The sequence below is a fragment of the Pseudonaja textilis genome, chromosome 2, assembly GCF_049901715.1.
Source record: "Pseudonaja textilis isolate UNSWEBS1 chromosome 2, rPseTex1.2, whole genome shotgun sequence".
NCBI lineage: Eukaryota > Metazoa > Chordata > Lepidosauria > Squamata > Elapidae > Pseudonaja > Pseudonaja textilis.
Window position 1 is genome coordinate 128,647,595 of NC_141991.1, and position 71,662 is coordinate 128,719,256.

The 71,662-nt window shown below is 40.5% G+C and overlaps 2 protein-coding genes across 11 annotated transcripts; both read left to right on the top strand.

The window, feature by feature from the left end:
- Positions 1 to 1,198: 1,198 nt before the first annotated feature.
- On the top strand, positions 1,199 to 36,233 carry PAN2 (poly(A) specific ribonuclease subunit PAN2). Of its 5 annotated transcripts, none has more exons than XM_026717423.2 (26): positions 1,199 to 1,569; positions 6,574 to 6,856; positions 7,799 to 7,968; positions 10,029 to 10,149; positions 11,510 to 11,587; positions 11,674 to 11,941; positions 12,115 to 12,457; positions 12,618 to 12,714; positions 13,149 to 13,268; positions 13,721 to 13,840; positions 13,934 to 14,062; positions 17,684 to 17,883; positions 19,495 to 19,637; positions 20,977 to 21,080; positions 21,514 to 21,612; positions 22,092 to 22,168; positions 22,578 to 22,719; positions 24,960 to 25,097; positions 25,246 to 25,305; positions 26,183 to 26,273; positions 28,655 to 28,812; positions 28,905 to 29,048; positions 30,053 to 30,232; positions 31,467 to 31,560; positions 32,159 to 32,356; positions 34,019 to 36,233. In XM_026717423.2, exons 2-26 carry the CDS (start codon positions 6,587 to 6,589, stop codon positions 34,051 to 34,053), a joined length of 3,579 nt encoding a protein of 1,192 aa, XP_026573208.1. In that variant the 5' UTR covers positions 1,199 to 1,569; positions 6,574 to 6,586; the 3' UTR covers positions 34,054 to 36,233. The 5 variants fall into 5 exon arrangements, with proteins under 5 accessions (XP_026573208.1, XP_026573205.1, XP_087781340.1 ...); XM_026717420.2 differs by having other exon boundaries at positions 1,434 to 1,615; XM_026717421.2 differs by having other exon boundaries at positions 1,496 to 1,619.
- Positions 36,234 to 51,380: 15,147 nt separating this feature from the next.
- Positions 51,381 to 65,587, top strand: SLC39A5 (solute carrier family 39 member 5). 6 transcript variants are annotated; one of them, XM_087925218.1, is made up of 11 exons: positions 51,391 to 51,641; positions 53,539 to 53,975; positions 55,438 to 55,660; positions 56,391 to 56,565; positions 58,090 to 58,259; positions 58,743 to 58,880; positions 59,147 to 59,222; positions 61,418 to 61,669; positions 61,970 to 62,050; positions 62,237 to 62,427; positions 63,544 to 65,587. In XM_087925218.1, the coding sequence occupies exons 2-11, from the start codon at positions 53,554 to 53,556 to the stop codon at positions 63,694 to 63,696; spliced, it is 1,881 nt and encodes a 626-aa protein (XP_087781344.1). In that variant the 5' UTR covers positions 51,391 to 51,641; positions 53,539 to 53,553; the 3' UTR covers positions 63,697 to 65,587. The 6 variants fall into 6 exon arrangements, with proteins under 6 accessions (XP_087781349.1, XP_087781344.1, XP_087781348.1 ...); XM_087925220.1 differs by having other exon boundaries at positions 51,397 to 51,641; positions 53,544 to 53,975; XM_087925219.1 differs by having other exon boundaries at positions 51,501 to 51,636.
- Positions 65,588 to 71,662: the final 6,075 nt, after the last annotated feature.

Consider the following 71,662-nt stretch of genomic DNA (forward strand, 5'->3'; position numbering starts at 1 on the left):
TGGTCCAGTTCCAAGCCAGGAGAAAGGCACTGGAAATAAAATGGAGGCTGGAGGCCAATTGGAAAGAAAGGTTCCATTTATTGATTCAGCAGTACCACAAAGCACATGTGATTCTGGGACAGCTGACAAAATGGAGTGTAGAGGGGTGAGTTTTTATACCTATTGGTTTCCTATGGGGTCATGTAGGGGTCATGGTTGGCTCTATAGGCAAAAGGGGAAATGCAAATCCTAGGTGTTTGTCTGAGCTAATCTGTCAAGCTTTGTTGCTTATTTGAGTTTCTGCCTGACCCAAGTCTTTCTGAATAAATTACCAAATAAATCTGCATTTCTAAAAGCTGGCCTCCTCAGTTTCTGCTTGGGGCAGAGAAACAGGCCTTGTTTTCTGCCTCTCTTAAGATTCCTCCCCCCCCCCCCATTTCTCCTTTAGGGGAAATATTCTATCCGTCTTTTTAATATCCCCAAAATATTTCATTCTTTTTGGGGAGGAGCTTCGCACACCATCCATGACACCAACTCTACTCCTCACCATCAATTCCACTTACAGACCCTTCTCACTCTGTCAAGTGAATCCAACAAACCTAAAACAAAAGTGTTTGGCGCTTGCTTCCTCTGCACAGGTGGTTAAGGGTGAAGCAGCAAGGGAATAAGCGCACTGACCAGACAGAACACCAGCTCCATCCCTGTGATCCAAATACAGCAATGATTGAAATCTGAAGAGATTTAAGCCAGTTTTCTTTGCAGCTGGTTTAAGGCTGCAATGCAGAAATGCTCTGACAGCTTTATACCCTTTATAGAGCTTTATAGATTGAACATTTACAGAGGAAGATGTTTTTGGATGGTTTTTTGGCAGCATCAAGGAAGAGCGTTTTTAGCATTTCCCAACTTGCTCCAGGTAGTTCTATTGAGGACACGTGCATTTTGGGTAACCAAACCACCCTTTTCCAACCAGATCTTGGAAATTTTCCACCCTTGCTTGCATCATTATAGAAAAGGAAGAGGCAAGCCTCTGAATGCGCGTATTGCACTGATTCAGTGAGGCAGGAAAGTACAGAAGAGCTATACGATTGTGCGTGAGATTAAAAATACACTTTTTAAAAAAACCGGTAATTGTTCCCGCCGGGTGGAAAACACTTTTCTGACACTGTGTCACTCTTGTGTATGGGCGAGGCTCCTCGATTCCCTCCCACATGCCTCAAAAGACGTGAAAGGGAGGAAGTCCCATAAAACGACTTCACTCTCGACCGGGGTGGGGGTGGGGGTCGGGGTGGGAAGGGAAGGAATTTCTTTAATTGGTTGAGTCACATTCATGAGAAGCACTTTTGTTTTGTCCCTTTCGAATTTCCGTCCTTCCTCAAAAGGAAAGGAAACGCGGAAAGGGAAGAGCGTCCTCGCACGCTATACGCCTAACACGACGTCTTCGCTGATTGGATCCTCCCCCACGAGGCCGTCTGGTGATTGGCCGTGGCGCGCGTGTGCTTTTCTTTCCCCGGCCAGCTTCGGAGAGGTGGACGCGGGAGAAGAAATGAGGATGGTTCGGGTTGCTATAGCTGCAGCGAAGAGGCCGAGGAGGTGAGGAAGCGGAAACAGCCGAAGCGACCCCAGACAGCAAAGCATTGTGGGTAATGCTCCCCCCACTTTACCCCCTCCTTTTGGAGAGCGGAGTTTGGGTATCGTTTCCACGAAAGGATGGGAAGGCTGCGTCGTATAAGACGCGCTTAACGTGTGAATGTTACGGCCCCGAGTAATCGGGGTTATGGGAACAGGAAGCTATGTGAACTTCCCGTAGCCTCACATTTCGCGGTGGGTTGTGGGCTAGCTTCTGATGGGGGCCGACACGGACTACGGAGGCCAGCCTTGTGAGGGCGTCCCTGATCCGAAAGGGGAAATGGCGAGGGTGGTGGTTCTACTCCTCTTAGCAGCTTCTACTCCCGCTTTTCCTTGAGGTCGCCAGAGCGCGTCAAGCCTTCAGATGCGGTTGAACTACAACACTGTAACAGCTGGAGCAACGCCGCCAGTGTTGAGGGATGCTGGGAATTGTAGTTCAAGCAGAGAAAGAGCCGCGGCCTTCTTATGGCCGATGATCGTTGGGAAGGGAATATCCACCAATCTGTCACAACGTGCAGCTTCCACAGTGCCATCCTTTACATAGCCGTAACACTTAACACTTATATACCGCTTCACAATGCTTTTACAGCCCTCTCTAAGCGGTTTACGGAGTCAGCCGATTGCCCTCCCCCCCCCCAACAATCTGGGTCCTCATTTACCAAATAAAAGAGGTAGTGAGTAGGGTGGTAATTTATTTGGGTCTGTTCTCCCATGCTTGCCTGTTCTTCCTGGAAATAAGTAACACTAAAATGGTGATAAGGTAGTGTTTTATAGACGCTAACTGCAACGAAATTGTGTACCATGTAAACTGACAGCAAACAGCACTCCTTACTAGAGCCGATGAGGTACCTAGTTAGGTAATGGAAACGTCTGCAAGAAAAAAAGCAAGCTCAAGAGAGCACCAAGGACCCCTTATTTGGCCATTTTCGTTCAAAACAAGTTTGATAAACATTCTGTACAATTGTAAGTAATGAGTAAACATTGAGCTACAAAATATTCTCCTTTATTGGTAACAAAATGTTTTGTTTATTATTTTTGTGTGTGCCGCCATGTTGACTAGAAGTGACTCGGAGACTTACAAACATTAAAAAATGGTAAACATTAAAACCAACAACAACAACAACAATAATAATAATTTGATGATAATGATGAAATTTACAATTGAAAGGTAAGGAGGAAGGCAGCATGAGGTGGGATCTTCTCTTAATCCAATGGCCACCTCCAAGTGGTGCATCCCCATTGGCAGTTCTCAGGCCCTTTGGGGAAGCCAGAAGGGAGGGTGTGGATCGCATCTCGGGGAGGTGGGGGTATATGTGGTTCTAAAGCACAGGCACTGTGGCAGAAAAGGCTCTTCTGGGCCCTGTCAGCTGAAAATCTTTGGCCAACAGAGCCCACAGCATGCCTTTTCTGCTGGCATGGGTAGGTGGTTCCTCAGATAGCCTGGATCCATGTCGTGAAGAGTTTTAAAAGTGATAACCTTCACTTTGAATTGTACCTGGATGCAAACTAGCATCCACTGTAACATGGGCCAACCTATGCCCTCCTCCCCCCCCAAAAAAAAAAATTCTGCCCGTACTGCGTCATTCTGCACTAGTTGTAATTTCTGAATACTCTTCAAAGATAGCCCTGTGTACAGTGGTGCGTTTCAAACATTTTTACTACCTGTTCGGTGGGTGTGGTTTGGTGGGTGCGCCAAGCATGCATTTTGCGTAGGCACAGAGGCTTTCCAACTCGCCTCCTGCAATCCTGCACTCTCCCTGTCGCTTCAGCAGCTCCTATGCAGCAATGTGCTGCGCCACACAAAGCAACTGCCCTTCAAAAGCAGGGAATAAAGGTTAGTATGGGAGCCCAGGCTCCCATACTAACCCAGATTGGGGTGGGCCCAATAGCAGAGCATTGGAGAGAACCGGTTTGGTCTCCGCTGCTTATCGATGCTACCGGCTAGGGAGAACCGGGCCAAACCGGTAGAATACCACCACTGCCTGTGTAAACCACATTGCAGTAGTCCAGGCATGAGAGGATCAGGGCTTGAGTGACAGCATTTTTAACTGTGGTTTTTCCCCAAAATAGGGGAAGACTGCAATTCCCCAATTCCAGTTAGTATAACAATTTATAACTTCAACTATGAATTTGGGAATTTTGATTCTGTGTCAGAGAGCTGAAGATCGGTTGCCATTTAAGGAAGGACTTGGTTCTGCTTAATTGTGAGCCATGCATGTTTAATTAGAAGTAAATAGAGTACAACTACTAGAGGTACTCCCCAAAACACAATTGGCTGTACATTTTTGTTTTAGTTTCCAGTATATCTCAGTTTCTTCAGTGGCAATTAATGCACACTTAATACACTTAGGTTACACATTTTAGTATTAGAGAAATTTTATTACATTTTTTTTCTTAGGCTTTACTTCTGATTTAGTTTCTAGCTGAAAAACACAACGTATTTGGTCCAATTTTGCTTCATATTGTTATGCTAAGATAAATCAGAGTTTAGGACAGCATTTGTAACATATCTGCTAGCTGAATATTACTTTTTTTTCCAAGCTAAAGCTGGATTCACTATTATGCACCTAAAGGTTGAGTTTTGGATCTTAAATAATATTATTTTTTTCCAAATTAAAGCTGAACGCTTAATCCACTATTATGCATGTAAAGGTTGAGTTTTGGATCATAAATAATATTAAAAGAGCCACTTTGGTGTAGTGATTAAGGTGCTGGCTTAGAAACAAAGGGACTGAGTTCTAGTTCTACCTTAGGCATGAAAGCCAGTCACTGTCTCTCAGGCCAACCTACCTTATAGGGTGGTTGTTGTGGGGAAAAGAGGAAGAGGAAGACGTATTAGGTTTATTTGACACCTTGAGTTATTTATATGGGAAAAACTAATGGAGAATGGATAATAATATCATTCTACTTAATGCTTTTATGTTTTTTGATCTGACAATGCCTCTTTCTTGGAAAAAGCACTATTAGAATAATTCAAGTCCAGCTATAGCAGACACCCTTCTCAGGATGCTACATCTCTGTAGAGGGAAATTGACTTATTCATACCAGCTGCAATTTTTTAATTCTATTTTTTAAAATAGTTTTTTTATTTTTTAACAACAAACATAAACAAACAAAAACATAAAACAACAAATAAAACCATCTTTCCATTGTACAATATGTCGGTTGGTACATATCTTTTATGTCAACAGTCTTTCCCTTCTATATTTAAATTATAATTCATATTATATATATCAACTATGCATATTATATTGTTATTAACACCTGATTAGACTTTAATTATAAATTCACATCATTCTTTTTGAGCAAATCTCAACTATTACATGACCTAACACTTAATATCATTCATTTCATTATAATCAATTATAACATATCATTATCATTACTATTATGTTATATTTATAATATATTTTATTTCCCTATTTTCTTACCTAGCAATTGATAAAATAAATCCCAAATTTTATAATAATCTATGACTTCTTGCTCTCTAACTGCTAATGTCGATTTACTGATTTCTGTATATTCCATTATTTTCTTAATCACCTCCTCTTCTATCAGACTTTTTTTCACTTTTCTGATTTTTGGCAAATACAGTTCTAGCTGCTGTTAATACATTTATAATCAGAAATATCAATTTTTACTATATCCTTCAGGTAAGATATCCAATAAAAATATCTCTGGTTTCAAGTCTATATGCTGTTTTGTCATTTTGTCCAGCCATGTATGAATTTTAGTCCAGTATCTTTTGGCTTCCACACATGTCCACCACATGTGATAGTATGATCCAGGTATTTGATGACACTTCCAACATTTCTCTGATTTGTTCTTAAACATCCTTGCTATTCTTGCCGTGGGTAGATGCCACCTGTAAAACATGTTATACAAATTCTTTTTATATGCTATTGACGACATTATTTTATAATTTTGAGACCATAATTTCTGCCATCTTTCTAAATCTATCCCATATCCAAAAATTTTCCCCCTAGCAATCATTGTTTCTTTTACTTGTTCTTCTAATTTTATTCCAAGTAAATATCCGTATAATTTTTTAATCACCTTCTCATCAGTACCTGTCAAAATTCCATCTAAATTTTTTAATTCTATTTTTAATGAGGAGTGCATAGTTTTGACAGTAAAACTTACTGAATTCAGCAGTGAATATATGCTGAGTATATTTAACTGGATGTTCAAATAAAAATGTTCGTGTAATTCTTCAAGAAATAATTGTTCAGCAGTATACAATATAACCATAGAAAGTATGAGAATAAACAGGACAAGGAAAAATCAATGCCTGCTTTTGGAATTATTTCCAACCCCTCAATAGTAGCTTGGATATAGGACACAGGATCAAGAGGAGGGGCTTAGAATGGAGTAACCAGCAACATTTTAATGCACTGTCCAACTGCCTCCACCATAAGGATACATTGGGGAAAAATAAAGATCTTTTTTTTGTCTACAGTCACTAACCCATAATTCAGCAATCTTTCTTTTGCTGGCTTCTCTCTTCCCTTCCTCTCCTCCACACACATTCTGTTTAGTTTAGGGAGAACTATCTTGCTTTTGGAAAATCGGCCTTTTTACATAACTTCTTTCCAATATTCTGTTGAGTTAAAATTGTGTTGTTACTCATAATTTATTCCCTTATCGGGAGTTATTGTATGCAGTCCTTTGCCTCACTTTCTCTCTTTAGATTGTGACCTCTGAGTGTAACATTTGAACTTGAGCAATCTTCTCTGATTAGAAATGGAACGTACTGGTATTGTAGGTCTTGTCTACCTGCTTTTCTAAAGACTTCCATTGACAATTAGGATGATCAAATTGCTTGACACATGTATGTAACTCAGTTGATTTTATCTTACAATTTGGTTCAAATTTAGGGCTAAAAGAAGAGCTCATTAAATGAATATTTCTACCATATTTATACTACAATGGAAATTAAAGATTGTATTTTTTTTCTCTGCTATACAGATAAATACCCACCATGAATTTTGAAGGTCTTGATCCAGCCCTTGCAGAGTATGTTCCCTCCCTACATCCTGCCCTAGATCCCCACCTCAACCCAAATCTGTTACAGAATGTGGAGCTGGATCCAGAGGGAGTTCCTTTGGAAGGCATCGCTGTGCCTGAGTCAGTGCATATCATGGAGGGCATGTATTCTGAACTCCACACTGTTGTTTCAGAAGTGGGTGTACCTGTTTCCTTCTCCCACTTTGACCTACACGAAGAAATGCTCTGGGTTGGAAACCATGGAGTAAGTAGGTTTTTTCTTTATGTGCCAGGTTTGATTAATTTGATTATAAGCAGGGGTGGGATTCTACCAGTTCTCACCTATTCGCTAGAACCGGTTGTTAACATTCTAAGTGGTTCGGAGGACCAGTTGTTAGAAGAAATTACTGGCCTAATCCTGTAAGGAAGCCAGGAAGGAAACATTCTGCAGTTGCTTACAGAAACTGCTTCATCATTAACCCTTATTACATTCTTGGCAGGACTAGACTTCCTGTCTCAGGAACTTCTCTGGAGTTTTTTTCCCCTCCTTTGCTGGTACTTTGCTTGTGTGGAGTGACCATTCAAAGTTACAATGGCACTGAAAAAAGTGACTTATGATCATTTTTCACATTTACAACTTGCAGCATCCCCACAGTCATGAGAGGCCAGGCGAGAAGATGCGTGCCTCGATGTGAGTGATATTGAGTTGGCCACGCCCAGCCAGTCACATGACCACCAAGCCACACCCAACAACTTAGCCACACCCACAGAACCGGTTGTTAAAAAATTTGAATCCTACCCCTGATTATAAGTTTGCATTAGATCATATGCTTCAAACTAACTTGGTGGCCTTGAATGGATGATTTTAGGAAAAGATAGAATACAATTTTTGAAATTGAAACAGATGAATGTTTTGTAACTTAGTTACTTTGTGATCTCACTGTATTTGACCAAACAGTGACATGTATGTTAGCCAAAGGAAGAACAAGCTAAGATTAATTGACTTAGCAGACAGTATTAAATATTTGAGTAGGTGTAAGAAACAGAAGATTTCATGAGAATTGAAAGGAAATGGGCCCTTTGATTGAGAAGGCAGTGAATTGGGCATATTTGGTTTTTTTAATAAAAAAAGTCTTCCTCATTGCAATATCTGTACATTCAGCCCATTGTTGAAAAAGGTTGATTGACTTGCCTCTCTCTGTTTTAGGGTCATGCCACTTCTTTCTTTGGTCCAGCCCTGGAACGATATTCTTCCTTCCAGGTACACAGCAGTGATGACATTCGACAGATCCAAAGCCTGGAAAATGGTGTGCTGTTTCTGACCAAAAACAACCTAAAATACATGTCAAGAGGTGGGCTCATAATCTTTGATTACCTGTAAGTACCTTCTATTTCTGGGAGCTCTTTGATGATAGCAAAATACTTACAGTTTTTTATAGCCTTTTCTTTATATTCAGCAAGGGGTTTTAGCCTGCTTTCTCCAAAATCTTGAATGTAATTCTTAGAACTCTCCAAAACCTAAAGGATGTGCAAACGTCGTAAATCAGGGAACAGAACATTCCCACAAACTACTTCAACATTTAGTTTCTCTCTGAGCTATGCTAGACTTAGTCTTGGAAATGTGTGCCATTTCAGAAGTTAGTTTGGCAGTTCTTGGAAGTGAATGGTGCACACCAGAAATGGATTGAGATTTTGTAAATGTATTTATCATATATTTATTATTACAACCTATGCATTGTTCTATTTCTAGAGACTATGAGCAGCTTGTACACATTTTTAGAGAAGAAAAACAAATCAGTTTTTGAGATATTACTTAAAATAAATTAATATCAAGATTTTTAAAAGCAAAACAAAGGATTATAAAAGTTTATTCAATCAAGGTTAAATTATATTTTTTCTTCAAGTAGCTTTTATTAGTTTTTTCTTGACCAGGAATAAGTGATGAGGCCCTAATTATCTTATAGATAAGATACATCAAGAAGAATTTTTGTTTCATGTTTAGAAAAAGAGATTAAAAAAGGCAAGTGCTTAACTTGTGACAGAATTTCTGAGAGAAGATGAAGAGAAAATGATAAAAAATAAATTTATGGGATATTATTTGAAGGGATTAAATATCAAGATTTCAGTATATTGTTGTTTCTGGTGGTTATTAATGTAATTTTTGTTGACTAAAATTGAATGATTAGACTTTGTTTACAGATATAAGATAAGGAACTAAGATTTTTTGGATTTTTAGAGAAATTATTGTGTAAAGAAAAGAAAAAGAATATGAAATTGATTTATTTGTTTAAGGTTAATACACACACACACACCCATAAATTCTGTTAACTTTTAATGCCATTTTGCTGATTAAAACTGAATGATGAGTCTATCATTTCTGATGGATAAAAGATGAAATATAGAATGAAGATACTTTTTGTTAAAAAATTGTTATATTTTTCTTAGCATTGACTACCTTTGTGTTTTTAATGTTCAGTAAAAATTATTATTAAAAATAGATATTTAGGCACTGAATCATGATATTGGTCTTCCTTGAAATTGCATGTATTGCTTGAAATTGTAAGACACATTTAGGAATTCTCTCCACAATTTTTGTCCTAGTCTCACCCTTTTTTTGTTCAGAAGTCATCCATTTTATGGAGTTTAGCCTATAGTATACCATTTTTAATATATTATTAAAATAGTAAAATAAAGTAAAGATCTACACTGAATTATGATAATGAAGTGAAACAGGAATTAAGTATATTCCCATGATTAAATTAACCAAACGTAACAAATAATAAACAATCCATTTATTTATATTTCATATTTTGTAACTGTCCTCCATTTCCCTCTGGGCAGTGTACATATGGTAAGTATAAATGTCTTTGCGAAATCACTTCATTAATTTATTGAATCTGAATTGTGTAACAGCATAATACTCAGTCTTTTTAAAACAAAAACTTTTCAAATATAGAGAACTTCATATCAGGAAGTTCCCTTTCTTTCCAGTTAAATCTAATTATCCTCTTTGGTAAACCCCAAGTTTGATAAAGCCAAAACTTTTTATAAGACAAGAAATTCTATATTGTAGGAATCATGTAGTTTATCATGCAAAGATTGAGTGGGAATTTTGGTCCACAAAATGTTGTTCATTGTTGACTGATGGAAAAGACAGGATATTAGAAGCATGATGTGGGCTTTTTCATTTTATGCTTCTGATGCATTGCATAGCCGATTATTTCCTGTTTGAAAAATTCCACAGAAACTGTAGCTTAGATTTCACAGTCTGTTTTTCTGAAATAAATAAGGGGCAAGGTCAGTATCCGATGATGACCAAAGGTTTTTGTGTGTGTGATGTACCATTGTTTATATTGACTTAAAAAGATATAAGAAAATTGTGTAAATGGAAGATATCAATCAGATCTGGCGTCAACTGTTCCCTTTTTTTCCTGAAGCATGGATGAAAGCGAGGACATGCATAGCCTTTTACTGACTGATCCTGGCACTTTGCTTGTTGGAGGTCTAACCAGCCATGTGATTGAAATAGACCTCAATACAGTGCAAGAAACTCAGAAGGTACCGTGTTGTTTTACTGTGGTATTGATCCAGATAACAGATAACAGATAATCAGAGTTGAAGGGACCTTGTAGGTCATCTAGTTCAACCCCCTGCCCAAGCGGGAGACCCTACACCACTTCTGACAAATGGCAGTCCAATCCCTTCTTGAAAGTCTCAACTGATGGCGCTCCCACAACTTCTGAGGGCAAGCTGTTCCATTGGTTGATTGTTCTCACTGTCAGAAAGTTTCTCCTTATTTCCAGGTTGAATCTCTCCTTGTTCAGTTTCCACCCATTATTCCTTGTCTGGCCAACAGGCACTTTAGAAAATAGCTTAACATCTTTTTTATAATGTGGTGACCAAAACTGGATGCAGTACTCTAGGTGTGGTCTTACTAAGGCTTTATAGAGTGGTATTAGTACTTCCCTTGATCTTGATTGTATCCCTCTGTTAATACAATTTAGGATTGCATTAGCATTTTTGGCTGCTGCTGCACATTGCTGGCTCATGTTTAGCTGGTTGTCCACTAAGACTCCAAGATCCCTCTCACAGTTACTGATATTGAGTCTGGTTTCACCCAGTCTATATGTGTACTTTTGGTTTTTCTTGCCTAACTGTAGGACTTTACTTTTCTCTATATTGAATTTCATTTTGTTAGATATGGCCCAGTGTTCTAGTCTGTCAAGATCCAACTGGATCTTGAACCTATCTTCTTGGGTGTTAGCTGTTCCTGCCAGCTTAGTACCATCTGCAGATTTGGTTAGTTCCTCTTCTATTCCTTCATCTAAGTTGTTAATGAAGATATTGAAGAGTACTAGGCCTAAGACAGAACCTTGTGGCACCCCTAAGATCCTAAGAATCTCAGACTGCTGCACAGCGTGGGTTTGGTTAAACACAGATATGAAAACAAGGGTTTCTACCGAAATATCAATTTCTCTCAGTCTTATAAACAAACTGTGAGTCTAAAGCTGAAGACATACTGCTTAGCTCATGTTAGAGAGAAATAATTCATTGAGAAATACTATTCCCTCCCAGTGATAATTTTTCAGATAGTACTGGTTCTTGTTGTGACCAGTGCGAATACCATTACTTCTGCTCTCTCTCCCCCAAAGAGGTACTGTTGAAATAAAAATTAAATTGCATATTTCAAAACAAATCTGTTTTGTAACACAGATAGTGTTACAAATGTTAAGAATAAGATGATAATACAAAATCACAATACAGATATGAATAGAAGAAAAAAGGAGTCACAATGGTACTCAGCAACACCCTTTTCCTGACAGTTGGTGGATGTTTTGGTTAAAAGAAACAATGGCTTAAATTTTCCCTGTCCAATTTTTTTAACTCCAGCTTATATCTGTATCTCTATCCATTTTAGTATTCAGTGGAAATTCCTGGAGTTACAATTATGAGACAGTCCAATCGTTTCTTCTTTTGTGGTCACACCTCAGGAAAGGTAATATCACCTTCCTTATTTCAACCTCGTGGCTTCCAAGAGCTATAAGCAGCTCTCATATAATATATCTTAGGCTTTTTCGTTAGGTTTCCCTACGTGATCTCCGTACTTTTGCTGTAGAACATGAGTTTGATGCCTACTCAGGCAGTTTGTCCGATTTTGACGTCCATGGCAATCTGTTGGTGACGTGTGGCTTCTCCAGTCGAATGAATGGCCTAGCTTGTGATCGTTTCCTCAAGGTGTATGATTTACGCATGCTGAGAGCCATTACACCTCTGCAGGTCCACATTGATCCTCTGTTTCTGAAGTTTATTCCTACCTACACGTCTCGCTTGGCCATCATCTCACAGACAGGCAAGTAGCCAGCTGAATTGTCCTCTGATCTCACACTCATCATCATTATTGCGCTGGAACTTTAGAATGCTATTTCATCAAAATGTAACCCTAGAAAATAAGCGAAGTCATAGGAGGAATGTTATGTTAAAAATCCAGAGAGAATTCATTTCTTCTTTTGCTTTCTGTTCTAGGTCAATGTCAGTTCTGTGAACCTACTGGATTAGCCAATCCTGCTGACATATTTCATGTTAATACAGTGGGACAGCTAATAATGAGCTTTGATGTGTCATCCAGCAAACAAGCTATGGTTTTTGGAGACTCGGAAGGCTGTGTCCACTTGTGGGCTGATTCACCTGAGATCACCTTCAACGCTTACTCCCGGGAAACTGACTTTGCCTTACCTTGCATTGTGGATACCTTGCCCCACCTTGACTGGAACCAAGATCTCATGCCCTTGTCACTTATACCTGTTCCTCTGACCACTGAGTCGTTGCTGTCTGACTGGCCTGCGGCCAATTCTATCCCTGCACCCAGGTACTTCTTCAACCTAGGAGTGGTAAGAAGAGGATAGAAGTTGTGTGAAAGTAGCATCGTTTGAGATGGGGAGTTTGGAGGTAGCATCCTCGCTGTTAGGGGAGCATAGCTTTAAAAGGAATGATTAAAGAGATTTTTAAAAGGCTCGTCTATTTTGCAGACGAGCTCCACCTGTTGATCCAGATATCCTTCGGACGATGAAGAAAGTTGGCTTCATTGGATATGCTCCAAACCCCAGGACGAAGCTCCGGAATCAGGTAGCAAATTTGAGACCTTCTCGTTTTATGTGGGGGGCTATAAGTAAGTATTAATGACTGTCTCATAAGAGTTTACTGTTTATAGTTAGGTGGGGAATCCTACAAATACAACTGAATTAACGCTCTCAAATTTTCACACCACGGGCCACAGTGACTCAGGTTTTTGAAAATTAGCAATCGGAGATGTCTGATGTCTAAAGGTCTTTCTCTCTGGTTGAGTCTGGAGTTAACATTATTGCAAAAAGTATGGCGTTGATGTGTGGTTTAGAGCCAGGTGGAAGGAGAAAGGAACAGCCATATGGATTTGGGAGTTGAAGAGTTTGTTATTTTCAACTATATCTGATTGTTTTTGTGCATCTGCTTTGTTTTGGCATTGCAAAATGTAAAATAGGAAAAGGTAAGTGGACAAACTGAAAGTGAGCTCTTTTCTGCAGATTCCCTACCGATTAAAGGAGCTTGACAACGAATTTGATAATTTCAGTCAAGTCCCTGAATCCCCCATAGGAAGAGAAGAGGAGCCGCGGATCTATATGGTGGCAAAGAAATACAGGAAAGTGCGTTTTTAAGTGCTTCTCAGAATCTTCACCTTTTTCTTTAGAGAAAACTGTAAAAATACTCAAGGGGGCGGAAGTAGAAAAAGATTAAAATACCTGTTCTTTGCACCATAACTTATAAGTCTCAACCCCACCTGGAAAAATAATGCTGAGCTTCCTTCGTTAGATTATTACTATTTTTGAGCTGGGGGTAAGAAAAGCTAATGTTGAAATCTATGGTTACTACGGTAATATCACAAGCATAATGTTGAAACAGGGATTATGATGTGAGAATTTTCTTGAATTAGGATCTTTTTGCAAGGCACTGTAGGGCAGTGTACGTGAAAGAGAAATTATAGTATTGAAGGCCTCTGACTTATGCTGTTTTGCTAAGTTACCATAAGTGCACTGTCCTAAATGGGTTTGTAAGATTGTCACACCAGAACATTTTTTTTTTGGCTTGTCTTATTTAGGTCACAATAAAATATTCCAAGCTGGGCCTGGAAGATTTTGACTTCAAACATTACAATAAGACACTCTTTGCTGGTCTTGAGCCCCACATTCCAAATGCTTACTGCAATTGCATGATCCAGGTCAGCACAATATTGTTTCTTTTTTTGTGATAAGCCCATGAAGCAATTCCTCTTCCTCCTGTAACTGTAACTTTATCTGTCCTATCTTCGTAGGTTCTTTATTTCTTAGAGTCTGTCCGCTGCTTGGTCCAGAATCATTTATGCCAGAAGGAGTTCTGCCTCAGCTGTGAGCTGGGTTTTTTATTCCACATGCTGGATTTGTCCAGGGGAGACCCTTGTCAGGTAAAGATAAACAGATCTTTGTGTTCTTTTACGAGGTAGGGAAGGGCAAGCAGAACCTTTGGCGTTTTGATCAAAGGTTATTTAGAAGACAACACAAGAAACTTCTTTCAAAGCGTCAAGTATAGGGTTGTATTAAACTTTCTGGGCAAGGATGATGAATAATGGCTAAAAACCAAGTTTACCAAGTTTAGGGCCAATTGTTCATTGGTTGGTTTATACTTATTGGTAACTGAATATGATGGGATACAGCTGGAAAGAGTCAATTTCATAGAGGCCTCGTGTGTTAGAGCAATCCCAGGTGGGAGCTTTCTATCTGGGAGTGGCAATGCTTTGGCATATGTCAAGCAGCAGCGCTACAGGGCAGAATAGGGACTTACGGTTTCTGTAATACAAAAAATGATAAAATGTTAAATTTGTCAAAATTAAAATTAAACTAAACATAGCTAAACCTGGTTTATATCATACCATGCACTGTAGCTCTACGCACCTTTCTTTCCTTACAAACCACTGTTCCTCCTACCACATCCATATACTGCTTCATATATTGCCCGTTTTTCTTCAAATGTCTCTGAAAAGAAGATAAAGTTATCACTAGATAGAGTTGATTCTCTATCCAATGATCATTCTCTCGATCTTCTTTTCAATTCATTTGTTCTCTCTTCATATATATCCTCGAGATTATCTCTACTTTCATCAAGCGGTGAAGACCTGGATCTTCACCTAAGCTTTTGGTAAAGGAGAGAGAGAGAGAGAGAGACACCTTGCTTCAGTCCATATGGGCTGTCATGCTTACCATTATTTTTCTTTTATTGATTTTATTGTAATTTGTTTGTTTGTTATGAGCCAGCCAAAATTGTTCAGAATCAGGCAGCGTGTAAGCTTAATACATTATTACACATGTGAAATCACAACTACTACTTTTTTTTAGCTGGTTTGGGTGTATATACATATCATGTTTTTCCCTAGAACCTAGGATGTCAAAATGTATCAGCATAGTATATGTGCAGATCCAAACAGCGTGGCCTTTTGTAATCAGATGGAAATTTTGTCAGTGCGTCCAACATTTTTTGCTACGGTAGTGCCAATAAGCACCAGAACCCCTAGGGCCAGTTTATGCCACAATCTTTCAAATCCGATTGTCAAATCTTGATACTTTGTGATCTTATCTATGTCTTCTATTATCCTGTACTGTTGCCGCATCAATTATTCACACTTTTTTCTTTTCAACCACAGTTACATCTGGTGTCTTATTAGTCAAGACTCTGTGTGTGTGTGTATTCGGAAACCCTCTGCTATTTTCAGCTTTTCTTTTTTTCTTTTTCATTTATGTTACCACCAATTTTTCATCACTGGTTCATGATAATTTTTACAGATGTTCCAATGAATCATTTTGGCAACTCGTGTTACATTGTTTATAATCAGTTTGTGTAATCTTTTTGCATGAACTGAGTGTATAGTCTGCTGTTTCTTCCACTTTGCATAATCTGAATCATTTGACAATTTTTCAGTTCTGACCTTGATTGTACTCAGTTGAATTGCTTGTTTTTGCAGAGCCAAATGCAAGTCTTCAGTAATATTCCAGTTGTAAGCTATTACCAAGTTTTATCTTTATCAACTTTCCCCTCAGTCTTTCGTGGGAATTGCCTGTGTAATGTTTTTCTTGCCAGCATTCTGTTCACATTTTTATTATATGCTTTTGGTATTCATGTTTTTCCCCCTGTTTTTAACTTTCATCAATGCTTGTTCTTGGTTATCTTTTACATAATCAACCAATGCATACTTTTCTTTGTTTGAGTTATTCACACTTGCGGGGCAGGTAAAGCCTATCAATATCATTATGGGGATGTAATGAGTCGTGAGTTTTCTTGTTTTTCAGTCTAAACTGTTCAATTCCTCATGTCTAGTTTCAGCAGTGTATTTGTACAAAAGGTATGGCCCAGATATCAATGGTATTCCCACCATTTAATTTCATGTTAGTAGTTTTCTCACTCTTTGGATGTATTCTTTACTAATCATATTTTTAACTTACCCATGCTTGATGTTATCCAACTTTAAAATACCTGGAGATTGGCAGACTTCATCCTGATGGCTCCTGATTGTTTGGTCATTCGACATTTCAATTCCATTACTGTTTGTAATTTTATCCCAATTTACACACCTCTCTCCCAATTTACACACCTCTCTAGGCCAAATTCCATTCCATAGGTTTTGACAAGGTGCCCATCATGGCTATGGTCCATTGGAGCTTTTGGATAATGCTGTCTAGCAGGATGAGGAAGATGTTGCCAAGGTTACCAGCCACAGATAGCATTCCTTGCAAACAGAAAGGACAGTACTGCTGCCAGTCAATTTGGGCCTATTTTGTCTACCCCATAGGTGCAATTGAAGCCTCATTTTCTCTCAAGCATGCTAATGTTCTATGTAAGCAAGGATCTCTGATTTAGAAAGAGTCTGCAAACCAACATACTGTAGCCTGCACTCAATCAATTTGGAAATATATGTAGTATACCATCACACATCCTAGACTTATTTATTTTCTTTCTTTCTCAAAAGACTGTTAAGAAGCCAATTTTTGGAGTAATGTTAAGGCATCAGGCTAGAAACTGGGAGACCATGAGTTCTAGGCCTGCTGGCACAAAGCCAGCTGAGTGACCTTGGGCCAGTCAGTCATTCTCAATCCTAGAAAACAAGACAAGGGCAAACCACTTCCAAAATCTTGCCAAGAAAATTGCAAGGAGTTGTCCTGGCAGTTTCCTGGAGTCAACATTGACTTGAAGGTACCAAAACAGAAAAAAAGGAGAGTGTTAACTTTATCCTGAACTAGTTTTGATTCACTTAAATATTGAGGTCTGCATCAAGTGTACCAGCAGTGCTGCTTTCTTCTTGCCTCTGTCACTGAATCTTTTTTTTTTGGTCTCATATTTGTTCTTTCTCATCCCCTCTCCCATAATCCCCAATTATTCAGCATCACAGTGTAAGTAGTTCTCAAGTTACTACCAGAATTAACCCTAGAATTTTGGTCGTAAATCATTGGTCATAAGTCAGGTCACTACATAACTAATCTCAATTTTACAACTGTTTTTACTATGGTCCCTAAGTAACCACCACAGCTGTAAAGTGATTCATGTCATAAAACATAATTAACTTATCCAGGTGTTGTTGTTTTTGCCAGAAAACAGCAAAAATATGTTGCAAAATGTGATCATGTAGGATGCTGCAACTAACAAGCCAGTTGCCAAATTCCCCAAATTCCCCAAATCCCATGATCAGAGGAATGGTGCAGCAGTTGTAACTAACTTTTTTTGAGTCTGTCATAACTTCTGATGATCTTTAAGCAACTGGTCATAAATCAAGGATTACCAGTATGGCTGCCTACCATTCTGCAGCTGGCCTTCTCATCTCCCTATAGTTCCCTTGAATCAGTCCCACACTCCTTTGGTTACCGTGGCTTTCATGTCCTTTCCACATGATTCCTAATGTAGGGGGTGTCAGACCAAGCCTGCCTTACAAGAGAGCGGAGACGTAGAGGGTTGTTGAGTGTGGTCTTTCAATCTCTTATGTTGGATTAGGAATTGCTTATTATTTTGATATATAATTTTCTCTTGCCTTCCTTTGTCTCAGGGGAGTAATTTTTTGCGTGCCTTCCGCACCATCCCAGAAGCAGCTGCTTTGGGATTGATCTTGGCTGATTCAGATGAAGCTACCGGGAAGGTGAACTTAGGTCGGTTGATTCAAAGCTGGAACAGATTTATTCTGACCCAGCTCCACCAGGAGACTCAAGAGCAGGAGGGCCCTCAGGCTTACCGGGGCATTGGGAGCAGGTAATGAACCCTCGGCATGGGACAGCTGCAGGAGTGGGATTCAAATTTTTAACAACCGGTTCTGTGGGCGTGGCTTAGTTGGGGGGCGTGGCTTGGTGGTCGCGTTATTGGCTGGGCGTGGCCAACTCAATATCACTCACATTGAGACACGCATCTCCTCGCCTGGCCTCTCATGACTGTGGGGATGCTGCAACAGTCATAAGTGTGAAAAATGGTCATAAGTCACTTTTTTCAGTACCATTGTAACTTTGAATGGTCACTCCACACAAGCAAATTACCAACAAAGGAGGAAAAATAACTCCAGAGAAGTTCCTGAGACAGGAAGTCTCGTCCTGCCAAGAATGTAATAAGGGTTAATGGAGAGGCAGTTTCTGTAAGCAACACCAGAATGTTTCCTTCCTGCCTTCCTTACAGGATTAGGCCAGTAATTTCTTCTAACAACCGGTTCTCCAAACTGCTTAGGATGTTAACAACCAGTTCTAGGGAATAGGTGCGAACCAGTAGAATCCCACCCCTGGACAGCTGTTAACCATGATGTACTTACCATATCTTGTCTTGATCTGCTGTTTGAGCTTCAGAAAAAGAAAAAGTCTTAAGGGTCAGAGTTATATTTAATAATTAGTTTGAACTAATAATTTAGCAAAGAAAAATGAGCTGTGCAGTATATTCTGATCATAAAATGCACCTGCATCTGTTACTTAATATTTTCAGTTCTCTAACAACGTCTCTAAATTAGGCTGTTGCCGTGTTTCTCAAGCTGAGCAACATGAAGATGTGAGATCTTCAGCTTCCAGAATTCTCATTCTGGCTGAGGAATTCTGGGAGTTGAAGTCCACACATCTTAATGTTGTTGAGGTTGAGAAACACTGAGCTCTTGCAACGAAGGGAGTTTGCTCTTGGGGAGTGAACAGGGGTGGGCTTCAGAATTTTTAGCAAAGGGTTCCCTGCCCAGTTGCTGGGTGGGTTTGGCCATGGTAGGCGTGGCCTAGTTGGCCTCCTGCACCATGGAGGGGGGGGCTTTGCCCTCCCTGGACTCCAGAGGCTTTTTTCAAGCCTCCGGGAGGGCAAAAACAGCCTCCCTGGGTTCCAGAAGCTCTTTGGAAGCTGGAAACAGGTCCATTTCCGGCCTTCCCGAACTTCTGGAAGGCCCATTTTTTGCCCTCTCCGAGCATCTGTGTGAGCCCTACACTTACCTGCGTCCAAAATGGGCCGCCTGGGGACTCCTGGGAGGGGTGGGGAGGGGTGGGTGGGGCCAGCCAGGAGTGGGATTTGGGGGTTCTCCGAACTGCACAGAATCTTAGCTTGGGCTCTCCCGAACCCCTGCAAACCCCCAGCAGCCCACCTCTGGGAGTGAATATTGATGGAGCAAAGTATTGAGCTAAACTTTAATTATTACGGCCTTGGTCTGAGTTATGTGCATGCAGTTAAATTGTCCCTTAATTCTTCTAGAAATGTATACTTGTCCTGGTTTATTGTTTTGTGGTTGACTCATTAGTAGACTTTGAGATTATAGGGGGGGAAAATAAACCGAAGTCTGTCTGTCCCGGAGTATCGGGGCTCCTGAATATCGCCTCATGACATTCTCTACTGATCTAGTTGTGTTTCTTCTAGCAACTTTGGATCTTCCGGGGACTCGGTCATTGGGCAGCTTTTCAGCTGTGAAGTGGAGAACTGCAGTATGTGCCGCTGTGGCAAAGAGACAGTGCGAGTCTCTTCTACTCTCCTCTTTACTCTCTCTTATCCTGAGAACAATGGTATGGAGTTTCAGAAGTAATATAATGATAGAGTGAATATGGTGTGGAACTGTCTTTTCTCAACACATGGGACAGCAAATGTGAAGCGCTTGAGGTTTTCCAACTACCTGATTCATAGTGCCTGAACCCATGTCCCTTAGAGAAAAATTGATTGAGAAGTTTTTAAAATAGGGTAAAAATATTCCTAGAGCATCAAAGTCAGTTGTTAAAAAAGTTCTAAGCTATTCTGTCAGGCACAAGAAATCCGGGAGCAAGGCGGTTCAGATACAGGTTTATTGCACGCTAACATTCTCTACAAGAATCTGAACTACTAACAGTCAAAACAAATGATGATAGATAAGAGTCAATGGAATTCAAGGTGGGCTGGACTTAGATCTCTTGTGGGCACAAAGAGACTTGAGATTGATGACATGCTTGACCCTTCCCTTGGGCTCATCTCCTCCTTATTCACTCATTTCACTAACCAAACTTCATAAGTCTTAACACCTCAGATATTTAGTTGTTGGAATCTTAGGTTTGGTTGAACCTAAGTTAAATTCTGAGTAACAAATAGACGGGCCTTCTGTTATTTAATTTTTGTAGCAGTTTCTCTCATGTGCTTTGCCATTTTTACCTTGTTACTCAAACCAACCCTGTAGCCTGTTATAGTGATACTTTTCATTTTACACTTAGAAAATATAAATGTGCTGGAGTTCATAGAATGATTGAAATAAGAATTTTGGTTTCTCAATCCCAGGTTTCTAAAGCCTAATACAATTGATTGATTGATTGATTGATTGAATGAATAGATAAAATATGTTTAGCTTGCATGAGCAAGCAATTTGTCCACTCTAATTTAAATAATTTCTACCACACTCATCTATCAAAAGAGGTTTTAAGAAGAATAGGAAGACAAATCTTAAAAGACTATGTTTTAATGTGACATGCATACATTGAGCAATCACATCATTAACACTGAAGCAATTAATTAGCCCTGGGTTGCTTATATTTCCATAGGTTTCAAACTGATTTCTTCCCTTCTAAACCATGCCTAGGCCTTGTGCAGAGATAGAAGTGAATTGTCTGTATATCTGATCCTTGTCAAGTAGGCCTAAAACAATTCGTTACTTGCTTGAATGGTGTGCTCATAGTGACCAAGTTCAAGATTCCTGAGGAGACAGTTATTGGAATTGGGCTTTTCAACTGGTCTAGGCAACTATTTCTTGATGCCATCTGCTTTTCTTTAGCAGGGTTTGTTTTCTTCCCCGTGTGTATATCTCAGTCTCACAATGTCTGATGTCCTATTCTGAACTTTGCAGCAATGCAAATACATTCTTTTTGTGCCTCCGTTTTTCCCCAGATAAAATAATGGATTATGAATTTGCCCAGATATTAAAAAGAAGCATTTGTCTGGAACAGAACACTCAGGCCTGGTGTGAGAATTGCGAGAAGTACCAACCCACAGTAAGTGATGAGGGAAGCATTGGATGGGCCCAGGCAATAAGAGGTCTGTAGCACTGATGCATAGAAAACTTTAGGTATGGCATATACAGCCATACTATCTGGAATTGCTTTGAGAATGGGAATTGTGCATTTGATTGACAGATGACCAGGCGGAAGTATGATTCCAATATCTATGGCAAGATCTATGATAAATTGATTTTGAGGATAAAATATTAAATTAATAAAATATTAATTTAAAGAAGAAAAATATTATTCCCCTGTTCCCCTAGTTCCCACTATCAGTTTTGCTATGAACTGCTAAAAGATCAAAATAATGATCCTTAGTCTGATCAGAGCATGCGCATAACTAGGCATTACCAAATAAAGTTACAAAGATTCAAACTGTGTCATTGCTTCAGTATTACACAACATCTCTCTCTCTCTGCCATTGCAGGTCCAGACACGCAACATCCGCTGTCTGCCAGATGTGTTAGTCATTAATTGTGAAGTCAACAGCTCCAAGGAAGCAGAATTTTGGAAGGTGCAAGCTGAGGTAGGGAGATGCACACATATGTTGTTTGCTATTGCCATTCTCTAGGTGCAGTCACCTCTCAGGTGGCCTCAAACAATGCATTGTCAAACAGTTCACTACCTCTGGTTCATGTCCAATCAAGATCCTTACTCCATTTCTAATGCCTCTAGTTTTACAGGTGGGACCTCAGTTAAGATAACCCAAAATAAGGAAACCAATTTCCAGGGCTCACTTATCAAGATGTGTTCTGGGAAATCGTCCACAGAATTTCTTAATCTGTATATTATACACACACACTGTATACTATATACTGGAATAAGTTAGAAGTGCCATTGGCAAACAGAAGTAAAATGTGTTCCTCATACAACATGTTGAGAAGCAGTTGGAGAACTTATCCTATCTTGATCCGCTTGAGTTGATAGTAAATTAAAAAAAAAAATCAATGTATATCAAATTTAGATTTAGATTTCTGTGCTTCAGGTTCATCCTTTCTTTGACAGTATGCTTTTAAGAAGAAGATACTGAAGAAGGGTTGCCTGGAATTCCCCAAAAGTAGAGAAATAGCAGTTGGAGAATGGTAAGTACCATTTCTATCCAGGGAATCCCTACTTTTCCTAACACTTTGTCCTGGCCCTACCGTTCCTTAATTATAAGCCTTGTTATTGAATTATATGACTGCTTCTACCATGTTCTTAATTATACCAAGACACGTAATTAAAGGACAGAGAAAGTCACTGAAGCAGTAAAATTGCAATTATACTGCAGATGGAAAAGTGCAGTTAGACACAAAAGAGTATAGAATTGGTCCATTGTAATTATGGATGATGAGATAATTAATGTCATTTCTCGCTGAACTAATCAGTCTCATTTCTTTGACTGGCACTATTGGGTGCTTAAGCACAGAAAAAAAAGTCTGCTGCTCAGTCCTGTTCACTGATAATTCCTTCCACCTCTGTGATATCGATTGGCGTTTGCTTTGCTTTCAGGAATGAGTTAGGAATGGCTGAGGGGGGACACTCTTACACCTCCATTGAAGAGCTAAAGAACATCTGGATTCCTTATTCCATCAAGATGAAGCTCTCCAAGAACAAGGAGTTGGAGGTTTACAACTGGGACGAAAGCAGTGAAGTAAAATATTTCTTGTTTACAAGAAAGTACTTCCTTAAAATACTTTCTTTATACCCGACTTAAATATGAAATGTTTTCTTGGTATCCTAGTGCTTGTGAATGCTCCCAAACCGTGTTAATTGTGTTACACAGAACCATTGCCCACTTTAAGAAGGAATGCTTAAATCATCCCAGAAAGAATTTTAAGTATTTAATTTTCAAAAGCCTCAGTAGGTGAGAACAAGTTTTCATTTCTTTGTTGCTTTTCTAAGCTGCAAATACTGTAAGGTGTAGAGAAAGAACTCATCGGGAAAAATCAATTTCAGACTCTTTGTTTTTTATTCCACCATAAAGGTACTAAGGCTACTTGCAAATAAAAGCTTGTCAAGCTTCTTCCCACGTGGTAATTGGAGCTATTTGGACCAATGTGGGAGAAATGGCAATTTAGCCAAAAAGAAATGCTTGGGTTATCTAGTTTGCATTCAGGTTTGGTCACCACAGTATAAAAAAGATGTTGAGACTCTAGAAAAAGTGCAGAGAAGAGCAACAAAGATACTTAGGGGACTGGAGGCTAAAACATGAAGAACAGTTGCAGGAATTGGGTATGTCTAGTCTTGTGAAAAAGAAGGTCTAGTGGTGACATGATAGCAGTGTTCCAATATTTGAGTGGATGCTACAAAGAAGCGGGAGTCAACCTCTTTTCCAAAGTACCTGAAGACAAAACTAGAAGCAATGGGTGGAAACTAATCAAGGAGAGAAGCAACCTAGAACTCAGAAGAAATTTCCTGACAGTTAGAATAATTAATCATGAAATGACCTGCCTCCAGAAGCTGTGAATGCTCCAACACTGGAGGCTTTTAAGAAGAGACTGGACAGCCATTTGTCTGAAATGGTATAGGGTTTCCTGCTTGGGGCAGGGGGTTGGACTAGAAGACCTCTAAAATCCCTTCCAACTCTTTTATTTTGTTATCTAAACCTGCCTCTCTGTCTCTTACATTATTAAGATAGAGATAGGCAAACTTCAGGATTGATGTATCCTTTCTTCCATCTATTCCAGAGCAAGATGGAAAACAATGGCTTGAGGAACTTTCAAAGATATAAAACTAAAGACTTTGAATATAAGCTCCACCCAGGAATTTGATTTCAGCTTGAGAATTTACACACAGTAGTTTGTATTAGATTTTCCCTGAAATAGTCTTCCTAAGGCGGCAAATTTTAATGGAGAAATATCATTAGTTGCAATAGGTAATCCATCTGGGTTAAGTTTACCAATCTGTTATAAATCTTCATAAAAATTAACAGTAGATCCGAAAGAGCTGTCATGATGCAGTGGTTCGAACGCAGTGTTGCAGGCTAATTCTGCCGATTGCCAGCAGCCTTCCATCCTTCCGAGGTGGGTAAAATGACCCAGAGAGCTGGGGGCAATATGGTGACTCTGTGAACCGCTTGGAGAGGGCTGTAAAAGCACTGTAAAGCAGTATATAAGTCTCAATGCTATTGCTATTTTTGTCCAGTCTGTTCCTGTCATACCGTACAATCGAACCCAGGTTTGTGTGCTTAGAAGTGTTTTCCGCTCACTGCAGTGGGACTTATTCCCAGGAAACTGCAGAGAGGACTGCACCCAGTTCTCCATTCTCCTAAAATAAAGACAATAATTATACATTCAGTACAAAATTATTTGAAGACTCATAGTAGTGGGATGAAGTTAGAGTTAGTTTTCGCCAGATCCTCTGCAAGAGGTATCAGAAATAAAGGTTGCAGGGACATTTAAGTTGACCCACATCTGCCTGCTAATGGTTGAGCTATATTACAGCAGTAGCACTAGCGGTTAAGGAAAGGCTGGATAAGTCCAGGCAAATGAAAACATGAAGAAGAGGTACGCTGGGGAACCACCAGCAACCAAACGTGTCATATGTATAGCTAGTCCCTTACGATCACAATTGAGCCCAACATTTATGTTGCGAAATTGTTGTTCGTTTACTGTGAGTCAGCTCTCAGAGAACAAAGGTTCATCAGGTTAAATCATTTATGTCAATTCATGAAACGGGAGAGAACACGATGAAGGATAAATGAACAAATAAGGCAAGTTAGGTAGGCTCCAAGCTTCGTTCTGCCACGCTGACATTAGGATATAAGGTTCTGGAAAGGCAAACATATTGGAGTTGAACTGTCCAGGGGGCTGGTTTCAGGAGTACTAAAAACAGTGTGCTTTTCCTCTTTGGGGAGAAAACTAGCTCACTTTTGGAGCTGTCTTGTTGCAGTTGGGCATGTTGGAGGATCAAGAATCTACGTACATCTATGACCTCATGGCAACAGTTGTACATATTTTAGATTCCCGGACTGGTGGCAGCCTTGTGGGGCATATCAAAGTTGGAGAGACCTACCACCAAAGAAAGGAGGTGAGACTTTTAACAAAAAACAGTGCGTCTCTGCTCTGTAACTGTCGATTCCTATTAAATGGAAGGGGGTTAAATGTATGACTTAATTGCACCTAATTGTAATGTATGATTGCAATGCACCTTCAATACATCACTTTCTTTTCTTAAGGGTGTCACACACCAGCAGTGGTATCTTTTTAATGACTTTCTCATTGAGCCTGTGGATAAGGTAAAGATATTTTGATGATTTATATTCTGTGCTCTTGCTTTCCCACATACAAGAGAAATGAAAATTAATATTTAGTGTGAAGTTATTCACTTTCCATGCTTTTTGAAACTAGATAGCTTGGATTTTATAGAGTGTTTTGACATAAAATGGAGATCAGAATTGAATAGATTTGAAAGAGTATATCTTTAGAAAGTAGCTCTACATAGATTGGAGCGTTTCAAGTCATATTTCCATATTAATGAGAATTGATATTTGCTTTTAAAGTGTCTGTGAATCTCTGCTTTATTGAAAAGCCTAGCTGAGACATCCTAGCCTATGTTACATTTTTTTGCCCTGCAAACAGTATTAAATTGTACATTAAAGATGGTATGTGAAATGTCTTTTATAGTCGTGGACATAAAATAACTTATTTTATTTGGAGACATGTAATGTTACTACAAGAAGAGATGTCACATATTTATAAAGCATATTTTACTAATGTATATGCCTTTGTGCCACGGAATATGCACCAAGTTGCTGTGCCCCCACTGAGAAATTTGAGATCTTGTCCTTAGGGGTCTTAGAATTTACAATCTAGCCAGGGTTGCCCCGAACTGTTGCCATGGATAAACAAATGTGGGTATTCATTCATCCAAGTCATAAGTTGTATCCATGCTGAAACCTCCTTGACATTCAGCATTCACGTCTAAAGAAATTTAGACAGCTCAGACAGGCACAATTCTAAGTCAACGTTTCTTATTTTGAACTATTCCCCCCCCCCCCCACACACACACACTTTTTCATTTTAATTAAAAACAGCTTCCAGAACTCATTTCTGATCTGTCTGTTCTCCTACTTCTGTCTGTCTGGTTTTTCCTGTCTGCCTTTGGATTTACAGTGTGAGGCTGTCCAATTTGACATGACCTGGAAAGTGCCTGCTATCCTTTATTATGTGCGGCGGAACCTCCACTCCAAGTACAATTTACACAGTGAGTGTGTTTACATGTACAAATGCAGTTACAAAAACAGCAAGAAATTAGGAGTTGCTGTTTCTTAAAACCTGACAACCAGGTTCAGCCATGATGATAACCTTTCGTCTCTTATAACCCAGGTATCCAGTAATATTAGGGCAGGAGCTATAAGGTCCCTCTATATAGGTATGTATATAAGAAGCATGGCTACAGGAATTCCTAAACAAGTACTAGATGATTGTCTTATTATAACTTATGGTAATGACATAGAGGTGGTCCTTGAGTTATGACTATAACCGAGACTGCCCATCATGGTCCTAAATTGTGATGGTTGTAAACCAGTCCACTTAACATGACCAAGCCAATGTTATGACTCTTTTTTTTTTTTGCAATGGCTGTAAAGCAAACCAATTGTTCACTATAGGCCAGTTTTGCTGAAAACCAGCAGTAAAAGCCAGCAAAAAATGTCATAAAATGCAGTCAAATGACTGGGATGCCTCAAACAGCCATAAATGGGCCACTTGCTGAGACTGCAAAATACAGTCATCTGACAGAAAGGGGGGAGTGTCTGTTGTAACTTTGGAACTAGGTCATGAGTACTCCCAGGGAGGTCTGTTGTAAATCTGAACAATCGCTAAACAACCAGTCATAAGTTGAGGACTACCTGTACTGATATCTTTGTTCAGGAACTCCAGCAGCCAAGCCCCCTTATTATACAGGGACATAGAGAGAGAGAGGTGTTACTGAGTAAGTGGCTTTGAAGGTTGTATAATAGGAATAGAGTGTGATTCAATAGTATGTCATTCCACCATGAGCCCAGTTCATAGTTCCCAGTAAGCTACAGTGGTTAGTAAGCATATTGAGTTCAAATAATGTCTTTTTTTTAAAGCCACCTATCTGTTTTAAATGCTGATTAGGTGAAATTGAGTGTAGGAAAGAAGCCATGTTCACCCTGAATAACCAAGAGCATAATTATGATTTAATTTAAGCATATTTCTCTGGGCCCTCTTGTTCTCCTGCCTGAAGAAAATCGCTTCCCACACAACTAAAAAAATAACGATACCCTAAATGAATAATTCACTTGACACAATGCTCAGTTTGAAAAGCCAGAAGTTATATTCAGGTTCATCAAGCCATGGGGCTTGGTTGGGTCCTGCCTGCCTTACGTTGCCCAGTGAAATCTCCTTGTCAAGCAAGGCAGCTAGGCTTTCCTTCCTGTATTTTTAAAAGATAGCTCTGTCTACTTAACAAGTGGGGCATATGGCTAGCTTAGCCTTCAGACAGTTCATTTTCTTATATCCTCACTCGTTTGTTTTTCAGGAACCTATTTTGTACACATTTAGCACATGCACATGAAACCTGTAGTGTTCTCGGAGGAGAGAAAGGTTGCTGTCCTGCTTGGAGTGACCTGTGTTCTCATGTTGAACAACCCCAATTTCCTCACTTTCAGCCTTCCTTACAACCGCTGGGCACCCACCCCTTGATCTTTTCTTTCATTGCCTTTACAGCCAAATGGAAATTCCAACGAGAAGCATCATATAATAGTGTTGCACAGCCAGGAGGAGAAACAGCCTTACCCTCCCTCACAGTCAGTGAATGTGAGGATGGAATTTTTGAGAGGGGGTCATAAGTTAACACCACAAAGATTGAGACAACAAAGTAAATACGTTTTGCAAGGAAGTGCGGTACTCTCAAGGGGAAGTGAAACAAACTGAGCGATCATCATGAGATGAAAAGGCCCATCAGCATAGACAACAGAGGTCGCGTCCAGGATGAAAAACATTGCTATCCAAAACACTTTCGTTGTGCTCTGAAATAGAAATTGTTGGAGGGTGTTTAGATGAATGCTGAAGCAGCTATGCAGCTGTTTTTCCACATAAACCAGTGTGTCCAGATATTTATTGCAAGGCTGCTGGTCACTTTTTGAGAAGCAGCTTCAGTAGTGTTGTCCATCTTAATTTTAATGTATTTTGAATTGAATAAAGTGTGAATGGATAATGTGGATTCCTGAAACTACACTCCATGTGCCATCAGAAATCTATTTGGCATGTTTCTAGAAATGTGACCAGCTTCAGGATTGAGTCACCCTTGTTATGGATCTATCTTATTAAAAAAAAAAAAACCCTTGTTTTAAATTCTGTTGTTCGGTTCTTCTAGGGAAGTCAGTCCTATGGCATTAGAGGTTTTCTTTTAAGAGTTTTAGGCCCGTTAGGTTTGAGTGATCAACCGATTCTTAGAAAATAGTATCATTTGTACGAAGGAAGTTGTGCTCTTGAGGTTTTCTCTGGGGCATCCACTGACCGAGGTGGGGTTTCCCTTTTTGTTTGGTTTTTCTGTAAACTGAATGTAATCTCCGAGTGAGTCAACTGTGATGATCAAATTTCATTTTCTTTTTCAAGTCAAGAACCCGATTGAAGCCAGCGTGTTGCTTGCTGAGGCTTCCCTTGCTCGCAAACAGCGCAAGTGTCACGCCACTTTCATCCCCCTCATGCTGAGCGAAATGCCCCAGGTTGGAGACTTGGTGGGATTGGATGCTGAGTTTGTCACCCTCAATGAGGTAGGCATCACACATTAGGAGAAGAAGACAAGGTTTCTGGATTCTGTGATCGAAAAGGCGGTATCTATTCATCCTTTCATCATCTGCGATAGGAGGAAGCTGAGCTTCGCAGTGACGGGACCAAATCCACCATCAAACCCAGTCAGATGTCAGTGGCCAGGATCACGTGTGTCCGGGGGCAGGGTCCCAATGAGGGCGTTCCTTTCATTGATGATTACATTTCCACACAAGAACAGGTATGCAGCTCAAAAAACATATTCCACGTTTTTAAGACCGTGCAAAAAGTGAACAGGGATCAAGGCCAATCTGAGCTCTAGAGGAATGATGTTCCACAGAGAAGGAGCCAGGACAGAAAAAGATGTGACGGAACCTGATGGTAGAGAGACGATACCTCAAATAATCTGGCTCTGTGCCATGAAGGGCTTTATAGGTCATCGCCGGCATCTTCAATTGCACCTGGAAGCAGAATGGCAACCAGTGCAGCCTACAGAGCAGAGGTGTGGGATCAAGATATGAGAGACTCCGAGCTGGGCTTCCCGGTCACACAACACATAGTTGTGCAAAGGCCCTTAGGGGGATGGCTATGCTTGTTCTTTGAACAAGAGCTAGACCACCACCACCCGCCCCCAAATTGCACACAGGTTCTTTTTGAAGTATCACAACTCTCATCTAAAACAAAAAGTGGAAAGTCTCAGAAACCAGGGGCCTCTGGCACCCAAAGTCACTTAGTCAAGCTGAAGCTTGTTATTCCGTTACTATTATTATTATTATTGTTGTTGTTGTTGTTGTTGTTTAATCTTTAGTAAGATTCACAGCCTTAGGGGCTGGTTGGTAGCTCAACAGCTCGAGTCCTAACCATGGACCTAAGAACTGTTCAGGTAGTGTCGGAGGATATATGCTGTTCCAAGTAGGGTGGATTTTTATAGAATCAGGGTATTCAAGTCTGATAAATTCAAGATTTCCAAATAGCCAGGCAGCCCTTTAGGTATTGCTCCAAGGGCTCCAATTACAATTGGGATAACACATCATCATCATTATTATTATTATTATTATTATTATTATTATTATTATTATTATTATTATTATTATTTTCTAGCATCATAGGAATTTGTCTTCCTTTTTCCTATCAGGTAACATATGTTTTTGAATGGGAGGCAGATCTACTTGGTGGCCTGGAAGATGAGAAGGGGACAGGAAGACACTTCGATATATAACCATTCTATTTTCTTTGTTCTTATAGGTGGTGGATTATCTTACTCAGTACTCGGGAATAAAACCAGGAGATCTGGATGCCAAAATTTCATCCAAACATCTCACAACCCTCAAATCCACCTATTTAAAGCTACGCTTCCTTATAGATGTTGGAGTCAAGTTTGTGGGCCATGGATTGCAAAAAGACTTCCGGGTTATCAATATCATGGTGACTGTCTCCTTATAAACTCTTGATAGATCTCTCTCTTTCACAGGTTAACTTCTTATAGTGAGTGAGAATAGAGCATGTGTAAAGACGGTATAGTAACAAAGATGTAACTGAACATGAGTGATATGTATGAATGACTTAATACCTTTATTTAGATTCCCTGACTTAGATTGCTGTACAATTTAACATGGGCTAAGGCAGATGAACCTCTGAAGATCTTCCTGAATTTTAAAGAACTTTTCAACTACATTAGAAGCTCTAGCATTGTTGAAGTCACTGAGGAATCTGAAGTCATTGTTTGCAGACACGTCTCATTTTCACAACCTGTCTTTGAATTTTATTAGCATTCTCTCCCTCAGTTGCTTTTTCAGTGGACTTTCTGGTTTTTCTTTGAAGATTCTCAGAACTGAAGAAGCTTCTTGGATGAGAAGCAAAATGTCTTCAAAGAAAAACCAGAGAGTCCAGTTGCCTCTTGAAAAAGGTAACCATGACCTGGATGACAGAATATCCATGGATATTTAGCTTTCTGTCATTTAGGCTCTTTCCTGGCCATGGGCAATCCCAGAGAAATGGCTGTGTTTGAATGCATTGGCTCGAGCTCACAAGAGGCAAGGGTGAGAGCTGAGGCCTTGCATAAACCAGGCACACGCTTTGATATTATGGTTTAGGCTTTGAACTACCTGCTTATACTGTTACTGAGGCCAGCATCTATCAAAGAACAGGTGCTAACTATTATTTTTGGTTATTCTTGTTGTCTTTTTCCTAGACGTGTCTCCTAGTAAACTTTTACTTCAGATGTGTTGCCAGAAGTGGTAACTGAGGGACAGTCCACTTGAAAAGTACACCCAATAGGCCCCAGCCATCAGATTTGCACACTTGTAACAAGCCTGATACTAGCCAGTAAAAACAATCATATTTTTTTGTTATTTAAATTAGAGCACACAGTGCCTGAAAACTTCGGGTCAGCTCCTGAACCCCCCAGAAATTGCTTCCAGGCTCTTATTTTTAATATGGAAGGCACAAATTATTAAATACATTAGTAGTAATCAAAGGCACTCAGCTAATTTGCTTTCAGTTATATGAATTACCAGATTTAATTGTTTGCCTTGCTTCCTTATCTCCATTGGAGCAAGTGGGCCACCTTAGGCCAAGTCTGGTTTCGATCTAAGATTAGAAGGTCTTATAGATTGAATACGTGGTTGTGTGCTAATAGGGCTATACCTGCCTCTTACAGGTTCCCAGAGATCAAGTAATCGACACAGTGTATTTGTTCCACATGCCTAGGAAGAGGATGATCTCCTTGCGCTTCCTTGCCTGGTATTTTTTGGGTCAGTACAATAATCCTTTGGGCAGTGTTAAGCTGTGCTCCTCTTCCAGTCAGCCAAGCTACCCCGCATGAAATAATAATATAGTTGCTAAATAATTCCTCAGGTACAGTTCTCAGGAAGGCAGTATTGATGAAAATGTGCAGGAACTGATATCTAAGCAAAAGCAGCTGAAACTTTAAATGCAGAATAATGAGAGAACAACTTGGTACCTGGTCAGGTAGTCGCCTCCCTAATTCCCTGAACTTTAAAACAGGAGGAGGTGCCACACAAGCAGACTTGCACAGTTTTGTTATTAAAGCCCAAATTCAATAAAAATAGTTTTATGTGGAGCTGATTTCCTGGTCCAGTGTACCTAGTAAGGCTGACTGCCCTCATGAGTTTTACAGTTTCTCAAACCTTGCAATTGAGAATGGGGAATAGGGAAGGCCTTCCATTTTAGATTAATATTGGAGTCTAAAATTGAGTTTATTTTCAACACTGACAAGAATAAGTTCTTGCCACTAAGCTTAGCCTAGAGAGATTTCCTCTTTTCTTGAAACAAAGGAAGTAGGCAAGACAACATTTGCTATGTCTTTGGATTTTTCTCTCTTTTGCTTAGACCTGAAAATTCAAGGAGAAACTCATGACAGCATTGAAGATGCACGAACAGCACTTCAGCTGTACCGGAAATACATGGAACTGAGCAGTGGAGGCTTGGAACCGGAGGAATTCCGGAAGGTGCTGAAGGGCCTCTACGAAAAAGGGAGAAAAATGGACTGGAAGGTCCCTGAGCCTGATGGCCAGAGCAGCCCCAAGAGTAAGTTTCTGTTGCTCGGCCTGTCGAGCATTCGCGTTCTGTGACAATCTGATATTTGGAAGATGGAAGATTCTGGATCTTGGGAGAAAAAAAATCAGACTCATTGATAAAAGGACTGGGGAGATCGGACTTGGCAGAAGTGCATTGGGAAAAAGTGTCAGGTGAACATGGGCAAGCAGTGGGATGCAGCCCCTTAAAAGGGCCAGGCCAGGCCTGGCTTGGTTTAATGGAAACATGTCCAGATCATGGGATGTATTTCATGAGAAAAGCTGTAGTGGGTTCAGAGGAAGGCTACCAGAATAGTAAATGGTAATCATAAAATAATAAAATATAAACCGCTCAGAGTTAATGCACGGTAAGGTGGACGGCTGATAAATTTTACAAATAAAATAAACAAGAAATAAATAAAATAAAATAGAATGACCTGCAAATCAAGTCCCATACAGAAGAATGGAAGGAGCTGGCCATCTTTTGACGGTAGAAGAAGAGATGTTGCAAGTGATATGACAGACATGTGGACAGCTAAATGCTGCAATGTGCAAAAGGATATAAGCCTGTTTCTTTGCTGAAATTGAGATTTCAAAGAGAACCAACAGACTAAAATTAAAAGAAAGGAGATTTAGGTGAATATTAGGAGGAAATACCATATGATGAGAGTTGTTAATCAATGGGACCATCTACCTAAACCTGGATAGCAAGATTGGAACAGTCTTGCTTTAGGTCACAGGGGTGTCAAACTGGCAGCCCTCAGGCCGGATGCATCAGGCTCAGGCCACACCCACCCCAGCTCTGCGAAGGGGAAAAAAATGTTGCCATACATCCTGCAATGGCACAGTGATGCAGCAAGTTTGACACCTGTGCTTTAGGAGGTTCTTGCCCTAAGCATGGACTTGAGATAGATCATCTCCAAGGATCCTTCCAATTCAGGGATTCATTTCATTGGTTCTGTATAAAGATTCACAAATGCTTGTAACCACATGCAGGGAAGTGCATTTTGGCACACCTCTATCAGCTGTGCTTCAAATGTGATGGCTGCAAATATATGCCTTCCTTCATGCTTTTGAACCTATAAAAGTGTGTATTTTCATACAGAATATTTAAATACATGGATAGTGATAAGTGTTTATGCTTTCAGGTAGAAAGATCAAGCCTCCAGTCCTTTATATTTCACCTGCAGAGCAGAATTTGCTTAAACGAGGCTGGAAAATAAAGTCTTAATAGAGAGTTTGCTTTGCAACCAAGAAGGTGCATTGTTTCCCTGAAAGGCTTCTTAGGCTAAGTGGAAGATGCAGATGTGAAGCCCTTAATTTTTAAGGGTGTAAACAATATGGCCTGCATGTTGTCTGCTTCCTTTGCAATTTGGGAGGTTTTAAGGACCCGTCCTCTTTGTAGGGGTCCCCTGTAAAATTCCTTCCTTTTCCTTCGAAAAGATTCTGCCTGTTTTGGGGAGTATGCCAAGGGACATTGTACGTCTTTATCTTAAGCTTATCACAATCTTCCAGCAGAGACTGTTGGCTTTGGGCTTGGTTTCGTTTTGCCCATATTCTTCTGTCTGGTCCTAGGATGTGACTTTAGATCCTCTCTTAGATATAGTCTTGTAAGTCATTGTAAGGCTCATTCTTTCTCCATAATTCACAGGACTGTGCTGTCTTTCTCTGGCAGGTGCTGCAGTCTTCTCAAGTGTGTTGTCTCTCTGATCCACGTCACCCTATCATTTCCCTTGAGTCCCTTGAGAAGAGGACCATCCCAAGCCTGCTCCCTGGAATATGGATATCAATGGACCGGAAGATAGTGTGGATGTATAAGACAAGAAGGCACAGTAATTAATGCATAGTGGACATGAATTTGAGGGATCGGAGGATTTCTTTTGGAAAGATCTCTTGGATCTCAGGTCACATTTTAAACAACCTTGGCAAAGAGAGTACACGAGACAGTTTAGGTGCAGGCCACAGAGGGTCACGCTTCCTTTCAAAGGCCTGCACGCATTCACCAACTACATGATGCAGCATCCATTAGGTGCTTAGGGATAAGCTGTTCTTGATTTTAAAAAAAAAAGATGGTGAGAAGCAACTGATGAAGTGTTTTAAGATCCTTTCTACACCTGTCAGTGTTGTTAGTAGAGCTTGCAGGAGGCCCCTGTTCTCTCTAGCTGGGAGTTGCTCCTAAGAAAACCCAGAGCTGGACTCTTACTGTCATGGAAGTTTTAACCTTTTAATATTTTCTATATGTAAATTATGATCAAGGTTACATAAAGACTCTATAAAAATGTTGGTGCTTCTAATGCAATGTTGCAGTCCAGCCTTTTGTTTGCTTTTTGTCCTATTAATTCACAGTCATCCCATGTTGTTTCATCATCATCTCTCTTGTCAGAGTAGTATTAATGTATAATCCTGGTTTTAATTCAGTGGAGTTGAACCTGAAGGTGGACAAGTCACCCGAGCAAATTCAGATTTTATTAATCTTACATCAAGGTTGGTCAACCTCTTTTATACAACCTAAATTTTAGAGGAATTAAGTTTATGCGAATCTGTAACAGCATGATTGACAACCATGATGTTTTGCCAGAGCAAAAAAAAACATTTTTATTTAGGTCAGGAATATCAAATAAAATATTTTAAAAATGATTTAAAAATAGAACTGTGTAAGCACCAACTAAACTTTTGCCAACCCAAAAAACTATCCAATCTCAGGAAAAACATCTTCTAGAAGACAACCAAACATTTTATCTAGCCAAATTGGTAATTTGGAGAAGAAGCTGGACAGTAATAAGAAATGCAAAAATTATAGATGATGTTTATCCTGCAGAAAACTGGAACATGCATGTACCCCAATCTCCACTGGCTTCAAGGTTTAGGAGCAAAAGGCCCAATGTTCCAGTGGTTTTCCTTCTTCCTCCAGGGCCAGTCCCAATCAGTGAGGGGTGGGGATCTAGCCTCAAAGCCTTCCTTTGTGAGTCCCTCAGGCCTGTTTTCTGTCCTCACTCTTACTTATCATCTACATCAGTGGTTCTCAACCTTCCTAATGCCGCGACCCTTTAATACAGTTCCTCATGTTGTGGTGACCCCCAACCATAAAATTATGGCTCGGTTCCTAAGACCATCGAAAATATGTGTTTTCCGATGGTCTTAGGCGACCCCTGTGAAAGGGTCGTTCGACTCCCAAAGGGGTCGTGACCCACAGGTTGAGAACCACTGATCTACATGAAACTACTTCAATATGGGATCAGGCATCATCAGCATGCTGGTGATACTTAATACTACACCCCCACGCTACTGTGTTCAAGTGATGCTATCAAGTTCTTTGTCAAGGTTTGGAAGCAGTGAGGATCTGGATGGAAAAGATCAGACTTCAGCACAGCCATTTAAGCGTCAAGAGCCTGCATGTGCCTCTTCCGAACACTGATTTGTTTCCCAGGACTTAAGGGACATTTTAGCCCTCTTTGCTTATGAAATGGTTCTTGGTTGTTTTCCTCAAGGTCATCTCCCAGATTCCCTACACAACCCAAGGAAGACTGAGGGGCTCCATCTCCTTTGAGTTCTGGATGGGTTTATCCTCTCCCAGATAGAATTGGTGCAACATATAGGGTTTGCTCTTGCTGGAAGAAGAGATGGCAGCCGTGGCCAGGAGAGCCTCTGCACAGATCCATCTTGCAATTATTGCCTTTTTAATAATAATAATAATAATAATAATAATAATAATAATAATAATAATAATAATAATAATATGGATCTGCCTAGTCATTAAAAAAGGATCTCTGCTTTCTGATACATGAAGCAGCAGTGGCCAGTTGGTTGAAATCCATTCAGCCATCATAATTCCTTTCATCATAATAGTCATTTCCAGAACAATAAATGACTCCTTTTTGTCCTTTCAGTAATTTCTTTCCTGCCTAATTTATTTTCATAAATTATTAGCATATAAGGGAGAGCTAGTGTCATCATACTTGGCCTCCTTATTGCTCAATTGCATATTTTTAATCAGCAATACCAACCCCGTCAGGTTGATTGGTTAAGAGACCCAAAGAAAAGTCCCCCTTAAAAAAAAACTTCTGACTCAGAGGGAGAGATGACGCTTTTTCTGAAAGAAGTTTTGATGGAAGATGAAAGTTTTCTGAAGATGTGACTTGTGCTAATTTAGCCCAGCAATTTTCCATATCTTGGAGAATTGACCCTAATCCAGGCAGATGTAAAATAGAGAAGATATGTTCTAGAATTATCAAACAAGATAGTATTTTATTATAAATTGTTGTAACAATTTGACAGTAAATAGATTGAAAGACACAAACACAATGCATAAAAAACAATTCATTCTTGAATATTATCTGCAACATAGTAACGGCTTGGTAACAATTCTGTAATAGTACATTTCTTCTGTTGACTGAAACTCAATTTTTAGTATTTTTAGCCACTGGAAAGGGATAGAGAGGCACCCTCTGTCCTCCTTTATAGGTATTCGGTTGGTCAGGCCAGAGTACTCTTGCGCTGCTTACCATTGAGACTGTACCATAAACTTGCTTGTTTGCTAGATGTGACACAAATTGTAAAATATAAAAATTCAAAAAGGTGCCCCCTCAGAATGCTGCTTCAGTGCCATCTATTCCCCAGAAGACGTACTTTACATATTCTCAGGCAGATATATGTTTATCCTGCCATAGCACAAGTACGGTATGTTACATTTCACTTGGAAGTACTCCTTCAGGCCATCTGTACCCTATGATATATCAGAATTGTCATGATAGTTGAACAATTGAGTCCAAAGGGTGATAGGATGGACCCCTCTGTTTTAATACAGCTAAGTCCACTTCCTGTTTCCAGCCAGCTGTATGGAGTTACTGCTTCCTCCGGCTGTCTTCGAGTTGCCTTACCTAGCAATTTTCTCTAACTCCAGTTAGTAAAGGAGGGTTTTCACCACAGGTGTTGCTCTACTGATGATTGAAAGGTAAAGTGGAGAATAATTAAACCATTTCTACCTTACAATTTTTTGGTCGTGTGGCTAGAGCCACATGATGTATGACTAGCCCTTCCTGTCCCATTCATCTTTTAAGGGGTAAATCTTGCAATTGGTTAATCAAAACATTTTCTTTATTTAAAAAAACTGCTCCTGCCATCATAGATACAAGTATTTAGAAATGAAAAACAAGTGTAGATCAAGAGCAGCCTGGTTAAAAGCAACGATGCCCCAAGGAGACCAAATGAGAGTACTGGTCTACTATGGATCTGTGTCGAAGGCTGGACTAAACAATTCCAAATCAATAGAGATTCCAAGAAGATCTTGATGTGCATGATATCATTCACATTCCTCCCCCACTCCCACAGTTGCAAGGGTCTTCAAACTTGGCAAGTTTAAGACTTGTGGACTTCAACTCCCAGAATTCCTGAGCTAACAGGACTGGAGGAGGAATTCTGGGAGTTGAAGTCCACAAGTCTTAAAGCTGTCAAGTTTGAAGACCCCTGATATAAAGCAATCACAGGATTTCTCTAGCACCTGGCATCTATGTATATAAAATGAAGGGCATTTCCCTCTCATGAAGATGTGACTCGACTGACATGGATTTGATAGCCCACAGGAAGTTTAATTTTCACAGTGGAGTAGTCTATGCCCACGGAGTTCAGAGGAGCATAGAATATGTTGGTACGTATTGCCTTTCTTCATGGAGGAAACACTGGCTTAAAGTGACTCAGTAGTAACTTAAACCCTTGAGATTGTTCACTCAGTCTCTTGTTGCATCTCCACGTATAGATGGGAAAGTCTACCCTAAAACTTTGGGGGGGCGGGGTTTCTGCATAGTTGCCATTTAAGATGTTGAATTGCAGCTCCAGTAGCTCCAGAAAGTATTGCCAGCAGGCAGGGATGATACAGCTGTAATCCAACACAAGGTCAGCCAAAGATAGACGGTGAAAAATTAGAGGGTGGGGGGGGGGTCTCCAAAGTTCTGTGTAAGGCAGTTTCAGGGAAGATCTGTTGTTTCAGTTTTTACACAGGAGAAAAAGCTGCCTTCCCAGTTGCACTCAAGTGTAACACAACTAAGCCCAGCAACCTTTTTCCTTGGTTGTGTCCCCATGACATTACAGTCATCTCATTCAAAACTTGAGAATGACACTTTTCTAAGTCATGTGTTGAGGAAGGGGTTTCCCCCTTAACCAGTTGGCAGATATATAAAATGCTTCATTACTCTTTACATTAGAAGCCAAGAGCCATAGGGACGAAAGATTGGCACAGGTAGTCCTCAACTTACAACCATTCAAAGTTACAATTGCACTGAAAAAAAGTACTGAAAACTAGTCCTCACAGTTACAACTGTCACAGCATGCCAGTCGTTATGCAATCAAAATTCAGGCACTTTGCAACTGGTTTGTATTTACCATAGTTTCAGCATCCCAGGATAACGTGATCACCATTTACAACCTTGGGGGGGGTTGGTGCTTCTGGTGAGTAAAGTCAGTGGGGGGAGCCTGATTCACCGGTCACTATGGAAGAGTATCAGCAGATAGCCCAAATCTGCAACGATGAAGTCAGGAAAGCATTCACAATGAACAAAGACTTGCAACACAAGTCAAAGATAATTTTTTTTTAATTCTTTAAACATATAAATAACAAGAAAAAAGTGAAGGAAACAGTAGGTCCACAAGAGAGAAGGTGGCAAGGAACTAACAGGCAGCAGAGAGAAAGTATAACTGCTTAACTCATTGTTTGATTCACACAAAAAGCCCAACCTACCAAAAACATAACTGTAAAAGACAGACAAGTAATAAAAATTAAAATAAACAAGAAAATGGTTAGAGAACACCTATCTGATCTTGACATATATACATCACTGATGGGTTCCATCCCAGAGTTCTGAAAGAGCTGGCAGATGTCAATCTCAGAACCATTGTATCATCTTTCAAAAATCCTGGAACACTGGGGAATTATCTGAGGATTGGAAAAGAGCTGATGTGGTTCCCACCTTCAAAAAAAGGAAGAAAAAAATAAAAACACACCCAGGAAACTAGAGACCAATTAGCCTAACATCGGTACCTGGGAAGATTATCCCACACAAAGATGATCCAGTTTCACACAACTCCTTCAACACAAACAAAGGATCAGTGAGAACGTACAATCTATCCTCCAGATGTGTTGATCTATAACAGAGGTGTCCAACTCACAGCCCAGATGTGTCACGTGCTGGCTATGCCCACCCCTGTTTTAGCAAAGCAGGGAAAGTCGCAATATGTCATGGGACAAAAACATGACGTCACAAGTTTGACATCCCTGATCTACAACTACCATTTTTCTCAGCTAACTGTAGTCACTGGCTGAGCTAATTGAGAAAATTAGAATTTGGATGGCAGCTGTTGAGGAAAACTGCATAAATGATAACCCATGTCCCTCATCTCAAGACCAAGTTAGATATTCTGCAAATTACAGCAGTTTGTGTTTCTTCCATTGTACGGCTGCTATGATTTCTAAGATCCCACCTTTCATTTCAAAGTAAATCTATCCGTTAGTATCAATAAAAGTTTCCTTCCCGTAAAATGAAATATACCTTTGAGCAAAAAGATGCTTGTTTTCTGATATAATAATTGTTTATTAACATTCTGAAGTCTTCCAAACCTACTGAATGTGATTAAGAATAAAATCTTGACCTCATTAGAGCTCAGAAGGGTTTTTTGTAGAAATAAAGCTGGTGTGGGAATCAAAACTCTTCTCCTTAGTGACCACAGGGAGTTTCATTTGCATTTCTGCATATTTCCCAATAAGAGGATAACAGAAATTTACTTCTGAGTAAAATGAGGCATTTTCTGGAACAAGAAAAAAAAACAGTTCAAAAACTACTGTAAGTTAACAAGCTATTTTTACTTATGGTTAAAAAAGTAAAGAAAATAATGTTGTTAGATACTAGGCTAAGATGTAGCTACTGGGTAGGCTTAAATTTATTAAATGTTTTTAGAGCTGTAACTTTAGCTATTCTTAGAAATAGGTTTTTGGAGGCATTTGGAAAGGTGGTCACTTACAGCTATTTTGTAACTGACCACTTTCTCTAACATTTCAATCCACCCCAACCCAACTCATTCCATATCTCATCTTTTAACAAATAAAGGTTCAATGTTTCATCTTAATCAGCAAAAGTCCATTACCAGAAATAACAATATATGCATTTTAGCCTTAAACAAATCAATTTCATATTTGTTTCATTTGTTAACCATTTTCTGTAAAGATACAACAAAAAGGTATCTTCTACCCATATCTCATGTCTATATACAAATCTTTAAAACTTTGTCATTGAATTAATCAAGAAAATATTAAAATCTCTCAGAAAATAGTTTGAAAATCTTAATCTTTAATCCCTTCAAATAGTGATTTATAAATTCATTTATCTTTTCTTCATCTTCTCTTAAAAGCTCACAAGTTTTACACTTTGTTTCAATTTTAACATCATAACTTATAACATTCTCTAAACATACAACCAAAAAAATCACCTCTTCCCATAACTTACCTATAAGCAAATGCTTAAAGTCTCATCATTAAATCCTGGTCATGAAAAACCCATTAAAACGTCAAACAAAAATTACAAATTTGAACAAAGAAAATAGAAAAATCAAAATATGATTGGGATGATAGGCACATTAATGCCTTACACATGCCCCTTAGGGACCTGTTAAATATGTAGCAAGGTCCACAGAAGTTAGAATTAAAACTGTGAAAGTTAACGGCTGAGTCAAGGGAATCGGGTAAGATATTCCAGACTTCGACAATTTGGTTACAAAAATTTATTATTTTTACAAATTGAGTTTAGAACGGTGTACATTAAATTTAAAGTGGTTGTTCGCACATATTACATTATGATTAAAGATATAAAAGTCATTTACAAGTAAAGCGTTACTGTGTACAATTTTGTATGCAATACTTAACTCTGACCACAAGTGTCACAGTTCTAAACTATCCAGAAAGAAGCAGCCCAGTGGCCAGGCCAGGCACGCTGGGTGAGTGGAGCAAGTTCTCCCCCTCCCCTCACTGCCTCATGTTGTTCGCAATGCAAGCGACACAAGCCTTTTGTTTCCGCGCAGCCTGGATTAATTGTTTTGGGGGTGACATTTCTCTGCGGACCACCAAAATTTTCTCACAGATCGCCAGTGGTCCCAGGCCCACTGGTTGGTGACCACTGGTCTATTACATACCTGTGCTATGTAAAAAAATAACTATATCCATGTTGAAGTATTTAATTTGTCTGCTGCAGTTTGCCCTGGAAGTTTTCAGAAGGGTGGCTCATAATTTAAGTTTGGAATAAATAATAACAGAGATCTGTACTATAGTTCTTATTTGCCCCTGTTCTGTCCTATAGTAACTCCATACTATGTTCACAGTAGGTATAAAGATAGATGAATCACACAGTGTGAACCATGGAAATGCTTAATCCAATTATCATCAAAATGTATCTGACTAACTCACAGCTGAGGCAGGTCCCAATTCCAATTCCCTGGTAAGGATGGGAAAACACCTCATTAATGAACATTCATTTGCTGCCATGTCACTTCCTATTTTGAGGTTTGAGCCTTGAGCTGTATATGGAACTGAAAAGGCTACAGGCTGAGGTTCCTGCAAATCAGGATTTGTAACTTCAATCTGTCACAAACCCCAAATTGCCGCAAATCTTGCCTAAAACATAGTATTATACTGGAGAGGAGAAATAAAAGATTAACTATTACGGCAGTAAGATCATAATGATGGATCCCCAAAATACAACTTCAAAAAAGCCAACTATGATCTCATAGCTGCCGACCTATCATCTCTTGATTGGCACATTCTGTTCTCTGACTGCCATACTACAGAAGACCATTATAACACATTCTTGCTTGAACTCAAAAGAGTCATTAAACTATATGTGCCATTAGCAACCCCCCAAAACAAAACAAAAAACAAATTACCCATAAAAATAAGGAAACTTCAATAAAAAAAATTGCTATGGTGAAAAAACAAAACTAGCTACGTAGCAAACTTTAAAAACTGACACACCTTATGCCGTCCGATAAAAGCAGAATGCACCAATTATCACTGCAAGCAAGAGGAAAACCTCCTACGCACAAAATCCACCTGCACCTTCTACAGTTTTGTAAACACCAAACTTAAAGACTCAAGTACCATCCCACCTTGTAGACCTTTTAGGGAAAAGGACCAAATGGAAAAGACTATAGGAATGAAGCCGTTAAGGCCAACTTCTTCAACACGTTCTTCAGTTCAGTCTTTGTAAACAGCAATGGCTCATGCCCCACATTTCGTAGCTGTGCCACAACTAACTGCAATGATCTACTACATATTGACTTTAGAAAAGATAACATAGAAAAGGCACTACGTAACCTAAAACCACCCCTATCTATTGTCCCCAGTGGACTATGTGCATACTTCTTAAAAAAGATCTCCACTGCCATAGCAGAACCCCTAAGCATAATATACGAGATATCATTCAGAACCAGCTCCTTACTGAACCTATGGTCCTTAGCAAAGGTCATCCCTATCTTCAAAAAAAAAAAAAACCCCAGCCTGGTTGAAAACTACAGACTAATCTCACTGTGTCATGTGCAAAGTCATGGAATCAATCATTAACCAATCCATTACTCTACACTTAGAGTCAAACAACCTACTCTCCAAAAAACAATTTGGTTTCAGGAAAAATTGTCCTGCAATCTGCAACTCCTACACTGTAAAAACATATGGACCTATGGTTGGACTTAAGCGTAATACACAAAATTATACAATTTCCTTCCAGTCAATGACTACTTCAGCTTCAACAGCAACAATACAAGATTACACAACAGCAACTTTCCCCCTTTTTGCTAAACCGGGCTGGGCGTGGCCAGCACATGATGTATCCAGCCCACATGCCATGAGTTTGACACCTCTGTTCTATATGGTGCAGTAATCATCCAGACTGAGCTACACGGTCCTGTACAGGTTCCAGTTAGATCCTCTAGAGCAGAAGCAACATTTGCATGTGCTTCAGTGATCTTTAGCTGAGAGAGGAGCATAGCTGGAAACCTTCTGGAACCTGAACTTTGCAAAATCAGAATAGTCTGCCCTGCCTAGGAACATCTGCTTGATTTGGAAACTTTCATTGGAGCAGAATGGTTAACTAGAACCCGGGTTCCCTCTTCTTCCATAGTGAACTTTCTCATTAGCATGGTGTTAAGGCTATTTTCTTGCTACCTGTGTAAATCCTGCCCATTTATTTGAACTGGCTGTGGCCGTTACAGATGGTAATCTTTGCCTGTGGCTGTCAGGGTCACCGGCTGCTTACCAAACAGTGTGACTGCAATCATCTGGAAACCATTTGTGAGGTTCTCCCTGATTGACTCTTTCAATTGATTGCCCACTCAGGTAGGAATTGCAACTCATTTTTACAGGTGTCCCAGGGAAGAGGATCAGAATTCCTCATACTGAAAAGGCCATGTTGATCAGAAGGTATATTTTGGGTGGAAAGAGTCCACCCATCTGATATGCAGCATGATAACAATCAACAGAGAAAAACTAAAAGAGGCAAACAGAAACCGGAAGGTGGTTGTAATAAAATAAATCCATTCATTTAAAAAAAAGGGGGGGTGTTTACAGCATCAAAATACAGAGAGAGATTTAAAGCTGCAACCTTCCTATTTCACCCTTGGTATCAGGCAATTTGGGGTTTACACATTTAGAATGCAGTCTTCTTTGTCAGCCAGATTCAGTTTTGCTATGCTTCACCTACCAGATAAATATTTATCTATTTGTCAAGCATGTATTAGATAACAGATACAATTAGAACATGATTATGATTACATGAAATGGGTTACAAATAAAAGGGGACTTTAGGGCAGGGATGGTAGACACTTTGGTGCGCTTATGCACGCCCCCTACAGACCTCTTAGGAATGGGGTGAGGTCAACAAGTAGACAGATTAAGGTTAAAGTTTTTGGGGTTTGGGGAAGAAACCACAGAGTCAGGTAGAGTATTCCAGACATTGATCACTCTGTTGCTGAAGTTGTATTTCCTGCAATCGAGTTTGCCGAAGTCGTATTAAATATATAAAGGATTTTAAAATGTCAGGGACAGTCAACTTGGACTAGTGGCTGAAGACCGGCTAAGGAGCAGGGTCAGATGAATTTTAGCTTGTGGTAAGCATGGAAATCATCTGGATGCTTATATGTTCTCTCAGCCTTTGGAAGAAGATGAAGGCAACCTTCTTTTGAAAATGGTGCCTAACACTGTTCTGGAGGAGTTTGGTAGCATCTTTTCAGATAATGAACTTTATTAAGTGGAACATACTTTTGTGAACCGTAGCTCATTTCATCAGCTCTGATCCAGGTGAAAAAGATCTTTCAAATGTTGAGCTACAATACGGCTCTCCTCTTATCGTGAGGAGCCTCCTAACAGGTGCTGTGCTGGGCCGAAAGGATGCCAAGACAGACTGTCTTTCTAGAACTTCTCTTCCTTTTTTTTTCAAGGACTCAAGGTAGAACCATCAACTAAATGAGAAAATGAGGACTTTTCGTAGCAGGACGACCTAAAGATCACCAGATACCAATCTCTCTTGGTCTTTCCTTTGCAGTGCCAACTCCTCTCAGCAGCACTTGTCATACCCCAAGAGCCAGCATTGAATTAAGTAAGTTTCTAGCTCTCAAGCAGACTTCGCTAAGAAAAATCCCCCAAGGAGGGATGGAGCAAAAGTTTCCAAAGATCAAAAGGTAGCTGTTGACTTTTCCACTGACCTTGCACATTCCTGTGCCAAATTGCAAGGGGATTGGAAGGCGGGAGGGGGGGGGATTCAGGATGGTGAAACAGGGGGATGGTGTAAGAACTGAGATATGAACCAGGAAATGCCTCTTTAAATATCTCTTTTTAAGAGACATTTAAATATACCTATACTTTTTAAATATACCTCTTTTGCAAACTCACTGTAACTGAACAAGCGTTTGTTGAGTTGCCTTCGTTCAGTCTCTTGGGAAGATTGGCAGTTGCCCTGGAGCAGAGGGAGAATGCTTTGTTTTTCTATTCCAGACCTGCCAACTAGTCCATCAGTGGGACTTAGGAAATGACAGGTTTAAACCACATAGCAAAAAGCAAAAAATTCTGCCACTGACTTGCTGTTGAACTTGTACGTAGCCTATAATTGCAATCCCCAAACCAATTATCTTACTCTCCTTTTAGCCCTGGCAAGAAAAATGGCTAAGATAACGTAGGTCAAACATTTACAGTGTCACGGGAACAATATAAAAATTATAGAATGATGGAATTGTGAAGGAACCACAAGGATCATTTACGTTCAGGAAAACCTAGCCTCTAACCTCCTAACCTCTTTTTAAAAATCAGCAACCTCAATAGATGGACTGTTTCAGTGTTATGACGATAGGAAAAATGTCCTGATATTTAAGTGAAATCAAGATAGCTGCAACTTCTTCTTGTCATTCTTGGTTCTAGTTTCCTTTAGAGCAGGGGTGTCCAACCTTGGCAACTTTAAGACTTGTGGACTTCAACTCCCAGAATTCCTCAGCCAGCAAAGCTGGCTGAGGAATTCTGGGAGTTGAAGTCCACAAGTCTTAAAGTTGCTAAGGTTGGACACCCCTGCTTTAGAGAGACATATACGTCTATTGCATATATCTTTAGTTTTACAGTATTTATACTGTATAAAATGCTGTAACTTTTCCATAAATATACTGTATTTACTGTATATATATGTGTGTGTGTGTGTATATATATATATATATATATATATATATAGTATATTTAGTTGTATCGTACAGGTAATCCTCAATTTACAATGATTCATTTAGTGACCATTCAAAGTTACAACAGCACTGAAAACAGTGACATGACCATTTTTCACACTTATGACCCTTGTCCCCTCCCCATGGTCCCATGATTTATATTTGGACGCTTGGCAATGGGTTCATATTTATGACAGTTGCGGTATCCTGGGGTCATGTGATCCCCTTTTGGGACCTTCTGACAAGCAAAGTCAATGGGGAAGCCAGATTCACTTAACAACCGCATTACTAATTTAACAACTGCATTGATTCACTTAACAACTGTGGCAAGAAAGGTCGTAAATTGGGGCCAAGCTTACTTAACAAATGTCTCGCTTAACAACATAAACATTGGGCTCCATTGTGGTTGTAAGTCGAGGACCGGTATACTGTATTTAGCTTGAGAGTATTTCCTTTTCTTTAATCTCTTATCTTCAATTTCTTTTGCCAGCCACTTCCTTTTTCCTGCTCTTTGCCCGGTGTGGCTGACCCCAAAAGGGAACAGCATGGCTGGTTTGCACATATATTTAAAAGTGAGCAGATATTATAGGTAAACAATTCCTGCCTTTAAAAAAGCAAAGAGCCATGCAGCGGAGCATTTATGCTGGGACAATCTGTCTTTATTATCTATGGTATGTGGCCTTCCAGAAGGGACTAAGCGGCTTTCCTTGTGTCCCGCAAGCAGTTAACACAACATGTTTGCAGTGGCATAACACAAACTCTGCTCCTTGTGTGCTTGCATGTGTCATTGCAACACAAGCATAAAGAGTTGGAACTGTTTTGAGGGGAACATCCCAATGCACATTTTCTCATTTTGCCAGAACTGCAAACTAGTGTGCAGACATCCATGGCTACAGCTTTTGTGGAACATATGGAGAGGCACAAGTTCCCTGTTCCTGAGACCAAAGCCATTAACAAACCTGGGTGGGTAGGTTTGCCACTAAACTGCTTTGGCTTAAAGTGAGGAGTGAAAATGCTGAATGTATATTAAGGGTGTGTTAGTTCCTCACCATGTTGCCCTGCCTTCAATATCCTTTGGGGTAGGAAGTAGGTGGCCAAAACAGAAGGCGTATCTGTTTTGTGTCCAGGACATTTTAAGCCATGATTGGTTGCTTTAATGTAGAAGGAGAAAAATTGAGATTAAAACGTGGCAACCCAACATCTTCGTTATCTCCTCTGTAGTTATCAAGAGCCAGGTAACCCACTTGACTTCCAAGCTCCTCCCTAGTTCTCCTCAGCTGCTTGCCTCCACAATACCACTCCCAGGTCATCGAGCAGCATTTGGGCAGAGCCAAAGCGCCCTTTACCCCTTCCTGGTGTCAGACAGACAAACTGACAGGCAAGCCGGCAAGCCCTGGAAGCAAGAACTTCTGCCATTCTCGGAGGCTGAAACTTCTAAGGTAACTCTCATGGACCTGTCTGCCAAGTCTAGATAGTGTTCTTTCTCTGGGCCCCTTGATGAGGGATCACTCCCTAAGAATCTAGTCAAGGGCCCTGGGTTTTCCCTTCCATGTACAAGATGTTCTACATTGGATAGAATGTCTAGAAGGTTTGTTCCACCCTGGACGTATTAGGATTGACAAGTTCAAAGGATCTCATGGAAGACCCATGTCCTTTGCTTCCATTAAGCTTTTATCAGAAGACTTAGCCCTGGGAGATACTTCTGTTTCCCCCAACCCAGAGGTAGGATTCTACCGGTTCTGTCCACCTCTGTAGAACCAGTAGCTCTGAAGCTACCAGTCTTCTGCAGGGGTGGGATTCAAATTTTTTAACAACCGGTTCTGTGGGTGTGGCTTAGTTGGTGGGCATGGCTTGGTGGTCATGTTATTGGCTAGGCATGGCCAACTCAATATCACTCACATCGAGGCACGCATCTCCTCGTCTGGCCTCTCATGACTGTGGGGATGCTGCAACAGTCGTAAGTGTGAAAAATGGTCATAAGTCACTTTTTTCAGTGCCATTGTAACTTTGAGTGGTCACTGCACACAAGCAAAGTACCAACAAAGGAGGGGAAAAAACCTCCAGAGAAGTTCCTGAGATAGGAAGTCTAGTCCTGCCAAGAATGTAATAAGGGTTAACGGAGAGACAGTTTCTGCAAGCAACACCAGAATGTTTCCTTCCTGCCTTCCTTACAGGATTAGGCCAGGAATTTCTTCTAACAACCCGTTCTTCGAACTGCTTAGAATGTTAACAACCGGTTCTAGCGAATAGGTGCAAACTGGTAGAATTCCACCCCTGGTCTGCTGCTGTTTTGGCCCACCTGCCTGCCTGGGCTCTTACCTGACCTTTATTTCCTGCTTTTTCAACCTCAGCTGCTTTGTGCAGCACAGCTGTGGTTGGAAAAGCAGGAAAAAGGTGCTTTTTCAAATGCTGTGCAACCATGTGCAGCGCTGCTCAGCTGTCCAGGCAGCAAGCTGATGATGTTAAACACGCGTACGCAAAACGTAAAATCACTGAACCAGTAGTTACACGGGTCGGATCCCACTCTCATTTTTCATTCTTTCCTGCAGCAACCCTTACATCTTACTTTCTTATTGGCATTATTATGATTATTATGACTCTATTGCTGTGCATGTACACCGGCAGCTTCTGATTTCTGCACTGAGGTTTCGTATTTTTTTTATTGCAGCATTATATGTTTAAATGAGCATAATAATATCCTGCAACAAAATCTTGATATTACTTCAATTGGAAATTTTTATTCCCACTGTTGCCAGAATGCTAGAAATATCACAAAGAGAGGACAAATGTTGCCAAACAAATAGAAGAAATAAATCTGCTTGTTCCCAATTTCCAAGCCTTTAATAAAAACATACTTCTGCAACTAAAAATTGACCTTTAATACATCCTGTTTGGCCACAAACAGAGCTATCTGAATTTTTGGGTGGCCTGCTGGGCTGCAGATGAACCATTAACTCCTCCAGATAAACCACTTGGTGGCTTGCAAGAGTAGAAACAAGCAATAATTCCAATCCTCTTGAAAGTTATTGTTTGATTCCATGGAACAGACACCTTAGAACAGAAGAAACTTGCAGCCCTCCAAATGTTTTTGGACTACAACTCCCATCATCTTCTTTATCCATCTATCAAGTTGGCTAGGTAAGATGAGAAATGCAGATTACCAATAGTTTGGCAGGAAGCCATTTCCATCCCTTAAAGTAGCGTTTCTCAACCCCCTGCAATTTTAAGATGTCTGACGCTTGCTGGGAAATTCTGGGAGTTGAAGTCCATACACATTAAGACTGCTGAGGTTGCGAAAAATTGCCTTAAAGGGATAGGAATAGAACAGCAAACTTGTCTGGATCAGAGCACATTTCCATCATTAAGTATTGACAGTATTAAGTATCTGGGGGTGCAGATAACTCTTAACCTGAACTGGTCTCTCCAGACATCATCCTTAGTGAAGCGAGCAAACCAGTGTCTACATTTCCTGTGTCAGATGAAGAGAGCACATCTTTCTCCTTCTTTCCTGGCCACTTTTTACAGAGGCATGATTGAGAGTATTTTAACAAACTGCATTACTGTTTGGTTTGGTGGTAGAAGTGCCTCAGATAGAAAGTCCATACAGAGAGTAGTAAGGACAGCCAAGAAGATTATAGGAAGCCTACTGTCTTATACTGCTTATAAGCGCTATGCGCTTAGAGCTCAAAGTATTGTTAGAAACCCCACGCACCCACTTCACAGTCTGTTTCTGTTGCTACCCACTGGGAGGAGGTTTTGAATATTTATAGCAGGACTACTAGATTCTGTAACAGCTTTGTTCCCTATGCCAACTGTCTGGTAAACTCCCAAGATTTGTTTTTCTTGCCATAAACATGTATAACCAAACTGTGTTGTTTCTTGTAATCTTGTTTCTTTGTGTCATATAATATATGTTGGTATATACATAATTTTGTATTTATTTATCTTGTCATGTTTATGTAGTGTAAAATTAGAAGTGGTGACCCTTTAAGAGCTGTATGCAATGAATTTTCATTTTTAATGTATGCCAATTAGTATACATTCAAAGTGACAATAAAGTTATTCTATTCTAGTTATTCTATTCTATCTGGTCCAGTATAAATCGTGATCAGTCAAATGATTCCAGAAAGCTCGCAAATAAAACATGGAAACAACAGTCTACATTGCCTCATTTGCTTTCAAAGCAAGCAACTACTGGTAATATTCAAAGGCAGAGTTGCTGCTGTGAAGCTGGAAACTCTAACTTAACAGAGCCTTCTTTAAGTTACTGGCAAAAGTATATTTCACCATAATCAATATATCTAATCCCTTTTAAAAGATTCACCTCTAAGCAGTAGGTTTCATGACCGGATCATACAGGTAGTCCTCGAGTTACAAAAATTCATTTAATGATTGTTCAAAGTTACAGTGGCACTAAAAATGTGACTTATGACCATTTTTCACATGACTGTTTCAACGTAACCATGGTTATATGATCGAAATTCAGATGCCTGTCAACTGACTCATATTTATGACAGTTGCAGTGTCCTGGGATCACGTGATCGGTTTTTGCGACCTTCTGACAAGCAAACTCAGTAGGGAATCCAGATTTATGTGACAACCATGTTACTAACTTAACAAACGCATTGATTCACTTAAGAAGAAGTTGTAAAATGGGGGGGGGAAACCCACTTAACACATGTTCCACTTAGCAACATAAATTTGGAGGCTCGAATGTGGTTGTAAGTCAAGATCTACCTGTACAAAGAAATGCTTTATTTCAGCCACCCTAATCCTTTGGCTCTTAATCAAACAAGTAGTAGCTTCTATGAGCAATTGAAAAGGAGAAATATATAAAACAGCTTCAGCTACATTTATTTTATATGAACTGCCTTTGGAAGTGGATGAAGATGGGCTACCTCACTTTTCTAGCCTGCTATCTATCACATAATGTCCTGTTGGTCCTACAGAGACACAGCCCTACTGGAGCAGTAGCCCGGAATTAACACATCTGGGATCCATTGGCTGAAGGAAGGCAGCTCTTCCTAATGGTCAGAGAGTCCTGTATCTGTTGGAAAAACTGAAGGGGTAGCTGTATCCATGGAAAGAGGAGCATGTTTACATTTTGACTGATAGCTCAATTCTTTTCCCACTCCTTGTCAGTACCAGGTCCCCAAACAAGGTATTTGTTCCTACTTATCTCTCTACATTTCTGGGGAAAAGTCCAAAAAATCCTCTAATGCCCTCAGTTCCCACCTGTTGTTTTTACAGAAGGAGGGGCTAATGCTTGGCAGACCCACCTACTCTGCTCCAAAATAATACACCCATCCTTCAGGCAGATCCAAGCCCAGATGAAAGCAAAACTGCTCCATTTAAAAGGTCTGAAACCTGCCGCGGTCTCTTAAAACCAGATATTATTATTTGCTCTAGCGTTGCTGTTTGACAAGGCAGTCGGAAAAAGCAGGCACCAACCAAGACGTGAAATCATCTACGAGCATCTCATCTGGATCTCCATTACTCAGATAATCAAACCGGTCAAAGGCTGGTCAGCAATTCTAAATTTTATCCTAGCTTGGGCATCGTGAGACAGTCAGGTACTTTGATTACATTCTTTAAATTATTTGCGTCAGCATTTTTATGTTTGCTTGTACAACTTTGTAACTGTTTGCTAGAAGACTCATTAAATCTCTAGGTCATGGAGATGACAAAGGCTTGTACAAAGTACTGTCTCGTTACCTATTTGGTTAAAATTGTAGCTAAGAAATTGATGCATGAGGAAAAGGTCTCCATTTAAAAATCAGTCTTTACCTCTGCTTTGTCTTTGCAAAATCTAATGTATGGCTTCTTCTTATTCTGCACAAAGCCATGCAATTGTAGTTTCATTTTGGCTTAACCTGGGATCCCATTGAGATGCATAAACCACATTTCAGGAACATGATCTTGTGGAACAGCTGCACGTTGACCGGCTGCAGGTTAACTAAATATCAGACAGAAGTGTAAATATAGATTAACTCATACAATCACTTTAAATATATGTGGTTTTGGAAAAAAATATAAAAGAAGTAAAACATTATTTTTGCCCTGCTCTCTTATCTGATTTGATAAGTTACTTTATTTATTAGCAATATCCTCCTTTCAAAATTCAAAAGTTGAATTCTGTAAACTAGTCATTAACTTTCTAAACTAATCGAAAAGAGGCAGAAAGGTTTAAGTCTGGGCTGATTGAATTGGTGACACCCCCCGCGCCCCCAAATCAGATCAAAGGAAGTTGGACTTTTAATTTCAAGTTAGAGAAATCAGGTCGGTGTAGTGATGTAGAGTCACTCTGTGAGACAGGCGGCTCATTAAGTTTAATAAATAAATAATAATGAATATAACTTTCTAAAATTCTCAGCATAGTGCTACATTAGGAATATTATATGCAAATATTAGGAACCACCTTATACCAGACCCTGCATTACTTCATAATTCTAGATCCAATATAAGGCGCTAGTTTCAACTTATGAACTCTTTCATGGCTTAGCACCAGGATACTTTCAAATCACCTTCCCGTCACTTGCCCCAGCTCTTGCCAATCTAGCGGCTCAAAATCATGCAAATGCAAGTAGATAAATAGGTACCACTTCAGTGGGAAGCTAACAGCATTCCATGCACCTCGGTGTATAGTCATGCTGGCTACATGACCACAGAAATATCTTCGGACAATTCTGGCTCCCTCAGCTAGGAAACAGAGATGAATAGCACCTCTAAAATCAGAAATGACTGGACAAGGGAAACCTTTACCGTTATGCAAGCAGTCCTCGACTTGCAATAGTTCATTCAGTGACCACTCAACATTACAACAGCACTGAAAAAAGTGACTTACATCTGTTTTTCACACTTATGACCAATGTAGCATCTCCATGACCACGTGGATGCTTGGCACTGACGGTTGCAGTGTTCCGGGTGCTATGTCTACATTTTGTTACTTTCTGACAAGCAAAGTCAGTTGGGAAACCAGATTCACTTAACAATGGTGTTACTAACATAACAACTGCAGAGATTCATTTAACAACTGTGGCAAGAAAGGTCGTAAAATGTGGCAAAACTTAACAAATGTTTCACTTAGCAACAGAAGCTTGATTATGGTCATAAGTTGATGGCTACCTGTATTTTCCATATGGCGCCTTGGAGAGCATGCAAACATGGATCTGAACTATGAGGAAATAATTGAGGTGTTTGTTGTGCAAGCCCCAAACTTTGAGATCTTCAAGAAATTTTTTTCAAGAACCGATGCTTAGAAGGTCTCTCCTAACTGCACTGGATGAGAAGATGACAGGATGCAGGTTTGCAAGTTCTCCCCTTAGCCAGTCATAGCAAGGATTTCTCTGTCCTAACAGATGTTAGCAAATAAGGATCTGTTTCTCTTCCAGGATCTGTTGATAAGTGCCACAGCTCTAAAACTGTGATTCTCCCTCAGGGCTCAGCAGTTTCTTCTTCTTCTTCTTTCAGTGCAGGCCTCTGTTGATGGACCAGCGGACTCTGAGATTCCCTCTGGCCAGATTCTGCATGGCTTGGTTCTCCCTGCAGGCTGTCTGCCATTTTGCCCAGGGTGAGCCGCGTGACTTGCCGGCTGGCGGAGCTGCTGGGCCTCCGCTGGAAGATGCCACCCAAGAGCAGGGTTACTACCTGCAGCAGTTGTTTCAGCAGTATGGTGAGAATGGCACTTTGTCCTTCGAGGGCCTGACCCGCCTCCTGCTAAACCTGGGTCTGGGAAAGGTGCAGGTGGTGGAGATTGAACACGAGGAACTGGGACATGGCCATGTCTCCCATCTGGACATCCTTGAGGTCCAGGAGAACAAGCACCTGCACTCCCACTCAGCACTGGAACACCTCAGCAGGACAGAGGACGGGGCCAAGGCTCAAGGGGAGAGCGTCACCCCCACCAGGTGGGCCCATTTTAGAAACTGGAAACATCCAGCGGGTATAAAATGGCCGCACTGGGAAGGCCATTCATAAAATAGCTTTCAAAGGGAGCATGGACAGTCCTGAAAGATCCATTTGTCAGAAGGTAAATGGGAGGGATCCATTCCCTCTCCCCCCGCCCCCATAGCCTGTTTAGAGGATTTCAGGGTGCCTTTGCCGTGTTGTTCTGGGCAGGCTGGATGTACTTCCAAACAAAGCATCTGGACCTTGTTTGTTTGCTAAGAATATCTCTGTGGCGCCCAGAGATAAATCAAGCTGATGCTAAAGGGCTGGTTCTTTGTTTCCCGCTGCTTTATTTATTCTCAAGGAAAGAATCTGAAGAACATGTTAAAGTCAGGTGGGGCAGAAACCCACCTGGCGAGTGCCAAGTGAGGTCTGTGACAAATTAGCCACCGGGATTCTGCCGTTTGAGGGAAAGATACTTCCGTCTGTACACAATGGAAAATTGCCAGTGCATATTTCCATTGAGGAATGAATGAATGAAAACATGATGTTTGTTATGTTCTTGATCGGCAGTTAACATCTTGCACAGCATCTAAGCCCAAGCAAAACAAACATATTGCTAGCCTCAGCGTTCTGATCTTGCTGAACCAGACAACCTGCTGAAAGGCGGGTGGTTGAAATATTTCTTTCAAGAAGACGAGAGCTAGCAATCATAGGCCTGCTTCAATCCCTACAAGAGAAACAGGAAGCGAAGCAACAGCTCTTCTCTGTCAGCCATCGAGTCAAATAATTTGGGATAACATTAAATGGGAGAAGATAGATAAATTCAGAAAAGATAGCGGTAGTCCTCATTTAGCAACCACAATTGGAATTGGCAACTCAGTCATTAAGCAAAGCAGTTGCTAAACAAAACTGCTGCCATGGTTATGATCTTCCGTCAGTGTCCTTTTGCGTTATAGATCTCTATAATCTATAAATGAGAGAATTGATCACAAGGTTATATCTTCATCACCATTGTAACTGCCAAAGCTGCTGTACAGCAGTCTAAATGAGGACCACACACACACACACACACACATATATTAATTGGTTAGATTTTATAATAATAATAAAGAAAAGTCATGAAAGGAATGCAATGCACTGATTCTGCTTTCGACTAGGAAATCCCACCCTCAGCCACAGACATTCGCTAACTCTTAGTCCAAACTACCCCACAGGTTTGTTGTGCGGAAAAACAGAAGGAGGGAGAGCTATGTACACCATGTTAAACTCCAGGAGTAGAAGTCAGGTATACATTGAAAATAATAATTATCTTCAAACCTGCAGCCTTGTGTATTTTAGCTCTATTTGTCTTAGTTCTTTTTTTCTTCTGATTATTCTCAGGGAGATTTCGTTAGCCTTACAGTATCAGAACGGTTTCTTAACATTTCAGTGAAATCTGTCCCTGTTGAGTTGATGACGATGATTTCACATGTCCTTCAGGCCAGGATTCTCTCTGCTGGACCCAGAACACCATACCCCAGTTTCTCCTACCTTCCATGAGGTCAGCCATGTCCTCAAGCCCAGCTTTGGGCAAGGCCGAGAGAAATCTGACAAGGAGAAAGAGGGAAATGTTTTCATGCCTTCCCACGGACGTTCTAAGCTGAACCTTCTGGAGGGAGTCATTACCTTGGACCACTCAGTCTTCAATCACCTGCATGAAGATGTAAGAATTGGAGATGTGTTGGAGTCTGCAGCAAATGTATTGGGTTGGCAGGGAAGCAATTATGCTTTAAGGGGATGTGTTGGCGGGAGTGGGGAGATTATAAGTTGTATTTTATGGACTGAAAGATAGAAAATGAGTCAAGATTCTTTGTTTATATTGGGTTCCATTTGGAAAGAACTCGTATATGTGCTTGAAATGGGGCACTCAGAGCTCAACCTCTATAGATGGTAACCTATAGATGATCTTCAGGCTGCATCTGGTCTTCAAGCTAATGATTGGCAGAAACTTGGTTATTACCAGAGACCCCCTCAAAGTAGATGGCTAGAAGGGACTGACTAAGACTAATGCAACCAGACATCTGTTTTCAAAAGCCATCCTATAAAAACAGCTAAAATTAAAATATGTGGCTATCCATATAGTCACATACAGACACCACCACACTCACCTAGAAAATGCATAATATCTCTGGTTTTTAGGAATGCTGAATTTTTCTGTAGCTCCTGGATAAAGCACAATGTATTTCTGATTTCCCACGCTGCCCATTTCTGTTACTGTAATTCCCCTCCCAAGCTGGGCAATGTTTTTTTTTCCTCTGCTCAGGAGTACCCCGCCCCCAACATAGATAATGGATAATTGTAGCGGAAGTGCATTCTATCCTGGTTGTAGGGCCACAATGGGCTTCATTTTAGTCCACAATCAACAGCCTTCTGGGTTTTTTTTCTTTCTCCAGTGCCTTAATGTGTCTCAGTTGCTTGTCAATTTTGGCATGAATACCATCTCCAAAATCACCCCAGAGCAGTTCACCCTGCTGTGCCCAGCTCTGCTGTACCAGATCGATAGCCGCGTTTGCATCCAGCACTTGGACGATGTGACTTTTGACACGGCCGGGAATTCCCTCTGGATTGGTAAGCCCTTCCGTCCGTCTCAAGTCACTTTGACGTGCATGTCTCTAGCGAGGTTGGCCTGGGTGAACAGCAGGAGGCGGAGTTAGTGATGTCATGAGAGCAGGCATGGTCAAAGCTCTCATCCTCTACTTTACTGGTAGTCCTCAATTTAAAACAGTTCATTTAGTGACCATTCAAAATTACAACGGCACTGAAAAAAGTGACTTATGGCCGTTTTTCACACTTAGGACCTTTCCAGCATCCCCATGATCATGCGATCAAAATTCAGGCGTTTGGCAATTGACTCATATTTATGACCATTGCTGTGTCCCAAGGTCACGTGATCACCTATTTCAACCTTCTGACAAGCAAAGTCAGTGGGGAAGCTAGATTCACTTTAACGACCGGGTCACTAACTTAACAAATGCAGTGATCCGCTTAATAACTGTGGCAAGAACAGCAGTAAAACAGGGTGAAATTCATTCAGCAAATGTCTCGCTTTTTTGGGCTCAGTTGTGCCCAAATTTTGGGCTCAGTTGTGGTCATAAGTCGAGGACTACCTGTACAGCTTGGAAGGGGAGTTAGGAGGTGTGGGGGAAGCAAAATGTTTCCAGGCCCAGCCTTGAAGACACCCAAGTTGGGGCATTCATTTTGGATGCCACAATCAATGGATTTTGGTGATGTGATTTTTGAGGGAGGGTGTTTGTTATTGTTGTTTGTAGTGTGGGAAGTGTGAGAGGAAACAGTTGGCATCCTACTTCCACTTCTGCCTTAATTTATCAAAAGGAATAGCTGAAAATTCTAGGTGTGGCAAATTGTAAATTGGATGCTGGGGGTGGTGGTCATGTCATGGGGTGGTCACACAACCTCATCAAGCCAGTATTTTTTTGTTAAAAAAAGAAACAAAATGAATAACATGTTATAAATTTGAACAGTTAGGGTAGAAATTGCAGAAACTTCAATTTACTGCTATATAAATGCAGGACTAATGTTAGTTTTGTGCTCTTCTTTCTTCTCCCTCCCTCCCTTTCCCCAGACCACAGCTCTCTCAGTCACTCAGCAGGGCTTCCCTTCAGCTTTCTGTTCTTTTCTTCTTCTTTTTAAGCCTTTCTCTCTAGTCTTGTAAAGAATTCCATGTTTCTCCTGCAAACCCACACTGCTGCATGCTTATTTAAAATATGCAAAACAATATTCCCTTCAAGATCACTCAGATTGTGCCTCAGAAAATCCTTACTGAATATGAGAGAAAATGGCTTCCAAAATTATGCTCAAGCCTCAATTTTCCCCAAGTCTTTAGTCATTGCTTCTTATTCAGTTTTTCTTTCACCAAACTGGCTGACTTTTTCTCAACGTCCTCTGCCTCCAACCTATTTTCGAGGAGTTGTTTTAAGAAGATGTATAATTACCTGTGGCAATCTGTAAGAGAGAAGGTTATTCTTGTCCTTCCATCCCAGGGAAGTGTAGCTAATAGGGCCACTGCTATGTGCAACTTACTAGTTTTAGAGCTGTGGTTCTCATTCCTGTCACCCTCTATGTTTTCCACAGGCCTGGGCTGGGGATTTTTGGCTATCACCCTGACCAGTATACCCTCAGCACTAGCCATCATCCTGGTGCCCCTACTCAGTCGAGAAATCTTCCAGTTCCTCCTGACTTTTCTGGTGGCCTTGGCTGTGGGGACATTGTGTGGGGATGCTTTGCTGCACCTCTGGCCACATGTATGTACCGTCCCTATTTCTTCCATTCAGGGTACAATTGTCCACAGGTAAGTGGGTACCACCCAACCCATCTCAACCTCGTACAGGGAAGCCCATCTAAGGCCTTGGGCTTCAGCTCTCTTCACAGCATTCTCATCAATGCTTTGCCCTCTTTGATCCCGTTGTTTTTAATGAGGTGCCTCCCACGTTTCACTCTTCACTTCTTGCTGGTTTGCCTCCCTTTTAGTCGTTTTCTTGGCAACAGGATTTCTCATAATTAATGCTATTGTTAAACTCAGTGGGGCTTGCTCCCAGGTGAAGTGGGTCAAAGTTGATGCCAGAACCAAACAGAAGTAGAGCTGAACTTCTGTCATGTTTCCATGAAGAGCAAATGTGGGGATTTTTTGCTCAGATTTTTCCAGTCCTATCTTAACGTGGTTTAAAAGGATTAATCTCCGTTCTGAATTCTTCCTTTCTCTGCTCAGAACAATTGTTTTTATTCAGGCACAAGTGAGTTCCCATGGCTTGCTGTCCTCGGAAGAAGATGGCATCCTGAAGGGTCTGTGTGTGCTAGGAGGCATTTACTTCCTCTTCCTCACTGAGAATCTCATGGGGACCCTCAACCAAATTCGTGCAAAGAGGGTAAGAAGTCCAGGAAAAGCCTGGATTATAACACTCCAGAGTGGGAAAAGCCATGTGTTATTCAGATACATATGCCTAATCCGAGTCAAACAAGCAAAAATGTATTATATGCTAAGGTTTCCCCTAGAACGAGAAAAGACATATTTGAACCATGGCCATGTGATAGTACTGCCCTGTACTACAAGGAGACTAATCCTCTGGCATCGTTAGGGTGCGGTTCAAAACTCAACATGCTTTTTAAAAAAAGTTTTGGTTTTATTGGACAGAAACGTGCTGCTGGAAAGCAACCCGAGCAATCTTCCACTAAGGCAGATGAGAATGACACAGAGGGGACGTTGCATAGTGAGTTGTGAATTACTTAGTACTTCAAATCCATATTAGCATTTTGGTATGTTTTACGTTCTATTTTAGCAGGGAAGTTGTGTGTCTCCTTGAAATCTGGTTTCAAAGGAATTTATGTGCCAAGGTTGAAAGATTATACATCCTTGAGCCAGTGGTGGGATTCAAATTTTTTTACTACCGGTTCTGTGGGGGTGGCTTAGTGGGCGTAGCAGGGGAAGGATATTGTAAAATCCCCATTCCTTCCTTACCCCACTAACCTGCTTTCCAGCTCCGTTCTCCTGTGTAGAGCAACAAAAGAAGACCCAGCCAATCAGCTGTGACTCAGGAGGCAGAGAATAGATGGGGGTGGGGCCAGTCAGAGGTGGTATTTGCCAGTTCTCTGAACTACTCAAAATTTCTGCTACTGGTTCTCCAGAACTGGTTCAAACCTGCTGAATACCACCTCTGCCTTGAGCCCACTTGAAAAAATGCATTTTAAATACATAAAAATATGTATTTGAGTGGAAGCTCTTTTCTAAGGCCTCTTTCTTTCTTCTTGTGTCCAGGTATTGGATAGATAGCTGAAAATTGTCTCTGAGATCAGTATCTAGCACCAACACTGTTACTAGCTGTCCCTTCAGAATTGTGATTCAGTTCTGTATCCAGCTGACATGATGTACCTGACAAGAAGCGGTTAGTTTTAGATAAAAGTTGCCTGAATTGTGAGATGGGCAGTAAATAAATTTAATAAACAAAACCCCAAATAAATAAATAGTTAGATTTGAGGAGGCTTTTTGAAGCTAATCTATTAATTCAAAGACATACCGTAAGGAACAACAATAAATATATTTAGAACTGAGAGAGGAAACAAAAATGAATTTGTAACACTAGTAGGTAATATGTTTCCCGTATTCCATGAGTGATCCAAAGATTATTTTAGAATGCATCCCATAATTTTGAAGGGCCATTTTCATTCGGTAGATAGAATATGGCACAGGATTAGACTACCTACTGTATCGCCTTTCCCTAAAGACATCTATCCATCTACCAGGTCAAATAGTATGGGCTCACTCCATTGGTTCCTTCCCCCAAATATTGTCATCTAATGGGATCAAGGAAGCATGATTTTTCCATGGCAACCATTGCTCTGTGGAACATCCTGTCATCTGAAGTTTGGCAGGCCTCCACCTTTTAATCTTTTGTAAAATCTTTTCCCCCGGGCTTTGGAGGACGTTTAGACGATAGCACATTAACACAGATTGTCGCCAGATTTTTTTCTTTAATGTTTTCTGTTTTAACTCTTTTATGTTTTATAGTTTTTAAAACGATTTTATATGTTTTTTAAATCTTTGATTGGGAACCACCACAGAGTTGGCTGAAAGATGGATGACCATATAAATGTTTTAAATAAAACAAGATGACTGGAGAGTGGAGCTAATGAAAGAGGACAGTCAGCATCTGTGGTAGGGCCTAGTCCAGAATCTCTAAAATGGATCAATTGCCATCAAGTACGATCAAGGGAGAATATTGTTCTTCACCAGCAAAATGCCCTGAATCCGACCCGTGTCTTTGCTCAGTCTCTCTAGGTCCTAATGGATTGCTAGGTGGGTCAAATTTCTAACATGTTTCCCTGAAACATCAGTGCCTTTATTCCTAAAATTGAATCAGATTAAGAAACAAGACAGACCTTAGCTCCTTTATTCTTGGAGGTAGCTCTAGAGCAGGGGTGTTAAACTTGATTGCATTGAGGTCTACATCAGGGTTGTGTTTGACCTCGGGGGTGTGGTTGGGGTCAGCGTGGCCAGTTCAATGTCACTTGTGTTGGGGGTGCCTGCTGATGAAAATGGCCTCCCGAGCTTCATTTTTGGCTGCGACGGCCTCCTGCAACCCTCTACCAGTGAAAACAGCTTGGGAGGGCCATGGCTCTGTTTTCACTGGCAGAGGGTTGCAGGAGGCTGTCACAGCCAAAAATGGAGCTCGGGAACCTGTTTTCACTGGCAGAGGCAGCGCAGGCCAGTCCTTCGCTTTTTCTAGGGAGGCCAGGTGGGCCAGTTCTCAGCACTCCCTGGGCCTTGAGTTTGACACCCCTGCTTTGTGCATTGTTTGGCATGTTCTCAATTTCCTAGGCTCTCAGTCACACCTTCTAAAAATCTTAAGATGTGTGAGAAGCAAGTTAAACAGCTCTTTAAAAAAAAATAATGGTCTAAACCTTTCAGGTGCTGAATTGCAGAGTTTGAGAGTGCCAAGAGAGGACACTGGAAATGTATATGGTGAAGTCCAGGACTACTCCATTGAAATTCACAACTCAGAAGATCACAGGAAAAGCCTGGAGAAGCAAACAGAAGAGATACATCATCACGGTCACTCCCACAGCCCGGTTGGGACTCTCAAGGCTGGGATCGCTGACATCGCTTGGATGGTTATCCTTGGGGATGGGGTCCACAATTTCACAGATGGATTGGCAATAGGTCAGTGATTTCTAAGCACACCTTGCTCCCATCTTGTGACAGAAAAGGAGAATAGTCTCCCCGCAGAACCTTTTCTTAAGGCGCTTAAGGTGGCACACATAGCATTTCCTCTTCCTGCCTTTCCTCTCCCCCACAACCTTATGAGGGAGGCTGGTGTAAGAGGAAGTGACAATCCCACAGTTGCCAGGGAACTTTTATGGCAGACTAGAACCCAAGACTTCTTCCTCCTAGCCCAACACTGCTACGCCACATAGGCTGTTTTAGACTTGGGTGCCTTGCTACACTATTCTTCTTCTCCAGGGGCTGCCTTCTCGAATGGACTCTCCAGTGGCTTAAGTACTACATTGGCAGTCCTCTGCCATGAACTACCCCATGAACTGGGTGAGTGAACAAAGGGATAGTCCTGCTTCAGGAGTATCTGATCTTTTTGTCTTGTTTTCAAGGTTGCCCAAAGCCCCACGGAAGCCAAAATGGTCACCCCTGCCATGACAGGTTCCTTGTCTACAGTAGACATTGCTGGTTTCAAGAGAGGTTGAGGTAGCCTTAACTTTCTCTTGTCTTTGGCAGGAGACTGTGCTGTTCTACTCCGGGCAGGCATGACTTTCCGGTGGGTGCTGTTGTTTAACCTGCTGTCTGCTTTCCTGGCTTATTGGGGCATGATGTTAGGGACAATTGTCAGTCAGAACACTTCTCAAGTCACTCCCTGGATCTTTGCCACCACGGCTGGTGTTTTCCTTTACGTAGCTCTGGTTGATATGGTAAGGATGTTTCATTTCTCTCTGTATGATGCAAGTCTTAATTTACTTATTTCTACCTGTACCTATACTTCCTACCAGTATATGCGGGAGTCTTCCCTAATTTTATCTTTATGGTAGCAATGAAGAAAGAGTGGCTGACACCAAAGGGCCTAAACTCACCCACTGAACTTTGTAGGGATCTGGAGTCTTGAACCAAGCCTCTCTACTCCAAGTCCAATCACCACAATGACAGAAGAGGAGATCACAGAATGTTAAATGTTCCTTCTAACTTATTGCCTTCCTTCCTCACACTTATGAAAAGCACAAATCGGTGTTTTAGTCTTAACAATTCTGTACTTAAATTGGGAGAGAGAAAATGATGCCCAAATTGCAGGGGGGGTAAAATGTTTTTTTTTTTCAGATCTAAAGCTTTGGCCTCAACCAAGCAACGGGAAGGGAACATGCAAGGCTTGTGTGTAGACACATGCAAAATTTGAGATTTTTTTTTGGATTCTTGGTAGATCTGGCCCTGATTCCTGCCTCGTCCCATCTGCTGTAGCTTTTCAAGATCAATGGAGGTCCAGTTTAACTCTCTGAATTCAGCATCTAGTCTCTGAGATTTTAAACCATTTATTTGGAATATTAACGTTTCTTCCTATCTCCCCAATACTATAGAAGTGGATTACCAAACCTTTTGGGTAGAAAAGAGAATGAACAAGAAAGGTAGAACTGTAACTTCAGACACTTTGCTTCTTATTGTTCCTCCCTTTATAGAATCAGAAATGAGAATAAATCTAAAAGGACATGTAGGAGACTTATGAGGAATTAGAGCTTGTGACTCTAAAATCCAAACTGCAAGTAAATTTCAGAAAAATGCCTCCTACCCTACCTGGCACTTTCCTTAGAAAACTTCTTGAAAACCTCCTGGTGCATGAGTGGCCCTATGAAAGTTTTCATGAGGAAAACACCTGGTGCTGAATTGCTTAAGGACTCAAGTAGCCCAGCATTTGATAAAGTTATGACTAATCAAATGTTTGCTGTTGCTAACTTCTTATGGGCAAAGATCCCATCAGTCAGTTTGCACTAACTAGACTATGAATGCTGTCAAGGTGATAACAGCTGGTTGTTTTTCTCTAGCTACCTGAAATGTTGCAGCGGCATTCTACCAGCAGCAAAAAAAGATCCTTCAGACACTTCGTTCTTCAGAACGTGGGCTTTTTCTGTGGAGGCGGCCTTATGCTCTGCATTGCTCTCTTTGAAGAACACATCAGTGTCCGCATGAATGAGTAGGACATTTCGAAAGGAAAGCTGCAAGGCGAAATGCATCCTGGCTCTGTTGTCAGTTATGACTCTCTTCTTCCTATAGCTGAAAAGGCAGCTGTAAAATCCTTTTCTGTAATTGGGTAATCTAAGGAAGTTGGAGAGAACAAAAGAAAGTTTGGAAGAGGGACAAACGCTTTCAACAACTGCCCCGATCCTGTGTTAATAGGTATGGTGGCAGTAAAACTATGTGCCATGAAAATTTATGTTTGATTCAGCCTGCTTGACATTATTATAAAAAGAAAGTAGGTTGCCACTAAAATTAGCTTGTTGAAAACCCATTATACTTTGTTAAAATGGAAGAGGGGGCAAGTTGTCTTAGGAGAGAGTGGACCTAAGTTAAATGTATTGTTTTGTAACATAAGGTGAAATTATTTAAGAAACTGTACCTATTCTAAGAAACCTGTTGGTTCTATTACGGTACCAGGTACTCATAGTTCCTATTGCATTTTGGTTAAATAATGGTCTCAAAAGCAGCAGTTATGCCATGTTAGAAATTTGGGTCTTCAAAGACACGAACACCTGAATAAACCTGAGGCAGCATTCAAGAGGAGCTTCAGAGATGTTTTCTGTGATGGGAAGAAAGGACTCCTGTAGGTGCATAGGTAACAAATACAGAACAGAGAAGCTAGATAAGAGTCAATTGTTTCCAGCTAAAAGAGACAAAAACAGGAAGACGCTCAGACACCAACCCTGCATTAATGTCTCCTCTGAAGGAATCTAAGAAAGTCCCAGCAGAAGTAATAAAAGCACTTGCTAAATGGGCAGATGAAACTTGTCTTGAAATTTAATTTTTTCAGCAGCATTCATTGACACTACCGATACAAATACCTGAAAAATGTTTCTGCTGGGGACACTTCATAATACGCTGCACAAGGTTGCTGGAGGCAACAGGGTAGCATTTCAATCTCTTAAATCAGGAAACTTTCAAAGTCTCCAGCACAAATTGTAAAGAACAAGTTGTCCAAGGAAGGGCCAGCAGTGTTGGAATAAACCACTGCGAAAGGCAGGAAATACATGCGAAAAAGCAGCTGAGGTACAAGAAGTGGAAGAACTATCCAAGTGGCCTATTTTAGAGGGGTGTGTTTGTTTCTGATAGCCACAGCCAGAACATTCTCAATGGTCTTCCATTTGGGAGGACATCATATTCTAAAGCAGAGGTGGGGAATGCTGGCCCTTTTATGACTTGTGGACTTCCGACTCCCAGAATTCTGGGAGTTGCATGGCTGGTTCAGGAATTCTGGGAGTTGAAGTCCACAAGTCATAAAAGGGCCAATGTCCCCCAGCCCTGTAAATCTAAAGGGAAAGGCTCTGGAGTTATACCCAGGATCCTGAAACAGGCAATCCCTCAGTATTTCCGCAGGATTATTTTCTGGTGCTGGTTGCCTTTGATTCTGGGAATCCACAACTGGTGTGGAAAAAGGGAACTGTTGTAACACAATGTGGTCAAATTTCCCACACCTATTTTCTGGTGCCTTTTGGGTGAGGTTGTGGGGGGGGGGGGACTGAGCTGCCATCAACCAGCTTTACTGACCAGTTATCTGAATTCCAAGTAGGTTGTTTCTAACAGGGCATGCATTAGCCACATTAGACTGTCACATAATTTTCTCATGTGTTTGTTCTATAGCTGTTTTAAGTTAGAGAGTAGTTTGCTGGTATATTTGCTGAAATATGGTATCACTGAGTTGAATTCATTTCTCAAAAATACTCCACTTTCCCCCCTATTCAAAGTAACTCTTAGCCCAAAGGTACTGTTACATTTTTGTCTAGAAGTAAAACCACACTGAATAGGCATGTACCTCTATAGAAATATCTTGAATTCATGCAGTCAAAACCGAGCTCCTGCATAGGATGGATTTTTTTTTAAATATTTCTGCACCTCCAGGTTGATTAAATAGAATTGTCCTGTCTGGCCACAAGCCAACTGGTATAAAAGGATATTGGTGTTGAAGAAGGGAAGTGTTTGCAGATTGTAAAATTACCTGTGTCTTAAAAATGTATTTTGCCTCAGGTTATGAAATTACAGTCATGTCATCAAGAATTCTCCCCTATTATCTTTTGTATTTTTACCTACATCATTGTATCTGGAGACACACACAAAAAAACCAGGCAAATAGAAGCAACAGCATTTTAATCAACATAATTGATTCAAAGCCACAATATGAATAACAGGACCTGGTCGCAGCATACATTGTAAAAAATAGATCAAGTCTGAATGCTTTGTGTTTTTTTTTTTTTAATTTTAGTTTTAAGTTCCTGTTAACCCCTTTTCCCCAACCTCCCTCCCCCCAAGGTAATGCAGAAATTTTGAAAATGCATATATATCATCTGAGACAAAAAAAAAAGGTTAACCATTCACTGAATTCATGTAAAGGGCTTATACAAAGTGGCTTCCACACTGTGCGCAAGACTGAGATGTGTAGAAAGGGGGATGGATGGCTTGTGATACCTCACTGCATTGTTATTTCAATATGATTTTTTTTTACATAAGATCTCTTAACATAATGTTTTCATTTCATGGAACAACCAGGCTGGGGTCGGGGTGGGGTAAGAAAAAGGAAGAATAGTTGATAGTTGGTTTGACAGGTCTGCCTTTCTAAGAATAAAACTCTTGAGGGAAACATAATTACTTTGTAGTATTAAAAAAAAACTGAAAAGAGACTGCTTCTAGTGAAAACAATGAGGGCAAGGAGATCCATAAGGGAGATTGCCAATCAGTCTCAAAAGAGCAATACTCTGATTGCGTATCAGGAACTTCCTTTGCATTAGGCTTAAAAGCAGACTTTGGGGAATGTGAACAGATCTTGGCCACTCCTGCCCCGTAACCAAACAACTCCCTTCTGAAACACCCAGAGTGAGCATTTGGGCATGTATATATATATATTTGTGCTTTAAACCAGTGTTTGAAGGAAGATCATGTGTCTGCAAGTAAGAAGGCAGGCCTGTGAGCTGATTTAAATGCTTTTTTTTTTTTTTAATAATCTCTTCTAAACATTGGTCCAAGCTTTCCAAAACTAGCAAGATAAGGGGGCAAAGTTAAACTTCCCCACAATCATTATGGTTCCAAAGGTACAAGCAATGGAGAAGGGCGATGCTTTATAGGCAGCACTTCCATTCTTGCTCCAATAACCCATCATTCACCCCTAAAACCAAAGTATTACCGTTTGAACAATACTCCCATCTTCACTCACCCATTATAACACTAACACACACACACACACACACACACACACACACCTAATTTAAAAATATCTGCTTAACTAAACCATCCCAATTAAGGCCCCTGCCCCAAAGGAGGTCAACATGGTTGCATGCTGGTCTTGATCAGCAGGTTGTAGATTCAGTGCTCTGAAGGTGAAAACACAATAGTATTTCCCAATCCCATTCTACCCTATTAAATACAAAAGACCAAATACAAAACAGGTACAGTAAACATGAGGTGCTGATTTAAGAACAGTCTTCCATTCCTCCTCCCACGTTAATGCTCACTGAAGGATTCATGGGAAACACAGATTTCCCACCCTATAGACTTTCCTTCCTTGCCTGGTGTTTTAAGATGTGAAGCAAGCTTAGGAGCAAGAAGGGGTTTTGTGTGCCATTATCTGCTCAGGTTTTTACTGTTAAGAATTCGGTAGGAAGACCCGTTCTTTCTCCATACCCCAACCAAACTGCTGAAATATAGTCTGACTTCCATATCAAGACACCCAACCTCTTTTTAATATAGCACAGGTATCTCTATAATCCTAGAGAGCTTTTCCATCCTGGCAGGAGGAGAAGGAATGGGAGATAAAATATCCCAAATATAAAACTTATGCAGATTAGAATTAATTCAGATTGCACCTAAAGTGGTAACGGTAACAAAAGGATGGTTTCGTTTCAGAAAACTCTTGTCAGAAAACCACCCCAAGCTCACTTCCCAGAGTTCTTTCCAGAACTAGATGTTATATTTATCAGAGGGACCCTAAAAATGTGAAAGGAATAAAACAAGATTCGACTTTACCACTTTAGCCAATCTTAACATCACTTGTTATGAATACGTATGAAGACTCTGCATGCAAATACCCATGCACACAATGTGAAGTGCTTGCTCGAAGGGCAGGCAACTTTAAAGGGGAATGCTAAGATCCATTCCTCTTCTCCAAATCTGTTTTTCTCACACACACAGATTAAGTGGAAATCCTTGACCTGCTCTAGTCAGAGTCTATGGCTCTGACCTCAGATGCAGAGAACTTAATCAAAGGAGGAGGAGAACCATTTTTTTTTTTATTGTAGAGCCAAGGGCTCCTCAAGTGTCCCGCATTCCTTCAGCTGGCTGCAACAGACAAAAAGGAAAAGAAAAAAAAAGTCTAGTAAAACAACTTCTAAACTGGCACAACTTCAGTTTCTTTAAGAACTGATGCCGAAGCCAAAATGAGATGCACACTGGCCTCCATGCAATTAAGAGAAAATACTATGGTAATGCTAACCAAGGATTAGAAACCTTGCCCCAAATGTGCAGCTAAAGCTAACAGAACGCTTAAACTGACATCGTGTCAGAATACACACTCTTCTTTGAATGCCTTTGGACCAAACGATTCAACATGGAAGACGAAAAGCCTTCCACTTATAAGCAGCAGTTACAGGTTAAGCAAGAAAAATAAAATACTGTAGTGCACCCTTTCCCCACCTTTGCGCCTCAGCTGGGCAGACTTCAATTTCCACAGTGCCCAAGCCAGCACAGCCAAAGGGATGAGCAAGTTAAAATCCAGCACATCTAACCAGCAGCAGTTGGGAAAGGCTGCTTTAATGCTCTTGTCTCCATTTTCAGTGGATGGGACAGATTTCCTTTGACGGTTTATTGTGGTTCTCCTAGCTATTATGGGCGACTTTATAAGGTTTTTGGTCCCAGACTGAAATGCAAGAAACTGAGTAGTGCTCAGCAGCCAAGAAAAAGGAGCTAGGCAAAGGGGTTTTTGAATGAATTCATGTTTTAAGATTTTATGTTATTTATACAAGGACTAAAAAAAAAAAATTCCTGGCCTGATCTTCTGCTGATTAAAGCCACCCTGAAAGAATTGCACCATTATTTCCACAATGTGTTAGTATCAACAGTTAAAGGTATCTTTGTCAATCCTTAAAAGACAGGCTGGAAAATATACATGTGTAAATTAGACTGCCCTCCCAAGCTAAAACAAGGAAAGTGTACGATGTGTGCAATGCCCTCACATTTTCCTCCCCAACTCTTGTTGCATACTTGCAGCTATGGCTGGGAAGAAAAGACAGAGTAAGGAGGGGGGAAAGCAGAGTTTGCGGCTCATGCAGATAGAATATATTGTCTAAGTCACCTATGACTAACAAACATGGTCACAAAATATTGGCTGCATCTACCTTACACGGACAAAAACACCCCACACAATTAGGGTGCCCCCTTAAAAAGTACATACCATTTGTGCATCTCAGGGTAAAGAAACCAAGGGAGAAGGAAAGAACAGGTAAAAGCAACAAAGACAACTATGGGAAAGGTACAGTACATGAGAGATGAAAGGTCACTGAAGCTTTCAAGCAGAAAGCTCCCATTGGGACTGAAAATCAGTGCTTATAAAGAATTATCACAATACTTAAAAATCCTTCTATTTTTATCATTATAATGCACCCTCCCTCCCATTTTTTAAAAAAAACAAAACAGAACACGAAACACCCAATAGTACAAACTATAAGAATGGACTACAAACCCTCAACACAGCAATCAGTTTTATTCTCCCTCCCCTTCCTCTATCCCCTTTATTGCTGCTCCCAAAGAAGAAATCTATTTCAAGCACAGGTAACCTTTTTAAGTGCCCGCAAGCTCACAGCCAACAAGTATTGCTATAAGACAAGCCCACAACTAGTAAAAAAAACCCAGCAGGTTGGCTGTTACAGGGGCGTGCGTTGTGTGCGTTGTCTGTCATGAACCCAATGGGAGGAAAAGAAAGCAACACCTCCAGGTCTTCAAAGGAAAACCATCCCAAGCTTCCAATTTCACCCCAGTTCGTGACTTCCAAATTGCACAGAAGGCATGACCAAGTAATTCAAAACAAACATGCAACAGGAATGCTAACAGTAATAATAGTTATGTCCACAGTTCTACTTCAAGAAAACAAAGGCAGGCACGCTCTAGTTAGATTGTCAACATGGTTTCCCAATCCTAGATTCAAAATATAGACTGGGGGGGATTAACGGCAAACTGCAGGTCTCATTGATGTAACTTATTTCCTCTGAGCAACATGTAGCACACAGAGTCTTCTCACACCTGAGTGGGTTTGAAAGTTCTAACATTCATATTAGACTTAAGGAAGTTGTGAATGTGGAGTCCCCTATCTTTTGAGGGGAGGAGGGAAATATGAACTACTCTATACATCCCTTATCGTAACATCAATTGAAGTAGGGCCTTAGATCTGAAATTTACACAAGATGATTGTCTTCTATGTTAGTGCCCTCTAAATTTCTTTCGCCAACTCTCAAATTTCTGGTCTGTGAGCCAATGGCCACACTGGGTAAGGAAGATGAATGCTGGCACCCAGAAAATCTGGAGGATGCTAAGATGGGATTTGGAAAAGTAGTGGTGGAAAAATTGTGTTAGGAAGCTTTTTTTTGAGAGGGGGGGGAGGGAGGGAGAGACATGCATATGCATTTTAGCATAAAAATACCTAAGCACATCTTAGCCAATTAGTATAACATTTCTCCTGTCTCTTCTTAATTTGGAAGGTAAACAGTCTAAAGTAATTGTATAACACAATTACTTCTCACATATGAATGCAACTTGAGAGCTTTTGTCAGATTCTTGTGAAAAGAACTAAGAATGAAACTTGCGAAAAGCTAAGAGTTCAAGCCACTTCCACTTATAATTGGGCCCATTTGCCTCAACACATTCTCAACAAATCATCAGAGTGGGTGTTCTTTTTCCATGCTTACTCTCATTGCAACCTGGGACTCAAGTGGTAAGGACTGCTACTATAAGGATAGTAGCTCTTATCATCACTTTTGAGAGTGCTACTGTAAGGATAGTGATAGTTTATACAATTTATATCTAGAAAGTTGCATAGCTGCTTATAATTCTCATTTCTTTATTAAGCAACCACTTGGGCACTTGCCTAGTTTTATTGTAGATTTCTCTTCTGAATTAATCTACTAGAGAAAACCCTGTTTGTGCTTTATTCTATGAACATGGATATTTAAGAAAAGCAGAAGGAGGCCCTATTCTTACCCCAAGTTAGTTCAGCCTCAAAGGCCCAAGTGCTGGGGGGAGAAGGGCCAGGCCCTTTAGCCAGAGGTATATGACCAGTAATTGCCACTTTTCTACAATTCTTCAGCACAAAATTAGGTTCTACTTAGGCATCACTTCTGAAACACACACATTCTTCTTGGATTTGTGGAAGGCCTAAGCTTGGTGCCAGAAAAGGAGAGGGTAAAATCTCAGCTATAGCTTGTATCCTTTTCTCATGTGAAAAACTAGCAGGTGGGGAAGGGCTGGGGCTGGTGGAGAGAAAGCCTAGTTATCAATTTCTGCTTGTAAATACAAACTTGTAAATATAAACCTGCACTTGTGTTTTGGTAGAAGCCTGGAGGGCCCGAAGCTCTGGGACTGAAGTCATGCACTGAGGCACTGTTCCAATACTTTGAAATCACTTGCAAATATTAGAAAACAGATAACAGCAGTAATTGATAAAATGTATTAATGGGGGGGGGGAGAGAAACATTAATTTGTAAAAAAAATAATAATACAAGGATTAAAAAAATTAATGAAACTGAAGAATTCAGCATTAGGTTTGATATAGTGCTGCTTTGGTGGGAAATGAAGCAAGATCCATTAGAAAGCTAAAAAGAACAAAAAAAATGGCAAATAACTTATGCCATTCCCTACTAACAGAAAAAACTGCTTGATTTGTTTGGGGTAGGTCAGGAGAAATTAAATGAAAAA

Excerpts from the sequence above, each read along its gene's own strand:
- PAN2 (XM_026717423.2), top strand. The coding sequence starts at position 6,587 with ATGAATTTTGAAGGTCTTGATCCAGCCCTTGCAGAGTATGTTCCCTCC. Across the intron at positions 13,269-13,720 it reads TGGCAAAGAAATACAGGAAA|GTCACAATAAAATATTCCAA; the intron begins GTGCGTTTTTAA and ends TGTCTTATTTAG. Across the intron at positions 17,884-19,494 it reads TACCGGGGCATTGGGAGCAG|CAACTTTGGATCTTCCGGGG; the intron begins GTAATGAACCCT and ends TGTTTCTTCTAG.
- SLC39A5 (XM_087925218.1), top strand. The coding sequence starts at position 53,554 with ATGGACCAGCGGACTCTGAGATTCCCTCTGGCCAGATTCTGCATGGCT. Across the intron at positions 53,976-55,437 it reads GAGAGCGTCACCCCCACCAG|GCCAGGATTCTCTCTGCTGG; the intron begins GTGGGCCCATTT and ends CATGTCCTTCAG. Across the intron at positions 59,223-61,417 it reads CACAGAGGGGACGTTGCATA|GTGCTGAATTGCAGAGTTTG; the intron begins GTGAGTTGTGAA and ends TAAACCTTTCAG.